We start from the raw sequence: 72,089 nt of genomic DNA, 5'->3' as shown, positions 1-72,089 counted from the left end.
TGAATGCTCGGCGAATACAGCGATCTATATCTCAAGACCGATGTCTTGTTATTGGCCGACGTTTTCGAAAATTTCCGCGAAAGTTGCGTCGCGAGTTATGGACTCGATCCCGCGCATTACTACACATTGCCAAGTTTCACGTGGGAACGCCATGTTGAAACATACGCGCGTAAAATTTGAGTTGCTCACCGATATCGATATGGTTATGTTTATCGAACGCGGTATACGCGGCGGTCTCAGTCAATGTTCCGGTAGATATGCGCAGGCCAATAACAAGTACATGCGTTCGTACGATCCGTCGAAACCGTCATCATACCTTATGTACTTTGACGTAAATAATCTGTACGGATGGGCGATGTGTCAACCGCTGCCCTATGCCGAATTTCGATGGATGGAAGACATTGAGAACTTTGATGCGAGTGCGATTCGCTCCGGATTCGTCTACGGGTTATATTCTCGAAGTCGATCTCGAGTATCCGCATCATTTGCACGATCGACACACTGATCTACCTTTCTGTCCGACGCGCGATAAACCACCCGGCACGCGGCAGGATAAACTTCTCGCGACGTTATATGATAAGAAGCGGTACGTCATCCATTATTGCAACCTGCAGCAATGTACACGCCATGGTCTTCGTATCGCAAAGTTATATCGCGTACTACAATTTGCTCAATCAGCCTGGCTCCGCGATTACATCGAACTCAATACACACTTTAGAACGTGTACGAAAAACGATTTCGAAAAAAATTTGTACAAATTAATGAACAACGCGGTATTCGGTAAAACAATGGAAAATGTGCGCAATCACGTCGACGTTAAACTTTTGACCAAATGGGACGGACGGTATGGCGCGGAGGCAATGATCGCGAAACCAAATTTCCACAGCCGCAGCGTCTTTGCGGAAAACTTAATCGCCGTCGAACTGCGTAAACTCGAGGTAAAATTCAACAAGCCGATTTACGTGGGTATGTGTATACTCGACATATCGAAAATCTGCTTGTACGAATTTCACCACGAATACATGTCACCGTTGTATCGCGAGAAATGTAAGATCATGTACACCGACACGGACAGTCTCGTATACCACATCGAGTGCGATGATGTGTACGAGGCGATGAAACGCGATATCGCTAGATTCGATACGAGCGATTATCCACCGGACAACGCGTACGGGATGCCTCTCGCGAATAAAAAAGTACCCGGTCTAATGAAGGATGAGAATAACAGTGCGATAATGACGGAATTCGTCGGACTCAGAACGAAGATGTACGCGGTGAGGGTGGACGGCAGAAAAGACATTAAAAAGGCGAAAGGTGTAAAGAATAACGTCGTAACGCGAACAATAATGTTCGACGATTACGCGGTGCTTGAATGAAGAGATCGAAATGACTCGTCGCCAGTCATGTATATGATCCAAGCTACACCAAGTATACACGGTGCCCGAGTCGAAAATCGCTCTGAGTCCGTACGACGACAAACGATACATCGTACCGGATTCGACGGAGACGTTACCGTGGAGACATTGGCGGATTCCATTGTAATATATATATATACATGTTTATACAATGTACATATATTTTTCTATTTTTTATATAGTTTATATGTATGCATATATGCACATATGTATGTATGTATGTACATACTTATGTATCATATCTATGTATGTATGTATGACCGTATGTATTCTTGTAGTTTTATACGATACTGTTTTATACGATACGATACTGTTATATATGTAGTATAGATGTATGTATTTTTTTATAGTTTTTATATGTAGTTTTACAATAAAATTTATTTTATATATAAAATTTATAATAGCAACCAAGATCCTGCTTGCTGAGGAATTAGCTTTAATTCTCTCTTCGATTTATTTAATGTATACTCGGCTTAATACATATATTGTTTATAATACATGTAGTTTTACATGTGTTCTCGTAAGTTACATACATGTATAGTTTAAAAAAATGTAATGGAAGAAAAAAATAATAAAAACTCTTTGTATACATGTATACAGTATTTTACAGTATTAGTGTATTTTTTTAATACATTATAGAAATAAGAAAAATGAATTAAATCACACTGCTTTTGTTTAGTGAGTTATGCGATCTATCGAATCCCAGCCACTTGACGTAAACCTTGTCTCCCTTCCTGCCTAGTACTTTCTCCACAAGATACACGTCCGGATGAGTCGCGTGATGCAATTCGTGCTCGTAGAACGCGTCCGCGACCGATTTTCCGCGAGAGTCCTCGAGCAGATAAGTTACGGGATTAGTACGCTGCACTTTAACGATCTTAAACACCTTGGTGGTCCAATTTGGCGTGTAACCTTTTCCGAAAATTGTCTTGTACTTGCTCACGCGTATTCGCCTACTTTGAATTTTGCTGATCCTGCGATCTTTATCGCGCTGTATACTGTCCAAGAGTCTTTTGGCGATCGCAGGAGTTACGTCAACGGGTCGCATGCCGATAGTGCGATGCTTGCGCGCGTTGTAATCTAACACGAGACGCGGTAGCGCGTCGACCCACTTGTAAGTGCCGTTGAGCATAAACATCTTCCACATGTCGTTCTTAAGCGTGCGATTGAATCGCTCGACGATCGATGCCTTCAATACCGTATACGTGGAATAATGATTAACGTTGTTTTTTGAAGAGTTTTTGCACATCGGCATTGTAAAATTCCTTTCCTATATCCGTTTGCAAGTTTCTCGGGCATCTTCCGCTCTCTCGAATTATCTTAGCGGTAGCGTTAGCCGTCTCGCTTCCGACCTTGCTCTTGAGCGGTATGGCCCAGGCGTACTTGCTCAACGCATCGATGAGTATGTAGTGATGACCTCTGTTGAAACTCGAGTACGGACGCATCTCGATGTCAGTCTGCCACAGATCGTGGTATCCTCGAATTATGACACGTCTTCGCGGAAAATTTCTCCTCGCCGGAGCGTGCAATTCCTAAACGAGTCATCGCCTCTCGGAGCTAACATTTTTTTCACGTCCATCGGATCGCATGTTTCGACGATGTTTAATAGTAAATAAGATATACAATTTAAAATTGTTTTTTTCCTCACTGACGTTAATCGACTCGTTTCGTCGATACGCGATTAATTTATAATAATGCCGGCTTCGCGAAGTTCCTCGATGATCGACAGCATCTCGTTGTCGTGAGCGTTGTTACCAGCTCGGTGCGAAGCGTCGAGCAATCGGAGTCGATCCACCAGTTCGTTGGGATCGTCCCAATGCACGTAATCGATCTTGTTGTCGTTTAATTCATGGCGGTTGGTATATTGCTCACGCCTGCACCCTTTTTACGCCGCTACTTCCATACGTAGATACGAGCGGAGCGATGATGTTAATATACTTGGATCCCCTATTGCCCTTGATGAGATTATGGCGCTGTGACCACGTTTATGAGCATTTGTTGTTAATAATATATTTTTATACGTTTGTTTGTCATCCTCAGTAAAAACCGCATCATCGGGAAGTCTCTTGAAGATCAATTCGTACAATCCTGGTGTACCATTGGTATCTCACATTGTCGATGATTATGGAGTCATTTTTGTCAACGTCAAATTTCTTGTCAGCAAGCATCGCACCACTGTTTTTATCGAAATAAACACCGTATACGCGATCAAATGTATCGTAATATTTTTTCCATTATCATCGAGGAGAGGACTTACGTACTTTTGCCCTAATGGTCCCAGCTGATTATACAGCGCCTCTCGACCTTGTTGCGTTTGCAGAGTCCGTTTGATGATTTCGAATGACGGTTCACTGACGTCTTTTGTTTCGAAAACATCTTCCTTTTGCAGGAACAGCGGTGGTTCTTTCGATGGGTCTTTCGATAGTTATATCGGTGTAGACTCGAACACGAGTGAATCTGACACGGCTTTCAATTCTTTCATTGTACGTTGTTTTTTAGACTGCGGCGTTAATTTCAACCATCCAACATCCGTCCAATATGAATCTTTGTCAGTAGTAGTAATATCGTTATCGTTGTCGTCATCCTTGTCTTCACGTTTTTGTTTTTTCTTAATACCGAGATCCTTTGCTTCTCTTTCAATCGATTGAGATTCTTCGGTTTTTTCAACAATCTGTTTTAGAGGTTCGATGGGCTTCAAGCGTTTCTCCAACGCTGTATCTTCAGCTATTTTACTAATTTTTAAAGCGCGATATTTTTTGCGAATCGAATCGCTCGTTTTCGCAATCTGTTTCGCTATTTTCTCGCGATCTTTGGTGTTATCCATGTTGCCTACTCCACGTATCGACATCGATTAACCACGTTACGGTACCGCGAAAGTATTAAATACCTTTCTGTATCGTATTATTGATAAGCGGATTGTCCTTATTTATCACTAGAAATCCATACTCGCGCTGTCAACAATCGCGGCATAACACACAGAATTCATCGTATGACATGTCGGTATTTACGTGATCGTTGTAAACATGTTTCAAGTTGATACCATCCTGTTTGAACAGAATCAACAGGTTCGCATTGTCGCGTAACAGATGTTTAGGTATCCTCGCGTGCGTCTGACAGAGATAGAAGCAATCGACGTTCGAGTGGAGGCCCATCGAAAAGTATTCTCTCACAGCATCTTGTTTATCGCACGCAACATCGTCGAAGACGAAGATCGAATTGGGACGTGCCTCGCTCGGTGGAATGACGTCACTGTTGTTGGAGAACGTAAAGTAGCCGATTTCTTCTATCGATGTTAGTGTTACGTCGTTACGATTGCACGATTCTTCTCTTTCGGGTATCTGTTATTAGAATTTAATTAAGCGGATAAACGAGTGACACATGTTCTGTTACTCTGTTAGATCGCGACGGTTACGCAACTGATCTCTTCCGGGGGTCGGTTTCTAGAATTCGGCTAAGTGGATAATCCCTATTATCCTAATCGCGGAAATACACCGATGTTACATCTTGACGACTGCACGATTCTTCTCTTTCGGATATCAGTTATTAGAATTTAGTTAAGCAGATAAACGGATGACACATGTTCTGTTACGATCGCGACGGTTACGCAACTGATGAACTCTTCCGGGAGTCGGTTACTAAGGATTTGGCTAAGCGGATAATCCCTATTATCCTAATCGCGGAAAAACAACACGTGTACAGATGTTTTCCTCAACGAAATCATATATATATATATATATATATATATATATATATATATATATAGTGCCCTTAAAGGCACGGAGCGCACTGCTACTTCTTTTTTCACGCGGTCAGAACATTTTCAGTTTATCAGTTGTCAATAATTCAATCAGTCGGTGTCAGTCGAAAATAATCAACAATTTCACTAAGTACAAGTACAAGTGACCAAGTTTCCTGGCGACACCGTTACTGTCTTCATCATCTCGCAGGTCCCAAGTCTCCGGCATTCCAGAGTAACAGTAAGTTTAATTACACATAGAAAAATTCCCTAATAATAGTTTTCGGGTCTCTTCTCCTTATACTTTCTCATTCCTCCCTTACATCCTTTCTATCCTCTGCCGTTCTCCTTACACTTCTACTCCCTTTTTCTTTTTCTTTTCTCTTTCTTTCTTTGCTTGGGCCGTCGAACCTCTCGGGCTCCCTATGCGTTGCGGAGCACTCAGCAGGTTCATGGCCGCCGAATAATTCGGCAAAATCTGCTTCTTCTCTGTTGGCTTCAGCCGTCGAACCTCTCGGGCTCCCTATGCATTGCGGAGCACTCAGCAGGTTCATGGCTGCCGAGTAATTCGGGAAATCTATTCTTTTGTTTTTTCTCTCCTCTCTTACAATTTTCTCTTTCCCTTTTTAATTTCTCTCCTCTGTCGGATCTCTTGGTTTCCTGAAATATTTCAGAGATAGCCTTAAGGTTCATGACTAATGACATTTCCTTCATATTCCAAATCCATTTCTTCTAGTGAAAGCTGCATCATCCACTCTTTCCGATGCTCAGAGACGGAGGCGAGCCCTGAAGAGGCTCCGTTACCGTCGCAACAAGCGAGCTCGTCAATCAAGGAACTATCCCTCGCCTGGGACATCCGAGGTTTTGACACATAAAGAAACCACGAGTTGTTCCAGCAGGAGACCCCATTATTTATACATATCTCCTCCGTCCTATTCCCCGATCAAACCATCTGAACTTGGATCATCTCCAGATTTCAGTGCACTCTTCCCAGAGCGCCATGACACTAACCTCCAGATATATCCAGATTTCTGCACCCAGAAATCCTTGGACGAGTTCTGCGAACTCCGGACTCCTTCCCCTCCTTCCCTAGATCTCACCATCGGAAATCCGACCTCCTCTCCGAAACAACCACACACAGATAACAAAATACAAATTTAAATAGATTAACAACAGATTAAAAATACTAAACTATGTAAGATAAGAATAATTAGAATATAAATAAACATACTAAAAAATAATAGAATTTGTACACAGAAACCAAACAATACATCCGTCAATTTTTAGAACATTTATATTACATGAATTTCTGTACGTACACCCTTCTTGTTTTATTATTTTTTCAAATGTAAATATATCATCAGTAAATGTATTTCAACGCAAGAAATAGTGACACGATCTTGTAGCTAGCTAACCTTGTAATCGTTTTAAAATTATTAATTACATGTAAAATTTAAATTATTTATCGTTTTAGTTATTTGCTCCCTCTTTCATTTCTCGTTATCCCAAGATTCGCGCATGATCCTGTCCCTGGCAAAAGAGATTAAATTCTCTTGCCTAAATTACGGATCGATGGACGCACGTCACGCAGTCGAAGTCATAGCGTCTTTTTCAAGACGTTGACTCGCACTCGTGGCTCAGCACAGTGTCCGATTCGTAGGGACGCTTCAGCGTGCCCACCTGCGAGAGGATATTTGGAGCGTCCTTCCAAGCCCCATCCATTTTCAAAAAAATATATTTACCTCGGGCTGGACGTAACATTAGTAAATTTTCCAAGTATCGATATTTCGGTTGTTGCAGCGATTTCGAGTATACGTACACGTTCTCGAAACGTACACCGTGCGGACTCTCGAGCAAGCTTATGAGAACGTTGGTTTTACCACAATTCGACGGCCCGCAAATGATGGCGCATATAGTACTCGGTAACATTTCACCATGCTTGCGCTCCGTCGCGATGTTTCCCATCATTCGCGCTCTCTCGTCACAGTTCGCGACGCGTATCGTCAGCGGCTGCCGTACAAATTTCATGTTCGCACTGCGTTATCTAGGCTTCAATCGAACGCCTATTTATAGGCGCGCGAAACCACGAATCGCTCAGTAGCAAAATGTATCTCGCGCTGTCCCTCCGATCCCTCCGATATTCGGGATTTGAGCGCTGAGCAGTTATAATATATACCGAAGGTCGTACTGTTACGCGTGTGCGGTAATTATATCGATCACAATGTGTGGAACAAGCTTCCGGAGTATATAAAGGCGGATTTGGAGGTTCAAACCTATCGTCGCTGCGTCGAGCATTATAATCAATCGTGGGATCGAAATCATATAGACGGTCCTGCACCGAAGATAAAGGATTGTGGCCTATGCCAGCAGCAGCGTCAAACGAAGGCTACATTGGAGGTCTGCTTAATCGAGCGATAAACGCGCTTCCTTTCGAACTACATATCCTCGGCTATCAGTTTTGCGGTCCGGGTACTCGGCTGAAAAAGCGATTAGCCAGAAGTGAAACGGGAATAAATTTATTGGACGCGGCGTGCCGTGAACACGACATTGCGTATTCTCAGAGCAACGATCTCACCGACAGACACGCAGCGGACAAGATACTCGCCGATAAAGCCCTAGGACGCGTCATCGCGAGAGATTCGGCTCTGAGCGAGAAAGCTGCAGCTGCAGCCGTTTGGGCAGCGATGAAAACCAAGACCAAGATCGGCATGGGTATGAAGGCGAAGAAAAAAGCCGGCAAAAAAAAGAAACAAATACTTCCAACGGCGAAACGAAGTGGTGTGTTACCGATTTTGCCAATTTTGGGCGCTCTCGGATCCTTAATCGGCGGAGCGGCCAGCGTGGCGAAAACGGTAAACGACAGGAAAGTCGCGCAACGTCAACTCGAGGAACTGCAACGTCGCGCGATGGAAATGCGCAGACAGGGACTGTATCTCGCTCCGTACAAATACGGACGGGGACTGTATCTCGCTCCGTACAAAGGTGGACGAGGAGTAACAACGAAAAAAGAAAAAAAAACGCCAAAGAGACGATAAAAATACCTACGGGTGTAACCACCAACGTACAATTGGACCAGCTGGCGAAGCGTATGCGCGTACCGTACTTTAGAGGCGTTTTTATGCGTGACGCATTAGCGGCGCGCGTCGAAAAGAGAGCGATATCGTAAATCTGGACGACACGACGGGTCCCGGTACTCCTTGTTTAGCGTACGCAAGAAACGCAGAGAAACAATCGCGTTGTACTTTGACAGTTTCGGTAATCTTCGACCGCCCAAGAAACTGATACGATATTTCGGAGACGATGCTACGATAGAGTACAATCGAACGTCCTATCAAACGTACGATCAGAGCGTCTGCGGACAGCTGTGCTTGTGGTTTCTTCTCCAAAACGGTCGACGCGCGTGAATTTATAAAGTCCGACAAAATGTCGCGGCGTCTCAGTATTCGTCGAACGCTTTTTCCATCATGTCGCTGACGCTTACGTTAAGCGGGAAGAGCAGCGTTCTCGCGACAAATTACTCTCCAGCCATAGATTTGAACGACGATGACTACGAGCTTGGTCTAACAATTTTGGAGACTTATCACACGATACCGAATGTAAACGCTTCGAACAATACATTTTATTTTGGCAAAGACGATGCAGAAATTACGATTCCCGAGGGGTCGTATGAACTGCATGCCATAAATGAATTTTTGAAACGTGAGATTTTACGGAAACGTGCGCGACGCGACGCGCCCGAGGGTAACGCTGGTGACATTGCGCGCGGCGATGACGAGATTGGAGAATACCCAATAGTGCTCCGCGCAAATTACAACACGATGAGATGTGAGATTAAATGCGCTTACAGAATACTTAACTAAACTTTAACAAGTCTCATAACATTGGATCGCTGCTGGGTTTCTCGAGGCGTATACTGCAACCGCGAAGATGGCACGAATCGGACGTGTCGATCAACATAATGAACGTAAACATTATCCGTGTAGAGTGCAATGTGACCGCGGACGCATACAGCAACGACAAAAGTGTGCACACGATACACGAATTTTCGCCGAGCGTGCCGCCAGGATATAAGATATCGGAAAGGTCGATGCAGATCATTTACCTGCCAGTCATCGTACGAAGCATTACGGAGCTAACGATACGCATTGTTGACCAAAACGGACGATTGCTCGATTTCAGAGGAGAAGAGATCACTGTCAGATTGCACGTACGACGGCGACAGCGATAACGCGAGCGTGACATTTGAGATGTTCGTGTTGAACGAAGCGAAGCATACGCAGAGAGATAACACATCTTTTACAAAGAAAACATCGATCGACAATATTCGCTCATCCGGCTGCGTCAAGAAGAGGAAAAAACTTAACGCGTCGAACGTTAAATTTTTACAAGCTTTAGGATTCGCAGTGCGCAACTTGTGAAATGACTGATATCCTAAACATCGAAGACGAGCCAATCTTTGACGATCGCATCGTTAAGATTGAGACTCATGCGTACAACCCGTTCGCCAATACGACGTTCGGGTACAGCGATGAGATAAGAATACCTATACAGTAACAAGATCTGTACACATTGCCGTACGAAAGCTTTCTATATATCGAGGGAAAACTAACGAAGAACAGAGTTGTCGAGGGATCTGATGTGGTGTTGGGAAATAATTTTGTCGCGTTCCTGTTCGATGAGATTCGATACGAGCTTGATGGTGTGGAGATTGATCGTAACAGAAACGTGGGCGTAACCAGCACGCTCAAACATTACGTAACGACATCATCCGACAGAAGTGTGATTCTGAGGAATGCCGGCTGGGATGCGCATACTAGCGCGGATGGATATTTTAACTTTTACATACCTCTCTACGCACTGTTGGGATTTTGCGAGGATTACAGACGCGTGATAATCAACGCTCGTCACGAGTTGATCTTGATACGATCTCGTAACGACAACAATTGCCTGATGGGAAATTCGGCGTTGGATCCCGTGATCGACTTATTCAAAATACAATGGCGAATGCCGCACGTTATTGAGCGAGATAAAAAACTATCGATGATGCGCACTTTGGAGAGCGGACGATACTTGAACATGGCTTTTCGCTCATGGGATCTGTACGAGTTTCCGCTGTTACAGTGTACAACCAAGCATTCGTGGGCTATCAAGACCGCTACTCAGCTCAAGAAACCGCGATACGTCATCTTTGCTCTGCAAACAGGTCGCAAAAATGTCATGGCTGAGGACACGAGCCGATTCGACGACTGCAACTTAACCAACGTGAAACTCTATCTGAACTCGGAATGTTATCCGTACGACGATATGAATCTTGATTTCGACAAAAACAGATGGTCCGTGTTGTATGAAACGTACGCGCGTTTCTGCAAGGGTTACTACGGATACGAGTATCTCCAGCCGAGTCTCACCGTCATGTCTTTTCTACATAATGGTCCATTCGTAATCATCGATTGTTCTCGACAAAACGAATCGGTCAAGAACGCAACCGTGGACGTGAGATTGGAATTTGAGACTAAGGAGAATGTACCGATGAATACCACCGTGTACTGTCTCATTATACACGATCGCGTGGTTCACTACAATCCATTGACCAATGTTGTACGCAAGATTACCTAAGAGCATCGCTGGCATATGAGAGAGAGAGAGACAATAAAATCTACGATACATCGAAATCGACCGTAGTCTCGAAAAATTGCTCGTCATGATCGTGCCAACGTTCGTAGAACAAGGTCTACGTAGTAACCCTTTCTCGTTGGAGGACAGTTTGTTGTAAAGGAGTTTGTCGCTCTCAGAAAACGGACCGTTCTCTCTCACTACATTTTTGCAAGCCCTATATCATGGCATTTCCTCGCAAGTGCCGACAAGTCTCGCGCACGCTGGGTGATACATCATCACCATAGACTGCGACAGAACGATTTCATACAACAAAGCTAAGAGTTTGATTACAAAGGCTGTGCATGGAACGGAAGACGACGACGACAATGACAGCGATGCTATCGTATATGTCAAGGGACACGAAAAACGACAATGGCTGTAGAATTTGCTTCTGGACGATGAGCGCGTGCACATCGAGATTCTGGATGCTGATTACGAAGACGTAGATTCTCTAAACAATCTGGACCCTGATGATACTATGCGATGCGGATATCACTATACTAATTGCGCATTACAAAATGTATTCAAATTATTTAATTGGTGGTCAGATAACCATGAATAAAATAAATATGATATACGAATTATGTTTTTTTATTCTTTTTCCCCGCCATCCAAAACACAAATTGCTAAAACATATTTTTATACACTTCTGTAAAAAAATCTTCTTTTTACAACACATATAAACACATGTAATTCAAAAAAGTCAAAAATCATTACGGATACGAAAAGAGTCTGGAGGAAGGGAGAGAACCGCAACGGAAGAGATAATAGGTATACGAGAGAGATATTTATTTTTTTACTCGGCGGCGATGGCGGTGGCGGCGGCGGCGGGCGTGGCGGCGGTGGCGGCGGCGGCCCCCTTCCCCGACGTCATGTCCAGGCGTCCAATTTTTTATATCATCTTCGCTGCCCATTTTGTTTATATCGTCTTGCTATCTTATCCTATTTGTTTATAACACCTCGTTTCGTCTTTCTTCACTACCCCCCCCCCCCCGTGACGTCATGTCCTTCGAGTCGCAATTTTCCATTTGTTTATCTATATATTTATCTTCTTGTTTATCTATTTGTTTATCTATTTATTTATATCATCTTCACCGAATCCTACTATCTTATCCCCCTCCCCCCACGGCTCAGTTCAAAGGATCGCCGCCTCTGATTTTCCCCTCCCCTCTTCCCCGCGCCATCCGTTCCCCCCCGCACACTCGCACCCCCCTCAACGCTTCTGAGTTAGAACCGGCCTAGTATACCTACTATTAATCGAATAAAAAATTATTTGACATCACATAAAAATTAAAATATTTTACAAACATGAACAAAATTTTGTCTAAAACCAAACTAACATACAATTCGAAGTTATATGAGCTGTAATTCGCCGATTTTATTGAAACTCAGTACATACATTTAGCAATTAAATTATTTAAAACTTATTATTAATACAATTAATAGAAAAGAAGTAGAAAATTACTATTTAATTTTGACTTAACTTTTTAATTTAAATATTTAGAAATTAGATTAATTTAGCTTACTTAAAATCAGATTAGTAAATTATTGTTAATAATTCAACTGAGATATATAAAATTTCTAGAAATATATAATATTAATTTATTAATAATATTATTAATACATTTATGTATTTGTTTATATTTTATTTAAAGATTATATAATTTTCTTAATATCTTCAATATTATGCTTTAAATCTGTATTCAAGTTCTGTATTCGATATAACTTTAAAGTAATTATAAAATCATAAACAACTAAAAACATAAATTTTAAAGTAAATTTCCATAGTTCTCTTCACGCAATTTTAATTAAACATTTTAACTATTTTTTACCAAATTATAAATATTTAACTCCATTTTATTGATTGGTTGATAGATTCATAAGTGAATTAAATTTAAATAACTTGTAGACATTAAAATAATTTTATAATTAATAAAAACTATTTATTCTTTTAAAATTTATTAAAATTGTTATTATTTTAATTTTATTTTAACTTTATTTTAACTAAAAGTTAAGAATATTTTATATTATAAGAATGTTATATTAATATTGAAAAAAAGTACTCAATTTAAAAGCATCTATTCTAATTGTTAAAATTATTAAAATTATTATGGAAAAGTTTATCATTTGACCTTTCTTAAATTTAAAAAATCTCTATTAAAAATATTTTATCTATATTTATAATATAATATAATTTTAAATATGTAAGGTATATAATATTTTAAATATGTAAGATATAATTAATCAAAGTGGATAAGAAACTATAAATAGTAAAGATAATAATATCACAATAAACTTACATTTTATAAAAAAATAAAAAAGTCGCCAAGTGTACGTGCAGTGTGTATGTGAAAGATTATTATATCAATGTATTACTTTTTAATGGGAAAAAAGATTTCCATTACTAATGCAAATTATACTTTTTTAAAAAAATAAAAATAAAACTCAAGATTCATATCTTTGCACCCAAGAACTTTTTATTTTTATAATTGTATGTACAAGATATATCATCATGTTATAATTATGTAGCAAAAAATGGAAATGGTATTTCTTTACATTAGGGGACACAGCTTCGATGATTTTAAGCTTGATATATGTTATAGAGATGAGAATACTGATCAATGTTTCCTTATAAATTAATCGGGGATCCCGTTTAGTTCGAGATATACTTACATAAAGCTTAATTTTGAAATGTTATTATTCTGTTTATATGATACCTTGTATATGATGGATAGTGTACATATATATGTTATTTCAAGGTAATATTTATATTTTAGTGGTTTTTCAGTTTATTTATTAGGTATTAATCGTTAGATGCGTCGTTTGTATCATCAATATGCGTCTTCACAAATTTCTCAGCGTTATTGATCATAAAGATAAATTGCTAAATTGATAAATTATTTAAATGATCTATGATATGAATTGAGTAAGGTTAGATCTTTTTCGAGCCAGTTATTTACTGACTGCCTCAAAGTCAGACGCTTTCTCTCCCAATGCAGAAGAACCAAGTTGATCCTTCTCCGGAAGGAATGGAAGCGTCCGGCAGACTCCCCGTCTGCGTACAAGTCGATTTGCCTGTTGGACGAGCTCTTCGAGTGTATTATCGGTGTCCGTCTCATTCTGCACCTGTCCGAATCTCTCGGAGGACCAGTTTGAGTTCCAAGAAAGACGCTCGATGGTAGACGCCGTCCTTAGGTTCCGTTCCCTCTCGGATTAAGTGATGGAAGGGGGAATTATCATGGCTGTTTCGCTGGACATAGTGAACGCCTTCATCTCCTTCCCCTAGGATCAGGTCGGGGAAGCGAAGGAACATCATCGCCTCCCTCATATCTGAAGGGTATTCTCCGGGATTATTTCCGGGACAGGTGCCGTGATAGGACGGAACTCGAACGCAGATGGAGAATCTCTTGCGGGGTTCCGCAGGGGTCGATGCTTGGGCCACTCCTGTGGAACCTCGCTTATGATAAGATGCTTCGCATCCTTCTCCCTGCGGACTGCCAGCTAATCTGCTATGCAAACGATACACTGGTGGTGAGAGAGGATTGGAAGGACGCTGCGGCCGTGGCAAACGTGATCGTGACGTGCATGGTCCGCGCCATACGAGCTGTAGAGCTGGAGGTGGCGTCCTGTATTTTTCTATGACAGATCTCGGGGAGCGCCGCCTCCGACCGACATTGCGGAGCCCGCATAAGGATGAAGTCCTGGATGAAATATCTAGATATTATCCTGGATAGTTTCTGGAGATTTGAAGCTCACTTTGAGCAGATAACTTCCAGAATGGGCAGGTGACGAACTCGCTGTGTCTTCTCCTGCCCAATCTCGGTGATCGAAGTGCCGCGGTACGACGATTATACGTGAACACCGTCCTGTCGGAGATTCGGGTCCTTTACGGGTCACCGGTATGGTGACCCTAATGGAGACCAACCGACGCATAAGGGCTGCGGCCTGTCAGGCCCAGCGTCGGATGGTTGCCAGAGTCGTCCGCGTGTACAGGACGGCGTTACACGCGGCGGTCAAGGTTGGAATACTCCCAGTAGACTTGTGCGCCCGGGAACGCGGCGAGATATTTCGGCGCGTCCGGGCGATTAAAATGGAGGAGGGTATGCCCGTGGCTGAGACCGTGAACAAAATCAGAACGAGGGAGCGTAGTCATACTGCGATGGCAGCGTAGGCTCGAGGACCCGGCCACGCCCGGACAATGAACCACTTAGACCATCCGGCTCTTCCTGCTCGAATGGATGGGTAGGGGCCATGGCGGGCTGACCATCAGGTTGACGCAGGTGCGTTAATCACGGCTGTTTTGGCGAGTATCTGCATCTTATAGGCAGGGAGGACGCAACGCGGTGTCATGGTTGCGGGGCGGCCGTGGACTCGGCACACGTTGGAGTTCTGCCCGACATGAGCCGAGGAGCGCCGAGTTCTGACTGCAATAGTGGGCGACGATCTCTCCCTCCCGAAGGGACCCTGGTCGGAAGGATGTTAGAGAGCGAATAGCAATCAAGAGTGGTCTTCTCCTTTTGCGAGGCGATGATCTCGCGGAAGGAGGCCGAAAGTGTGAGATGGGGCGAGGCCCTGAACCCCTCGCAATGGGAGGTTTCTGGTGTCCGCCTCCACCGAGGCTGGAGGCGCCTCTTGACCCATACAAGAGACTCAGCCAATGAAGGAGGGATTAGGGGGGCTTCTCCTCTCTTCTTTCTTTCGCCTATTGTTACTTCAGGGGCTTCAGCCAGGATGATAACGATGGGAACTGGTATCCCATCCCAACCGCATAAAAGTATGCATCAGGCATGCATCGCCTCACAAATCAGTGAAGCATCCGGAAGTATGCCGATGGTCATTCCCGGGTGCCCTGTTACTATGGTCATCGAGAAACATCATGTGGTTTTAATGAATATGGGGCCAGTCGAACGGTCCGAGTTCCATATTCTTCCGGACAAACAACAAGCCCGGAGGGTTAGTGCATAAAGAACATTTCCACACGTTAAAAAAAAAGGTTAGATCTTTTAACAGTGCAGCCACTCCCGTATTAATTTTTTAAAATAAATAATACAAGAAACTTAGAGTTTATTTTATTAGAACATTATCTAGTATGAACGCATGTTTTAATATTTATTAATAAATTTTTTATATTTTATATTTAAATTTTTAATATTTATTAATAAATATTTATTAATAAATATTTATTAATAAACTTGTTTTAATAAACATTATATGTTTACATATAATGTTAAAGAAAATTATAAAATTACATGAATTATAAAAATTACATGAAAAACTTTATTTATATTTTTAAATATTTTTAATATTTACATTATTAATGTAAAAAGATAATAAGTAAGAGTGCAATATAATACAGTAAGTGTGTATGTACTTATTTTAATGTGATCCGGGCATGTCAAGTTTTTGTACGTCATTTTTTTTTCTTATACATCAGATTTTCTTTTATATTTTATTTTTATATGAACACAAGTACAATAATTCAAAAAAATTTTTTTGATAGCTACAAATTGACATTAATTTCGGATTGATAACATTTTTTTTCACTTTTGCAAAATTTCTTTTCTACTTTTTAAGCTTAAAAGTTTGAGCCATTTTTTAATATCATGGTTTCTTGTAGAAATAATGAAACGACTTTTCAAATAAAAATGTATTTCACTGTAAAGTTCTTTTTATTTTACTAAATTAGAAGTTGGCGCTAATTCTTGATATCACATCTTTTGTACCAATATAAAATTTATTAAAAAGATATTAATATTATTTACTAAAAAGATTTTTGTAGATGGAAATTTTTGTATAAAATTCTTCTTTTTACATAAATAAGAAAAGGGGCGCGTGAATCGGCGTTATTTTTTAACATATGTATCGCATGAATTTTTTTTTTAAACAGTTATATATTGAATCTTCAATGATGTAACTATAACTTGGCATCATTTTTTGATATTAAATCTTTTATACAAATGATACTTATTATTAGAGTTCAGTATTAGATTACATTTGAACATTAGACAAAATTATGTAATTTTGTAATATAATACTTGAATTAAAATAGAAAAATTCTTGGATGCAAAGGTATATGTCGAATTGTATTCTTAATTTTTTAGACTTATAGCGTGATCACGAAGGATCCTATGAGGACTAACACTGGCAAGTTGCGAGATATTCTCAAAACCTGGAAGAACTCTAATTACATATCGGAGACTCTGTACAAGCACTTCTATTGTACCGACAGGATTCTCCCAAAGGCTTACGCACGTTTCTCAGGGATAGGAGTGGGGTTGGAGAGTATTGCCGCCGCGGTCCGACCTGTATCCATCGAGAGAATAGGACTATCATCTTTTTAGATCGTGGGAATTCGAGAATATACATGTATATATGTATAATGTAGTATATGTACATATGTGTATCATTGAATTGTTGACATGTTATTCTAAACACACACAAAGCATGTGATGGTATTTATTTGCGATAAATACCATCACATGCCTCTGTAATCGAAAGAATAAAATGCCTGCCCAGTAAGCAGAAGATCCAGGTTCGATTCCTGGCTGAGGTGATATTCGCAAAATAATTTCAGATTTTTACGACTGGTTCGTGGTCGGGTCTCGTCGTGGCACGCGCCTTCCTTTCTTATCCTTTTTTTATAAAACTAAGATCACCAAGTATAATTATAAAGATAATAAATTGGTACACAAACATAGAAGCCCCCTTCGAATAATTGTCTCGTCAATTGATAGTCCATTTTACAATCTGGCATCCTTCTTGAACAAACTCCTGTCAAAAAGTATTCCAAAGCGTTCAACTTATATAGAAAATAGTTTTAAACTTGCCAACAAGTTATCTAACATACAATTGACTGATAATCACATACTCGTTTCTTTCGATGTGGTCTCCTTGTTCACCAATGTTCCTATCGATCTATCAATTGACAGATCGATTGCTAAGCGCTGAGGAGACATCTCGAAGAATTGCGACATCGCTAAGGATGAATTTTTGGGTGCAGTCTTGTTTGTCCTAAATTCTTTATCTTGGACTTTCTTTATCTTGGACAATGTAGTTTATAAGCAAACCGAAACATCCATGAATTCCCCATTGTCTCCGATCATAACTGATTTAGTATTAAAAGATTAGGAGGAGAATGTGTTCGAGGGTGTTAAGGCTTGTTTACCATTTTTACGACGATGATATTGCAATGGCCATTCCTTCCCAATTGAGTAATGAGATTCTTGGAAGGTTCAACTCGTACCACTTAGATTACAATTTATTGTTGAAGTGAGGGAAAGCGAGTTGAATTTTCTCGATTTGACCTTAAAGGTTATTAGTAGGACCTTAAAGGTTATTAATAGGAATGTTGAAACTGATTGGTTTCATAAACCCACATTCTCGGGAAAGTACCTCAATTTTTACTCCCAGCATCCTCTCGCCCAAAAAAGAGGGAACTATTGTTGGACTCGTCGATAGAGCGTTCTTATTGTCTCACTTGAAATACCAAAATCAAAAAAACTTGAGTTTGGTGATGACGATTCTGTTAATGAATGATTTCGCTTTCAACTTTATCTTTGATAATATCTATTCGAGATTAAAAATTCTATTTAGACATGAAGATAGATCAAGTATGTCAAATACATTAGTGTGGTCACAGGAAACAAAATGGTTCACTTTACCTTTTGTTCTGGGAATTGCGACTAAACTCAAAAAAGTTGTTAACGATTTCAACGCAAAACCCGCGTTCTTTAATATTAATAAGTTGAGAAGCATGATCAGGGTTCATAAGAACGCTCTACTAGCACAGTTTATAAAGAATATAGTGTACAAGATCTGCTGCGGCAGTAGTGATGCGTGCTATGTCGGACAAACAATGAGACAAAAACGAGGCTGCATGAACACCAGAATTATATACGGAACACGAACACACATTTAGTCATTACCGAACACAGATTAGATTACGATCATGAATTTGACTGGACCGGTGAAAGTATTATACTGTGACGTATACTGAACGTAATTTGCAGAAACAGCTGATCTCAGAGATGCTTTTCACAAAATAATAGCCTGAATTCACAGTCTGAATTCTTGCATCACGTTTCCGTCTTAAGCAAATTGTCAGTTTGTTTTGATGGCACCTCGGTTTTGTTTTGATGGCAAGTTGTTGAATTGTAGAGTCACCGCGCTCAGCCTGGAGCTCAAGGCATGCGGATGCGCTGTGTAGTGTGCCGCTCGGTGTGAATTGCGCCGCACTCCTGCGCATGCTTTTTTCGATTTAGAGTGAACTGTGTTCATCTGATAATTGACAACCCCTTAAAGGGATTCTAAAGTGATGGGAATTACAATGCAGAGAACTTTTTATTGGCTTGACAGATTGCAAAATTCTTTCAGGCAATTAAAATACGCACAAAAAGAATATGCGGGACGACCGATTTAACTAAATAAGTAAATAAAAAAAAATTTTTAAATTCACTTAATTTTAGCTCGTACAGTTGTCATATCAGATTTTTGTTTCCTTAATACAAAAATTCTACAGCTCGTATAAAAATAAGTGTGTCCTGCATTTCAGACTAAATGAATAAACAATACTGTATTTTTGCATTTATGATTGAAAGCTTAGAAAAAAAGTTTAACGCTTGAACAGATCGTGTATGATTTTACGCATGTATATATATATATATATATATATATATATATATATATGCTTGACGCAGGTATAAAATAATAAATAGAGCAATAATTGTTGATAGATTTTGCAATAGATGGCGCTGTAGAGGAAAGACAAAGACAAGCGATCTACAGGATCGATAAAACATTCAATAAGTTTGCTTGCTAAAATAAGGTGAATTTAATTTTTTATCGATTTTCTCGTTAAATCGACCATCCCGCACTTCTTTTTTGTATTATATTTCAATTGAACAAAAGGATTTTATTTAGGATTAGATTTTGCAATCTATAAAGGATTCATGTCGGCTGTAATGAGTCGATAATTCAGTATTTACAATAAAACAGTCAACATATAACTTTGTATTTTCACTTTACATATATATATATAAGTTTTACAGTTTCGTATGGACAAAATGATATAGTTCGGCAGTTTGAATTACTTGAAAGAACAATACTGAGCTTGTAAAATTATAAGGGTAAGCAGATATCTTCGTGTACTCATCCTTGTCTTTCAGAATCAGATTGCAACGCCATCTATAAAATTACATAAAATTACAGCGTTGCAATCAAATTCTGATGAAAGAAAAAGATGAGTATACGAAAAGAAAGATGGCCGTCAAAATGAAAAATGATTATACGCATACTGTTGATCATAGATCTTTTTTGTTAGGCTTTGGATTGTAATTTTATCAGCTCAGTATTGTTTTTTAAAGTGATCCAAAGTATGGAATTATATCATTTTATACACACAAAGTTGCAAAACTTTTGTATTCTTCGAATTAAGACATCGTGTTTCTCCCTTGCATAACGTGTAAGGCATGAAAGAAATGGATTAGTCAAAGTCCTTCATTTTTGTTCTTTTCAAACGGTGCTGATAATAAAAATGATAATAAAAATGAGAAATGTCCATTTTGACAATATAAAGAATAAAAGCTTCTATTTGAACGGTTTCAATAATAAAAAAAAAATCAGAAGCATCCGTTCAGACGGCACTGGTAAAATTAATAACAGATGCGTCTATTCGAAAGATACTAATGGTATTAAAAATCAAAAACGTTTGTTCGGACGATATTGGTGATTACAAATGTAAAAATTCTAAATTAGATACGAAGAGACGGACAAAGATATATTAGATGCGTTCTCACGGGAATGAGCGATGGAAGGACTCATTCTGTAATTTTAATTTAAAAACAACATAAATGAGATACGTACACAAAAGATGAGACGTACATATGCGCTCGATGTCTTAACTACTATGGGAGAATAGAATAAAAATACTATCCTACTATCTCGCGCTCGCAACGCGTATGAGAAGGAAATAGAAATATTATTGTACTTTTTCGCGCAGTATGCGCCGTGCGTTGGTCCAGCGTCTTTTGATTATCGTTCATTATTGCTAACGTAGTATAGCGAATACATTGAAAAAAATAAACAAACATTAACAATGGATGAAGAAAAACGAAAATCGTTATATATAATCGTATATAATTTTATATATAAAAATTATAATTGTGTAATAAATAAGAATGTGTATGAAATTATTTTCTCAATATAAATATATATAATATATATTCCGTATAATATATATTCCGAAAATCTTTAAGAAATTCATAGTTTTGAGTAATTACTTATACCAGGTGTATGCATAAGTTTTTTCCGGTTTTTTAGTAAAAAAAGACACGTAATTTTCAAGGGAAATTAATTTTTTTTTTATTCAAAATATTGATCATCGGCTTCTACACATTTCGCCCATCTTTCAGGTAATTTATGAATACCATGCCAGAAAAACTGCTTGTCTTTTGCGGCAAACCATTCGTCGAGCCATTTTCCAACTTCCTCGAAATTGCTGAAGTGCTGCTCTGCGAGCGTGTGCCCCATTGATGCGAAGAGGTGATAGTCAGATGGCGCCAGGTCTGGGGAGTACGGCGGGTGCGGAAGGATGTCCCATCCAAGCGATTTCAAGATGTCTTTCACTGGTTTTGCTGTGTGAGACGGCGCATTGTCGTGTAACAAAATCACTTTGCCATGTCTTCTGACCATTCCGGTCTTTCGATTAATGCGTGGTTTAAATTAATCATTTGTTGGCGATAGCGTTGTGTAACGGTTTCGCCGGGCTTCAAGAGTTCATAATACACAATACCGCTCTGGTCCCACCAGACACAGAGCATAGTCTTCTTGCCGAAGCGATTTGGCCTTGGTGTTGATGGACCGGCTTCGCCAGGTGAAAGCCATGATTTTTTCCGCTTCGGGTTTTCAAAATAAATCCATTTTTCGTCACCCGTCACAATTTGATACAAAAATGATTTCCTTTCGTGGCGTTGAAGCAGCATTTCACAAGTGACTTTGCGATTTTCCATTTGACGTTCATTCAAATCGTGTGGGACTCATTTACCAAGTTTATTGATCTTTCCCATTGCTCGTAAACGTCTGCTGATTATTTCTTGTGATACATGTAATGCTTCTGCTAATTGCCGTTGAGTTTGAGTTGGGTCATCATCCAATAACTCCTGCAATTGCTCGTCTTCGCATTTTTGTGGTCTACCAGAGCGCTCACTGTCTTTCACATTGAAATCACTTTTAAATTGTCGAAACCATGTCTCACATGTTCTAATCGATGGAGCGTGTTCACCATATGTTTCTACCAGCAAACGATGACTTTCAACAGCCTTTTTCTTTTGATTAAATAAAAAAAGCAATGCGTGCCGCAAATGTTCTTTTTCAGGCACAAAACTCGACATGATCACTGAACGATAAAACAAAGACGCTAGTTTTTGGCGGACTCAACTTGTGTGTGTTTGTAGTTTTAAATGTCAGACGAACAAAATGATGTATGTGTCAAATTAATACGCTGCGTACTTTTCGCTGGCGACATCTCTTAGTTAAATCGGAAAAAACTTATGTATACACCTGGTAATTGAGTAATTACTTATAAATTTGACAAGACATTTATTGAACAATAAATGAAATAATCAAATTATTTATTAATATTTATTGTTTATTAATCATGTAACGGAGCGCATCCTTCCGCTCCGTTTCTCCTCCGATTTTCCCCCGATCGTCTATCCGTCGGGAACTGTCGAACAACAGGCGGAGTGCGGCAGTGGCCGCAAGAGGCATTTATGCCTCCCTTTTTTAATCGCTGTAAATTCGCGAATTCCGAAGCGTCGGAGTAAAGCAAGAATATCACGAAAATAGGTATATTTTCGTGGTATTTCCCCGCACCGCGCCACGCGTCGCGTCACCAAGCGCTAGCGCACCCCGCACCGCACCACGCGCCGTACCACCGAGTATGGATGCGTCCCGCGCCGCACCGACGTCGCGCCACGCAAGCGAGCGAGCATCCCGCATCGCGCCACGACCGCGTCTACGAGCGCGTGATCAACCCCGCACTGCGCCGTTACCTTCTCACCGAATTCCTTTCCTGCTCTTGAACATCCCCCGCTCCTATTCCTTATAATCCCAAAAAACCAATTATATCCGATCCTTTTTTCCTGGGGAGAGGGATGCTAACCCCGAGATCGACCGATTCGACCGAAAATACCTGAGGTCGATCTCAGGTATAAAAAGGCATCGCTCTCCACAGGAAATCTCTCTCCTGTTCCTCGCTCGTTTTCCGAGAGCACGTCTTAAGGAAGCGAGTATCCGAAGCCTGGGTTTTGTTGGGACTCTCCCCAACGCACCAAGTTCGCTTGGCCTGGCCAGAAGCCGAATCTCTCACGGCAAGCCGAGAGCTGCTGGGGTCTCCCCAGCGCGTTGAGTCCGCTCGTTCCGACTCCGCCGTTCCCGATTTCATCGCCGGGCATCGGGGTTCTCCCCGATACTACCGTTCCTTTCCGAGCACCGGGGTACGCCCCGGTCGGCCGAGTACACTCGGCACCGACGCCTCTTTCTCCGCACACAGCTGGGGCCCTCCCCGGCTAGCCGAGTTCACTTGGCACTCACTGAGACAGACGAGGGGTACACCCCCCATCAGCCGAGCCCTCTCGACAGAGAATGGGCCCACCCGTTCTCCGACCTAACAGCGACGTACGACACCGCCGCCGCCGCGCGCGTCCCGCGCCACCGAATTTCGCGCAGCGAACAGTATCGCGCCGACCGCCGAAGCGATATCTCATTTCTATTCTAAACCATACGCGCGCCGATCGCCGTCTCGCCCGTCCACGGTCACAACCATTCACGAAGATCGGTGCATTCCAACGCACTATCCACTATCGTTCTGTTAAGTGAATAAATCATTGTTTCTTTATTCCAATACACGTCTAACCCCAACAAGCGGATTTCTGTCTCCAACGTCCTCGCTTCCCCCTCCTGGTAATTGACTGACCGCTCTCCGTGTGGGAAAGCGAGACCGTTTTAATCATATTATTTCTTCTTTTTCTCCTCTTTTTATATGAATATACAAGCATATATAAGCAAAAATATGCGTAATTTGTAGAATTTGTAATTAATTATCTGAAATGTAGTAAAATTTCCATTTCTAAGAGTCGGAATATATACAATAAAATTGTAATAAGAAAACAATTTCGTACTTATTTTCTCTTACTTTCTCACTCATTTATTAGATTCTTCAATTATTATAATCTTATAAAATTATATAACAGGTCATTATGACAAGTAAAGCATATAGCTATAACAATTTTCGAATTTCTTCATATATTGTTTTCATATCTGCTTACCCTTTTAATTTATACTGTATATATCAACAATAACGAGCGGTGACAAGGTAACATTGGAGATGCTCGACGACCGCACGGTGTATAGAGCGCAAAAGAGTATGATAATATTTCTATATATTTCCTTCTCATACGCGTCGCGAGCGCGAGAGAGTACAACAATATTCTTATTCTCTACTCATTTTCGGTGCGAGAGAATAGGATGATATTTCTATTCTCTTCGGCAACATTGTCGAGCGCATGTGTACGTTTCTCGTGTTTTGTGTGCCTCACGCACGTGAACTCGCCGCGGTATGGTCAAAACAATCAGACTCGAGACAGAGCGTGACACGAATTACTCTGAAGAAAGCGCTCTTTTCATAACCATTTTATCCACAATTATATTTTTATTATTAGTGCAATGATAAAAAGTGTGTCGTCAACGTCGGAAGCGTCTATTTGGACAATACTGATAAAAATTATAATTAGAAGCGTCTGTTCTGAGTACTGGTTATTACAAATAAATTATTTGTGAACAATCAGAGAGAAGAAAAAAATTATCAATTGTATTCTCATAAGAATGAAGAAGTCCATTCTATATTTCATATTACAGTATGATTCCAATAATAAAAATCAGAAGCGTTCATTTGGACGGTATTGATAAAAATTATAATCAGAAGCGTCTGTTTGACGTTACTGGCAAAAATGTATGTCAGAAACATCTATTCGGATAATATTAAATTCGGATAATATTATTACAATATTATTACAATATTATTACAATATTCGGGCAATATTATTACAAATGCATTATCTGTAAACAATTGGAGAGATACACACGCACGCACGTACGCGCGCACGCACATATATTATATGTACGTATATTGGAATATACAATGTTATCGCAAAATCTACTAAAATTATATTATATATATATATATATATATATATATATGTTTGTACTAGATATCAACAGTCAATACCAATAGTACGAAGTAGTAATTTCATGTTCAGTAAAATGATAAAAATTAATATGACAGTAAACGGAATTAGTCATGTCGATAATATAAACTTTTTAAATTATCGATAATGTCGACCTGTTAAATTGTCGATCGTTACCGACATTTCTTTAATTTCATTTAGATGGCATTAGCGGAAGGCCGTCGGAGTTCGTCCTTCGCTTTAGGATTCCCTTAAAGACTGTCTCGTTTCTTTAAGGATGACATGTATGTGCGGTCATAATAATTCTACTTAGCGATTTTAACATCGGTGAGCGCATTGGATAAATGCAGTATCTTATTCTTGCTTTATATTCACTGAAAATGACTCAAACTAGAGTCGAAACGTATGCATTATATATTTAAATTATAATAAAGAATGTCAATTGCGCACTGTGAACAGCGCTGATTCTCATTCACCACATTATATAAATAATTAATATTAAACCAACTATCATATTCACCTTCCGCCTTCCTTTTTTCGCGATCCGAACCCGACCTAACTGACGAATATGTCCGCGTATCAAGAAATTAATAATTTACGTACCGGCGAAAAGGCGGTTCATTTTATATTTCACGAGATGATAGTAAAATACAAACTCGCGCATTTCGCATCATCGGCAACGCACGATATTATCTTCTTTTGCACACGCTTCGCAAATTTGTTGCGAGACTCAAAGAATCAGCATGTGAATCCTTACATTTTTGCTAGTCTTCGAATGTCTCGTCTTACCGCGTTTCAAAATCGTAAATATAAATACGACACGATCATTTACTCGTTCGCTCATCGTGATATCATCATTTTCATTTTCACGCAGCTTTTCTGCTCGCATTACCACAATATTTGTATACTCATTGGCTTTACGAGTAAGAGATCGCATGAAACATAAATGATTCACGGATTGTAACGAATAACATGTTTTATAAAGGTTGTGTTGCATTTATGTTTCATAATATAAATATAAATGTATATATATATATATATATATATATATATATATATATATTGTTACGAGCGATGATCCGCTCGTCATTGCCCTCGAAAATCGATTTAGAAAGAGAAGATGATTTCTTACCGACGCGGAATGTTTCTGTAATCTCGACGACGAGTTGTTGTTTTATTCTTCGGATGTGGCAGAGTTGCAGAATTACGATTATTTTGATTTACTTAATTCTAAAGATTAATAAAGTTCGCTCTTTGAATGATAAAATGATGTTGCTTATTTTGCGAGTGAGTCAATGCAAGAGTGAAACACAAGTACCCATCGCGAGTGCGATAATATGTTTGCATGATATAAATCGTCTGCAATCATTACAAATTTTAGTGAATTTACAAATGTTTATGAGAGATTTTCCGCATAGGGATGACGCATGATTTTTTCGCATGATGATGCTCGAAACAAGAAAAACGTTCGGAGACTTCGCTCTTAATTATGAAAGTGACGTATGACAACGCGGATATTTTTTTGCGCAACGATCTACTTCTTATCATTTCGAAACTATGTTACATGCTTCGCATGTCACTACGCAAATCAGCTGCGGATCTTAAATTTAATGTAGAGCTACAATGACACAAATGTGTAATACATTACATTTAATATATACGAAGTTTCGTATACGAAGAAGGCGAGTAACGCGCGGCCATCGTACATCAGTTTCCCGCCTCGCAAAACTACTACAATTATAAATCATTATCGCGATATTTTTTATGGCAAGAAACCATTGAAAACAATCGATTTTATTATAGCAACTGGATTTCCGTTTGCGGATGATAAGTGTATAGCTGGCGAATTAGTGTCAGTCCACAATAAGTGATTTAAGCTTTAAAAAGTAAGAAATTGACCAATTATAATCGAATATGAAAAGAATACTCAACTATGATTAGTCAATTTCTTATGGCTTAAAGATTAAATACTTATTGTGGATCGACACTTATATAAGTATAAGAGAGAAATGTAAGTAAAGAAATTGGAGGAAGTTGTGGAAGAGAGAGTGTGAGTACTGAGAAGGGAGGGAAAGGTAAAGGAATGGTGAGTAAGTGAAGGCAGTGTAAGATGGAAGAGAAAAAGGCTAGTAAAGAAAGAAGGCGGGTGAGTAAGTTATGAAAGAAAGATAACTGATAGCACTGCGTGTCGCAAGTGGCGAACGAGGCAGTTGGAGCCATAGATTAGGAAGTACATAGATAGCACAGGAATAGTAGGCAAAGAAAAGGACGAGAACAGGAATAAATAAGAAGATGGCAAAGTTAATTAAAAAGAGACGGAATACGATGAATAGTATAGAAGAACAGTTTAAAAGAGGGAAATGCTGGGGGAGGATACAGGAGAGAAAGAAGAGGAGACGGAAATCTTCAAAAGAAATAATAAGCTGATGAGATCATTAAGGAACGGATGGAAGAAGGATTTAGTAAAAGAAGTTATAGAATTAATTGGAGAGCTATTGGAGAAAGGATTTAAGAGAGGAGATAAAAGGAGATAAAAGGTAAGGAGAGTAAATGATTTAGGGAGCGAAATTAGAAAGGTGGCGGAGGAACAAAAGGAGATGATAATGAGAGAGAGAGAGAGAGAGAGAGAGAGAGAGAGAGAGAGAGAGAGAGAGAGAGAGAGAGAGAGAGAGAGAGAGAGAGAGAGAAAGAGAGACAGTTTAGGAAAAGGAACATTATAATTAAGAGAATAAAGGAGAAAGAATGATTAAAGAAAAAATAGAGAGGCTACTGAAAGCGTTAAAAGTGGAAGTGAAAATAAAGAGAGTAGAAACAGATAATAAGAAGAAGGGATGCATAATAGTAGTGAGGATGAATGATAGAAAATGAAGATATGAAAAGGAATATTTTGATGAGTAAATGAAAGTTGAAGGGAAATGAAATGTGGATAGAACATGATTTGGTTTGGGAAAAAAAGGAGAATAAAAGAATGTTGGAAAAGTGACATTGAAGGAAGAGATAAAGAGAAGAATGTGGCATTGGGGAATATGAATAGAAAGAGTGTGACTAGAGTGAGTGTGATAGAGATAGGATAAGGAAAAGGATGGACTAAGGGATAAAGTTGAAAAGAAGTGAAAGGAAGAGTTCAAAAAGGAAGGGAAAAATGGAAGAAGGAAAAGAACAAGTGGAGAAAAAAGGGGGCGTTAGAAGCGGGGGGAAAAGGAAGGAAAGAGGGAAAGAAGAAGAAACAGGAAGGAGAAGAGGAAGGGGAGATAACAGAAGAAGAGAAGAGAGAGGAGAAAAAAGAGGAGGAACGTGGGAGAAATATAAAAACAGCCTTCTGGAATGTGACGGGACTAATGAATAAGGATGGGAAGTTTTTGAGAGAGGAATGATGAGAGGAATGATGTTAATACAGACATGGATTGAGGAGAAAAGATGGAAGAAATTACCTGAAGGATATAAATGGAAGGCACAAATGACAAGAAAAAAGAATTGGAAGGGAAGAGCGATTGTGGAGTTTGATTAGGAATCAGGAAAAAGATTAGTTAATCGGAGGAAGGAAAAAACGTATGAAAAGGAAGAGGTTATAACGGGAAAAGTAAAATACAATAGGGATAGTTTGAGGGTAATGGAAGTGTATATTAATGGGAATATGGAAGAAAAGCTGGAGAAGTTGGAGGAATGGATGAAGAGGAAAGAAATTAGAATAAGAAATTGAGGGAGATGTCAATGCCAGAATAGCGAATAAAGGGAGGATAAATGTAGAAGAAGGAAGGGAAGAAGAGACGGAAAGGACATTGAAGGATAAAAAATTAAATAAGGAAAGGAAAGTTAATCGAATATTGGAGAGAGAAGATGGTTTCTTTTGAATAGATAGTTGAGAGAGGTATAAAGGGAAATTAGACGTACAATAGAGCTGGAGGAGAATCGGTTATCGAGTATGTGTTAGTAAGTGAGGAAATAAGAGAGGAAGTAAAATATTTGTATTAGGTGTACAAAAAAGTTCTGAGCTTTTTTTTGTAAAATTCAATCTTTATTCAAAAACAAACAAAAAAATATTAATCAGCGAAATATTCCCCGTTTGCAACGACCTTTTGCCATCTTTTGGGTAGCTTGCGAATTCCTTGACGATAGAAGCTCACCGGCTTCGAAGCGATAAAGTCATCAATGCATTTTCGTATCTCTTCAAATCTCACGAAATGTGTATCAGCCAAATGATGCTGCAGCGATTGGAATAGGTAGTAATCGGAAGGCGCCAATCGGATGTCTGGGCTATACGCCGCGTGCGAGAGAAGTTCCCAGCCTAACGCAAAGATATGGTCCTGAATCGCTTTCGCAACATGTGGTCGAGTATTGTCATGAAGCAAGATCACTTTACGACCTTGGCCAGTAAATGGCCTCTTTTCTTCTAATGCATCGCTCAAATGTTGTTGCGGTCTGCCGTGATTGTTTCACCCGGTTGTAACAACTTAATACAACACACCTTTCCAATCCCATCAGATACAGACCAAAACCTTCTTGGCGTAGATATTGGGCTTTGGCATCGATGTCGAAGGTTGACTAGGATCAATCCATGATTTTTTATGTTTAGGGTTATTATAAAGAATCCACTTTTCATTGCCTGTAATGATTTTGTGCAGAAAAACTTTTTTCCGGAACTTTGAAAGCAAAGTGAGTGCAGTGTCACGCCGACGATTTTTGTTATCTTCGGACAATTCATGCGGAACCCTGTCTTCCTTCTGAACCTTTCCCATCGTATGTAAACGTATGTAAACGGAAATGGTTTGCTGCGTAACGCCAAGTTGTTCTGCAAGCTCCTTTTCAGTTTGCGCAAGTTTATATCCAGCAATGCTTGCAATTCGTCCGTTTCAATCTTTTGAGGGCGTCCAGCACGCGGTTCATCTTCAAGACTGAAATCTCCTTGGTGAAATTTTTGATATCATCTTTTACATGTAGTATGACTTATAGCGTTCTTTCCATATGCAGCACAAATCATTGCAGTGGCTTCAGCAGCATTTTTTTTCAGATGAAACGCGAAGTGGATGGAAAATCGAATATGCTCTTTTGTTATTGCCATCGTGAACACTACTGATTTTTGAGGTTATGTGCATCAAACGCCAAACCGTATGGCATTTTAGAAGGCCAAATGTCAACGCTTTAAAACCGCAAAAGGGCGGGAAGATATGTAAAATTTAAATTGTTATTTCGGTTGTATAAAATTTAAAGCTCAGAACTTTTTTGTACACCTAATAAATAGAAGACTAAGGGGACTCAGATCATTATCGATGGTGAGGCTAAGAGTAGGAATAGGAAGAGAGAGAAATAAAGGAAAGAAGATTAGAAAAAGAGAGAGATGATGTGAGAAGGATATGGAGCTATTTAAGAGAGAACTAGGGAGGATGGAAACATCAAAGGGAGAGATACAAGAGATAATAGGTATAGTGGAAAAGAAAATAAGGAGGACACTAAAAAATAATGAAAAAAAGAGGTAAAGAGAGAAAGAATGATGGGATGGGATGGAAAATGTGTAACGAAGAAACGGTTAGTCAGGAGAGTTTTAAAAGGTTGAAGGACAGACACGGGTGAGAGTTAAAACACAGAAGGGAAAAGAAGGAATATAGAGAAATGTATGTGTTACGAGTCTTAGTTTCAGAAGGAAACATTCGCAGACGCCTCCTACCGGATGGGAAAAAAACAACGTCACTTATGCATCCGGCCAAGTAGACATTAGAACCCAGTATAGAATATTCCTCTGTAATACGAAATATAATAAACGTATTAATGTGTACGCGTGTCTACTTAATATCGGCCTAACTCCATACACTACAGCTTGACGACGAGGATGGGATAAGGGAAAAAGTGAATCTGCGCAAAAATAACACGCGTGGTAGGTACACGTGCATCGAGCATAACCTTAAAATGGAAAATTACGTACTCCCAAGTGTGTCCACCAACCTTTTTCCTTCAATCTAGAAACTCCAATTCCTGTGATGATAGCCCGCTTCACAACCTTCCTTTTTTCCCTGTCACAAATACGAAATACAATGGAGGCATAACTATCGCAAGTACTGGCGCAGATGATGGAGACAATGCGCGGCATGCAATGCAGGCAAATCTACCAAAAGCACTGCTAAATGAAGGTACGAAAAGTATCAGCGGCATCAACTTACAGCCGTATGACGAGGTAAATGAATCATTTACCAGCTATTTGCAAAGATTGCAAAATTACATAATCCTAAAGAGTGTTACAAATGAAATCACAAAATTATAAATTTTTTTGAACTGTATCGGGCTGAAACATTACCAACTGTTGAAAAACATAACGGCACCAAATACACCTGAGTCGAAATTGTATGATGAATTAGTGAAAATACTGGGGAACCACATAGCACCTGAGCCTGGGGAAGTAGCACAAGAGTATAAGTTTTGTCTTAGAGCGCAACAAGAATACGAAAGCATAGCAAACTATGTAGCCGGTTTAAAAGAAATAGGCGGAAAACGCAACTTTGTTTGCAATAATTGCAAACAAACAACATTTGAAACTCACCTCAGAGTCCAATTTATCCGAGGACTGCGTAATGCAGAGATAAAAGAGAGGCTGCTACAGAAATCACCAAATATCAAGTTTGATGACATTATGAAAATTGCCATGGCCATAGAAACGTCTAAGTCAGAAACTAAAGAGATGGGACAAGAAATACAAATCCAATATAAATAAAATATCAGTAAACAAATCCAGGAATAATATATACACAAATAAAGAAAATGATACAAAGCAAAAAGAAATACAGTGTTTCCGTTATGATAAAAATAATCATACAGCGAGTCAGTGCAGACTCAAAAGTAGGATAACAAAGGGGGGCCGAGGCCCCCCAGGGGCGTGGGGGAGGTTCGGGGTGAGAGGGGAAATCGTAGGATCCTAAGGGGGCCTCGGACCCCCTTTCAGTCGATAAGATGCTCCTTCAGTCGGTAAGACGATTCTCTTTCTTCAGAGGGTTCGTATCCGAGGAGGGAGAAGGTGGATCCCTCTGGCGGTCGTCGTGACAGGTTTGTCGGTAAGGCGGTCGCGGGGGTTTCCCCGGGTCGGTTTCCCGTTCTCGACGCCGCCCTAGCGTTTTTATTCTAGCGTTTGTTTCTAGCGTTTGTTTCGGGGCGCGTTCTCGACGCCGCCCTAGCGTTTGTTTTTTTTTTCGGGCGCGTCCTAATGTTTTTTTCCCGCTAGGTAACCCCGGGCGCGTCATCGACGCCGCCTTAGTGTTTTTTTTTCGAGCTCGCGTAGCTGTGGGTGCGTTACGTCGTCCTAGCATTTTTTTTTTCGCGCGGTCTAGCGCTTTTCGCGCAGCCTTGGGCGCGTTCTCGACGCCGCCCTAACGTTTTTCCGCGCGGTCTAGCGCTTTTCGCGCAGCCAGCGCTTTTCGCGCAGCCTTGGGCGCGAACGTCGCGATTAGTCGCGTCGTCGTGGCGACTCGCGTTGTTGACAGGATGTTGCGTTTTGTCTGCTTTCCATAACGTCCCGATTAGGCGCGCCGTCGAGGCGGCCTTCCCTAGCGTTTTCCGCGCGGTCTAGCGCTTTTCGCGCAGCCTTGGGCGCTAACGTCGCGATTAGTCGCGCCGTCGAGACGACTCGCGTTGTTGACAGGATGTTGCGGTTTGTCTGCTTTCCATAACGTCGCGCCGGTCGAGTTCCGCCTCAATGTGAGATTTCGCCTAAAAAGATAATAGAGGCGTGCGTATGTCATCATTATCGAGGGATGGCATATAATCTGTTATTGGAGGTACTCTACGAAAAGAAGAAGCCGATCGAGATTAGCAGGCGACAGGAGTACATGGTGAATTTTTACGAAAGCGGTTATTACGATGTGTTTAATGATAACGATGACGACGAGATGTTTTTTTGCGCTCATCGTAAGTATCGCGGTCTAGCGCTTTTCGCGCAGCCTTGGGCGCTAACGTCGCGATTAGTCGCGCCGTCGAGACGACTCGCGTTGTTGACAGGATGTTGCGTAGCGCCGTCGAGGCGACTCGCGTCGTTTTGTCTGTTTTCCATAATGTTCCGATTAGACGCGTCTCGTACGGCGCGATTAGGCGCGTCTCGCGTCGTTTTCGGCGGGGCCTAGCGCGTCCTGTTTGTGATTTGACATGTTTTTTTTTTTACGTTACTTTAGAGAGTATTTAACTAGGAATGTCGACGATATATTGTTAGTAGTTTGCGAGATGGAGAGTCAGTCTAATGTCTCGGAGAGTCAATTTAATGTTTTGGAGAGTCAATTAAAGGATCCGGAGATAATATCACTCTTAGAAGATTCGCTCGAGTTCTCGACAGAGATGGAACGCGAGATAGTGGAACGGGAGAAACACGCGATGACGAAGGGGCGTGAGAAACGGTCCACGATCGAGCGGGAAGAGGAGAACGAGACATTGGCGGAGGTCGAGAGCGATGCGGTCGAGAGCGATGCGGTCGAGAACGATGCGGTCGAGTCGCTCGAGTTGATGCGCGCGATGTGGACGTCTATGCATTCGACGTCGTGTAATTTGCGGCTAATGATGGCGTTTTTGTCTAAACATCTGGCGATTCATCGAGGAACGGAACCGATCGCGCGTATACGCGAGGCTGAGCGTATGAGGAACGCTATACGTATCATTACTGATATCTGGAGTCGAAAGGGTCCGTGGAACTCGTACTGCTCTGGGGACAGCATGGTTCGCTTGATCGAGAATTCCGCGACGCCGGACGAGCGTGCGTCGCTTATGGAGATCGAGATAACGAAAGAGGCTTCTTCGAATTGGATAAAAGACTACTGGGAATATTTGGCGCGTTTGAAAACGATGAAAGGGAATCTCGATGACGAGTACGAGAAATATCTTGCGCGTTTGAATACTACGAGAAGGAATGATGAGAGTTGTGGCAGTGGTTTAGACGCATTGTTCGCGTCTCTATCTGGAGATAAGGAGGAGGCTGATCGATTCGTTCAGTATGTGACGAAGTTGCAGGGTGGACGACAGCTCGAGGCGAGATCTCCGGGTGAGAAAGGGATCGATTGCGAATTGGTTCGAATGTATGTGTATAATGTCAAGGATATAGTTAAGAAGAAGAAACATAACTGGTGGAAGTATGCGAAATTGAGAGTTCAATTTCTGAACTCCGTGTCGGATCGGAAGAAGCAGTTGATGCGACAGTTGATAGATCGAGTCGCCGATGATCTGAGGAAAGTACCCGGAGTGCGCGAGGAGGCGAGAAGCGTCGAGTGCGATAGCGAGTAGAATGTATCGTTATGACGTTCGCGCGAATTATCGTCAGGGGGGGGGTATTGATTGTGGCGAAAAGCGCGAGTATATGTAAAAGAAAAAAAATGTACTAATATTTCTATGTAATAAGAATATATGGTATTATGTATACTAATTGAATATATGTATAAGAATATATACAAATATATGTATAAGAATATACACGAATATATGTGTAAGAATATGTACACGAATCTATATGTAAAAGTGTGCGTAAAATATGAAAATTATCATAGGAGTATTAATAAGAAGATAATATTTTTTATTGGGAATGCGAATGTTGCGCGATGCGTCATTTTTCGCGCTCGTTACGCGTGACTACGGGAAGTCTGACCGCAACGATGAAAGATTAATCAGTCTATTGTTTATTTCTTCGTTTTATTCTATTGCTATTTTATCGTTGTCATGCTTTTATTTTTGTTCTCTATTTTTGTATTATGACTGATATTGCTTGGGATCTTTAGCGAGATCGTCATTCATTGTGTAATCGCGCTACTTATATTTGGATTCGTTCGACGAGAATAATCTCACGCGATACGGAATAGAAATTAAGCGATTTTAATTTCTGATTCGTGACTTGGATCGATTCATCGCGTCGGTCCTCGCCCCTCTTACGACCGATGGCAACGTCGATCGAACGGTTCGCGCGTATTTCAGTCGGCGACGCGCAGTTGACTTCTGTCTCGCGCAATGATGCCCGCTCGTGGAATCGCCGTGATCGCGTGCGCGATAGCCGTTATCGCGGCGATTCATGACTCCGTCGCTGACAGAGACGAGGAGGCGATTTTTGCTTTGATCGGTTTTTGCAAACCTACGGATATCTGGATGGCGATAACGTGCAAACGATATCAGATAACGCGACGTTGGCTCTGAGACACGTGATTGCGCTTTTTCAGGAGTATTATCGTATACCTGGTGATGGTGTTCTTAACGAAGCTACATTGGAACAAATGCGTAAACCGCGATGCGGTGTCAAAGATATATTAAATGACTTGGATGATTCTCCGAGGAAATGGGCGAAGACGCATCTCACTTGGAACTTTCATCTGGCGAGCGAGAGCGTTCTACGAGTCACCGAAATCGCGTTCGAAATGTGGGCTGCGAATTCGTCGCTGACGTTCGAGCGCAATTCGACGAATCCCGATATCGTGATATCGTTTCGGAAAGGTTTTCACACGTTTGTAGATCCTCGGCATAAAGGTAGCCGAATATGTCCGTCGTTGCTGAACGGACCAGGAAACGTATTAGCTCACGCTTTTTTACCATCGTCAGAAGTGTCAGAGGTGCACGTGGATAGCGCGGAGAAGTGGCACATCGAGTTAACTGTTAATCCTGACGATACGATTCATCTGTTGCATACGTTGACGCACGAGATTGGTCACGCATTAGGATTACATCACAGTCCTTTAAAAGATGCGATAATGTACGCTTTTGTTCCCTCTAAGACCTTTCCCGTGCGATTGAGCGAGGCGGATTTTCTTGCCATTCAGAATTTATACGATTTAAGAAATAAGAGCGAAATTGCGGGACCAGTTACGACGACCGTAGCGACGACCACGATTGCGACGCGCGATACGGGGAATTTCGCGGATCTGTGCGCGTTGCGACGCGTTGATGCGGTATTGGTATTAGAAAATAGAATGTATGTGGCGTATCGACATTACTTATGGTCGGTCGATCTAAACGGAAAATCTTACGGTAAGTCGTTGTTACTGACGGACTATCTGCGTTTTCTTCCCGATAATTTTACGCATTTGGCGGGTACGTATCGACGACCTTCGGGCCAACTCGTATTGTTTGTTGACAATACGGTTTATATGATAGAATATCCGAGTTTTGAGCTAGTACCGGGTTGGCCGAGGAAATTGAAAGATATGAATCTTCCTCCTAATGCGAAAATTAATGCTGTGATTAATACTAACGCGGGACGAACGTTCGCGATCTACAACGACGAGATCGTGGCCGAGATCGACGATTGCTCGATGATAGCCGTCAGGCATAATTCGTTGCACGTGATATTTCCTGGGATTCCACCTGCTGTAACGTCCGCTGTTCGATATATCGATGGTAATCTGTACTTTTTTGTTAAACGACAGTTCTTTAAATATAATGAATTTACTAGAAGTGTAATTATGACCGGTAAATTTGATTTGGACAATTTTTTGGTATCGTGTGTCCAAAGGACGGATTGTTAGAGCAATTGCGTGCTCTTTTGAAAAGACTCGCTCAGATGAGGAACGTATTTTCGAGCGAGGACGATTTAGAAGAGGAGAGGGAGGAGGAAGAGGTACGGAAGTTTTCGCATAGTGTATAGAGCTAAGGATACGAAACGTTTACGAACAGTATTGCGCGATCTCTTCGATCGTAAAGATGTACGATATCGAGCGCTCGCAGGATTTCGAGACGTGCCGAGTCGACGAGAGCGATGACGCCAAAAAGAGAAAGAGGACGTTCGACGATGACAGATCGTTCGCGTCGAGTCATAGTAACGCCGGTTATACCAATAATTCAGTTAGAATTTTAGAACGAAAATATTCCTTGACTAAGACGGGATACAAATTTCTTAATATATGTGTTACTCTTGAGCGCTCCTCGCGCGTGAATATTATTCTGGGAGATAGTCATGGCAAGGAGGTCTTGATGTCGCCCGATACGTGGAGGCAGCTTGTCGAGCAACGAGACGTTCTCTTGAAGTATCTGCAGAGTATCAATGGAGAACCGTCCTTTCCAGCCCCGTTGGATATTGGAAATATGACCGTGCGTTTTGGAAAAATCAACAATTTGACGATATTACGCCTGGAAACATCCGTGGCTCGCTTGGCCATGTCGAAGGAAACAGTGAAAAATATGTTCGAGCTCGAGCATTGCATCAGTCGACTCGTTCTCTCATTGACCAAAATATTAGGAAAAATTAATACGAAATTGACACGTTTTAAGGATATTGCGTTAACTGCTAAGGATAAGGAAAATATCTCGAAAGTTATACGCGATAGCGATGCCTACGATCGTAACGACATTATCGATTGCGAACTCGTTGCTCTGTACTTTGGGATGTAAGATTGAGATGAAATAAAAAGTGAGATATTATAAACAATGTTTTGTGTATTTTTTTCAAGCATGTATATAAGTATAGCGAGTGATAAAACAATTCGATTATAATATATAAGCAGTGAATCTAATTATAATATAAGCACTGAATCTAATATAATGATTACAAACTAATTTCAATTCGATTATAGTATAAGCATATAAGCACTGAAATTAATTTCAATTCGATTATAGTATAAGCAATGAATATAATTATAATATAAAACAATGAATCTAATTATAATATTAAAAACTAATTGGATATATGATATAAGTCGTTAATGCGGCGATATTACAATTCGATGATACATTCCTGTCGTTTTGACCACCAGTCGTACAATTTGCACACGTTCTCCATTGCGCAATGCTTCGTGTGACGCTCGCAATGAAATGCTCGAACGTCGTCCAGAGTGCTTAGGCGCCCTATATCCTCGAAATCCGCGTCAATAGTCTCGACGATCACGTCGTGATCCGCGATGACGTCGCAGCCGAGAATTTCCTCTAACCATTTTTTTTTCTCCAAGCCTTTGACATACACTTGTTTGGGCGCGTCTCGTGATTGATCGCACACGCTGTTTCGAATCACGTTCTTCGAGAGTCTGTACGCGACGTCGCCGTCGCTCCACTGCAAGCCGTGATGATTGGAGGTTATCCAACACGCTTTAGATTTTTCTGTTTTTGTAAGAAGATTCCAAGACATCGCCTCTCGAAATATTCGATGGGTCAGCTCTTTTCCATTTTTTAATATTGCCACCTCTTTAACCGTAAATTTTTCTCGAACGGTAAAACCTTGCAGATCGACGAAGATCGGTATGTTTGGCATCGCTCTCGTAGGAAAACCGCAATTACGTGAGTTTACGTACGACGTTCGTCAGTGGGTTATACTCTACAACTCTATCGTGAATGATGAGACAATAAGCCGTTGTGTTAGCCGGAACGTTCTCTTTGCATTCGAATTCTACGCGAACGTCGACGGTGGCGCTCTTGATCGATTCGTTCTGGTGGGAGCAATCGATGACCACTAGCGGACCGTATTGCAGAAATCTAGTGACAGACATAAATGGTTCGCAAGTCTCACATCCGTAATACGTCTTTCGAAATTTTAGATACATATCGTACAGTACTGCGAACTTGTTTCGCTCGAAATCTAGATTCATATCGTCGTAGGGATAGAACTCGGAATTCAAATAGAGTTTTACATTAGTCAGCTTACAATTGTCGAATTTAGAAATGTCTTCTGACGGTACATTTTTTTTTCCGGTCTGTAGCGCAAATATCACGTATCGCGGTTTCTCCAATTGCGTTGCCGCTTTTACCGCCCAGGAATGTTTGGTCGTACTTTGCAACAACGGAAATTCGTATAGATCCCACGAACGAAAGCCCATGCTCAGATATCGTCCACTGTCCAATGTTCGCAGAAGCGATAGTTTGTTAACGTCATTAAGTATCACGTGTGGCATTCGCCACTGTATTCTTAACAAGGTGATCTTCGGTCTCTGATCTGAATACGCTACGACGCAATTGTTATCGTTGCGAGCGCGTATCAGAATGAGTTCGTGTCGCGCGTTTATCACTATGCGTTTATAATCCTCGCAGAAACCAAGGAGTATGTTGAGAGGCACACAAAAGTTAAAATCGTCTAACGCTATAGGCGGTATTTCCCATCCGGTATTCTGTAAAACTCTATCTCTCTCGTAGCTCAACGATGCATAGTTTTTCATCAAGGTTGTTATGCCGACGTTTCTGCTCTTATCGATCTCTACGCCATTAAGCTCGTATCGAATCTCGTCGAACATAAACGTGACGCAATTATTGACTAGCTTTGTTCTCATAACTTCTTTCGATGTGCCTTCCTTCGCCGTGCCTTCCTTCGCGGTCTCTCTCGTCGCAAATTTTCCCTCGATGTATAGAAAACTTTCACATGGCAACGTATACAGATCCTGTTGCTGAATAGGTATTCGTATCTCGTCGCTGTATCCGAATGTAGTGTTAGCATATGGATTGTAAGTGTGAGTTTCTATTTTCACGATACGATCGTCAAAGATTGGAGCACCTCCGATACTTAAAATGTCGCTCGCCATGTTGATTTTTCACGACGAAACCTAAAGATCTTAAAAATGCAACGTTCGCGGCGTTCAGCTCGTTTGTTCTTCCCTCGTGTGCCTTCCTCGTCGCGTCGTTTTGCGATGGAATCGCGGATGTAGAGTTTGCGTCTTCTTCTCTTCCTCTCGAGTACCACTCATTTAGAACGAGCATCTTTTGCTTTCGCGCATTTCTCTCTAATGTCTTCGTCGTCGCACGTGAAGTCGCGCCGTTATCTCTTCTCCACGAAAATCGATCGGTTGCCCGTCTTGATCCACGATTCGAAGTGTGATATCGGTAACGTTTCGCGCGATGATCGGAAAGTAAATGATCGATGTTGGAGCGTTCGACAGTTTATATCCCGGAGGAACATTCGGCGAAAACTCGTGTATCGTGTGAACCGGCTCGTTATTGCTGTACGCACCTGCGGTGATATTGCACTCCACTCCAATGATATTTACGCCCATGATATTCACGGGTCTGTCGGACGTATGCCATTTGTTCGGTCGTAGCACGCGCGACGATGAGAATCCCAGGAGCGAACCGATATTGTTCGGTTTCGCGAAATCGATTTGATGCTCGCATTTAATTTCACTTTTCATAGTATTTTCATTGGCTCGAATGATCAGAGACCGCGCGCCTCTTTCGCCCTCGTCGCTCTCGTCATAGACGATGTCGTCGCTCTCGTCATCGTCGCTCGTCCTTTTGCTTTCGTCGATCTTTCGCTTTTTAGAGATAGCGGCATTTAGATATCTGTCTATCGCACTTAATTCGTACGAACCTTCGGGAATCACGATCGTTTTGTCGTCGTAATAGAACTTATTATTCGTGGAATCGACATTCGGTATAGTGTTGTATGTCTCGAAATTCGTGAGACCTAACTCATAATCGTCGTCGCTCAGATTTAAAGCGGGAAAATAGCACGCCGTGAGAACGCTACTCCTACCGGTGAACGAAAGACTCAGCGACATCGCGACCAATTTTCGAGAGAAATCGCAGACACAACTGACCGCAAATGTTCTGATCGTACGTCTGATACGATCCGCGATTGTACGTTATATTTACGCCGCCGAGATATCTCTCGAGTTCCCTCGGCGGTCGAAGATTGCCGAAACTGTCGAAGTAAATCGCGTCGTTTCCCCTCTTCGCATAGGCGACCCAGTGAGTACCCGAACCCATCGAGTCGTCGAGATTCACGATGCCACTCTCGTTACGTCGCGCCTTTAATGGTAATGCGTCACGCATAAACACTCCTCTGAAGAAAGGTACTCGTAGACGACGCGCCGAACGGTTCAATTGTTCATTCGTTGTGATGCCGGAGACCGGTAACCTAAGCAATCCTAACGTTTCTTTCCATGATTTTTTTTTTTTCGTTCTTCTCGTTACACCGCTGCCACGTTTGTAAGGCGCTAGATGCAATCCGTGACCCTCCATCGCTCGATTGTGACGTTGCAACTCCTCCAGTTGACGCCGTGCAGTTTTACTGGCGTTTACTGCCTTCGCGACACCCGCCGCTCCACCGATTAAAGAACCGAGCGCGCCTAATATCGGAAAAATGGGTAACAAGCCTCCACGTTTCACTGTTGGAAGTATCCTCTTCCTCGTTGTCGTCTTCCTTCTCTTCTTTTTCAAACCCATGCCTAGCTTCGTCTTTGTTTTCATAGCAGCCCATACGGCGGTCGCGGCAGCTCTCTCGCCGAAGGTGGAATCTCCGGCTGTTATACGTTCGCGCGCTTTCTCGGCGAGAGCTCGATCGGCGTCGTGGCGATCGGCGAGTTTCTTATTTCGCGAATAGGCGATATCGTGCTCGCGGCACGCCGCATCCAACGGATTTACGCCTCGATCGCCGCGCGCCAATCGTTTCGCGAGATGGGTGCCGGGCCCACAAAATTGATACCCGGGAATATGTAGTTCGAAGGGAAGCGCGTTTATCGCCGCATTGAGTAATCCCACGCCGCTAAACATTCGTTACAATTTTTAATAAGAGGTGCAGGACCGTCTATATGCGATTGTTGCCACGGACGATTATAATGTTCCAGACACACGCGACAACGTTGTACCTCGGGATCCGCTCTGAGATAATCGGGTAACTTGTCCCACAGTAGCTCCACGTATCTATCGAAATCACGCACGAGAACGAACTTCGGAATAAGTTGCAACTGTTGAGCGGATAGATTGAGAATATCGCGTTTGTCCGTTAATAGAGGAAACATTCCGATCACTGTGCGCGATCGAATCGCCGTCGAGTATAAGTGGAGAAATTATCGGTCGCGTCTTCTCGAAGCGAGCGCGAGTAAATGCGATTCGTTCGACGGTCGCCAGCTATAGGAGTGCTCAATCTCGATCGTAAGGCTCGACGAATCTCGGGCGACGCGATCGGGAGGGCGCGCAGACACGGCCCTCTACTACCGAACACGATACGTTGCATCATTTGCGGCCCCTCCAATTGCGGTAAAACGAAAGTGTTGATAAGCATGTTCGAAAGTCCGCATGGCGCACGCTTTGAGAATGTGTACGTCTACTCGAAATCTCTGCAACAACCAAAATATCGATATCTGGCGGAACTACTCGAGTCGATGGACGAGATTGGTTATCACGCGTTCTCAAACAATAGCGACGTCGTGCCGCCGAGCGAGGCGCTTCCCGATTCGATATTCGTGTTCGACGACGTGGCCTGTGACAAGCAGAATGCGATCAGGGAATATTTTGCCATGGGTCGACACTCGAGCATCGATTGTTTCTATCTTTGTCAGACATATGCTAAAATTCCAAAACACTTGATACGCGACAACGCGAATTTTTTAATTCTGTTTAAACAGGCACTAACCTAAAGCACGTTTACAACGAGCATGTGAACACGGATATGTCGTATGAGAATTTTTACGCCTTATGTCGCGCGTGTTGGAAACGCAAATATGGTTTCGTAGTCATCGATAAAGACAGCGCGTTAAGAAATGGTAGATATAGACGAGGATTTAACGATTTCGCCGTGGTGTAAAGCGATCAGTTGTGCTACGAAAATGGACGTTGACGCTGCGGCTGGTACAAATGTCGCTCGGTTGGAAAAAACGGCGCGAGAGATCGCGAAGACTCAGAACTCTATACGTAAAAAGTACAGAGAGTTAAAGACCGGTGAGATAGAAGAGGAGATCGCGCTGGAGAGACGACTCAAGCCGATCGTTCAGCCGTTGAAACGAATTGCCGAGAATACTACGCGAGACGAGGGAATCGATCCGATCGCGTTCATCGGTGCTAAGAGAAAACGCGAAACCGACGACGACGATGAGCCATCGTCTAGATCGACGAGAAGACGCCTCTCGACGAGATCGCCCTTGATCGCGACGGTGAGTCTCGCGACTAGAAATGAATCGGAAGAATCAATATCGAACGCACAATGGGGACCATTAGGTCGCAAATATATGGGTGCGCTTCTAAGCGGGGACAAACAGAGCGAGATCGATCACGTTTACGGAGTGTACTTCGATTTAGACGGCTCGATGCTTGGCGATAGGCGATTCGACGTGACCGCCGATGACAGCGTGATCGTGGGCGACACGCGATATCCGGGTAGCCCGGGCTTGTACGAGTTGATCTTCAAGAGACTTCCCGACGACGCTGTGTACACGGAAAACGACAAGCAAATGTACAAGAGTATACTGTTAATTACAAACGCCCATCGACGTGGCCACAATGCGCTTATGCCTATTCTAGGAAACAAAGGTTTCAAGTACAAACATATCATCGCGCCATTATTGCTCGATAAGGATAAAAGTGGTGCTGGTATTAGTAAAGCGAGAAAAAAAGAGATCGACTCTATTCCATCCGCTATGCGGGTGAGAAACAAAGGAATCGAGTACGTCCATTGGGACGATCCCAACGAACTAGTCGATCGTCTTCGATTGCTCGATGCCTCTAGACGAGCTGGCAACGACGCTCATGACAATGAGATTCTATCGATACTCGAGGAACTTCGCGAGATCGACGCGATCGAATAAAACGTGGCGCGCACTGGTGGCGACCGGTATTCCCGTTATGTTGGTGAACAAGTTCGGAAGACCGTTGGAGTCGTTCGGCGGAGGTGACAGGGTACGCTCGCGACCGTCGATCGATTCCTTACGTCGCTATATACGTAATAACGCTCTCTGTCTAAGTGACAATTACTACGACGCTAGAGACAAAATTATACGGCGTTTAGCTACACCTAGAACCGATACCGACGCCGCGAGTAAAAGTTACGTGGACAGCGCATTTCGAGACGCGGAAACGAAAATCTCCGAGACGAGCGAATTCTCGACAAGCACTCGAACTTTATTGTCGAAGATGAAGGAGAGCACGGTTAAATCGATCGGTGACTTGGAGGAATCTATGACGCGCGTAGCCAGATTGTTTCTCAAATACGATATGCAGATCGCCGAGATTACGAGCAGATTATCACGCGCGGTAGATTCGTCACCCGCGAGAGCATGATGTCCGTGAATAAATTCGGGAAATCTCTGGAGAAGGAACGCGGCATTAACGATCATTCGACGATCGAATCCCTGCGGGCGTACGTGCGTCGCAGCGCGCTCTGCCTTAATCCGAACGACTATGACGTCAACAGACGTAAGATACGCCATTTGGATACACCGATCGATGATACCGACGTGACAACCAAAGGTTATGTCGACGAAGCGCTTCGCGTAAGGAGCGAGGAATCGAAAGTTCTAACGAACGAACTACGAAAACAGTTAGAAGATATGAACAAACGAATTCGAAATATTCTCTTGCAGTATTACGACGTAAAAACCGAGGTGGACATTCTGCGGTATCTCGAGAAGAAAAGCGAAGCCTCGCTCGTTGATCACGACAAACGAATAGAGAAGACGAGAGACACAGTGGAACAGGAACTCGAAAAACGGGACGAATCGCGAGAGAGAGATCTGAGCGAGATCCGAGGAATCATTGAGACGCTCCGTGACACTCAAGAGAAACGAACGCGAAATCTAGAGGAATCACTGCGACAGATCGAGGAAAGGAGGGAAGCTTTGTTCGTCGATCTCGATAAACGAATAAGAGAAACGAAACAACTACTCGATAAACGGAACAATCAACGACTTAAAGATCTGCTCATGTTTCAACGTGAATTAGGACGAATGGAGGAAAAACAGAACAAAGTGCAAACTAGAGACTCGAGCGAGATTCGAAAGACCGTCGAGACTATCATCGACGTTCAGGAGAAACGAACACAGATCCTAGAGGAATCACTGCATAAGTTAGAGAAATCCGTGCGAAACGAGTTCGACGCATCGTCGAAGAGCCGCGAGAAAATATCGACGAACGTGGAGAACCTCGCGCGTAGCGTGACAGATCTGACGAGAATCACGAGAGAGCTAACGAATAATACGATAACGAGAGAGACACTGGACAGGACGCTGGCCTCGTTGAACGTGGATAAAATAGTGACTAGAGAAACAATAAACGAATTACTAAGCACACTAAAAACGGATATTCCAAATATTATGAAACACACGATTAACATTTGGAACGAGGAACAGGAGCGAATACGCACGAATAAAACAAACGCGAATCGCGCCTCCTCGTAAAAAAAATCAACGATGAGCATCGAGAAGAGAAGACTCGTCGACGAGCTTCACAAGCCGGCGCGAAGAAATTTTCCGCGTCGTCGAATCATAGTGCGCGATTACGACGATCTGTGGCAAGCCGATGTCGTTGAGATGCGTCCGTACGCGCGACAAAACAAAGGCTACAATTACGTGATGACGGTTATCGATGTGTTGAGCAAATACGCGTGGGCTGTGCCGCTGAAAAGCAAGAGCGGAAGCGAGGTAGCCGCGGCGTTATCTAAGATATTTCGCGACGACGCTCGATATCCGCGAAATCTACAAACGGATAAGGGCAAGGAGTTCTACAACGCCTCCGTAAAAGCGATTACTGACAGATACGATATACGCCATTACTCAACGTACTCGGTAATGAAAGCGGCGGTTGTGGAGCGATTTAATCGCACGCTCAAGAACAACATGTGGAAACTCTTTACGCTAAACGGATCGTACAGATGGCTCGATGCTCTACCGCGTTTAATCTCGGAGTATAACAATCGCACGCATCGAACGATCGGAATGCGACCGGCGGATGTAACTCCAACCATTGCCATGAGACTTCTCTCCACGGTATACAGTCACTTGAAGATTTCAGCCCCCGCAAAATTCAAGGTGAACGATCCGGTACGCGTTAGCAAGTTCAAAACGATTTTCGAAAAAGGATATACGTCTAACTGGACGACTGAGATTTTTCGAATCGCTAAGGTGCAACACACGAATCCTGTGACGTATCTGCTAAAAGACTATCGTAAGGAACCAATAGCCGGAGGGTTTTACGAACACGAGTTACTACGAGTTTCCAATCCTGATATCTATCTCGTTGAGAAAGTATTACGTAGAAAGGACGATAAAGTTTTTGTCAAATGGTTAGGAATGGACAATACACATAACTCTTGGATTCACAAAACAGCTGTATTATAATAAAGAATGTACAGTATCACTTATTCTATATTAGTACAAAGTTTACTTATTATAATGGTATCTTATAATGACCCCACGGTAATGTATTAGTGGAGCCAGGTATTAAGTATCGCTTGTCGTCGTAAGGACTCAAAACTAGCTTTAATTCGGACACGGTGTAAACCTCGTGCAACATCGAGCGTATGCACACCTGACGTCTCGATTGCTGCAAAGATTCGTTCAAGCAACACGCGAAATCCTCGAACGTTATCGTTTTCGCGACGGTATTCCTCCTAACGCCCTTTATTCTCTTCGTATCGCTCTTTCCCAAAACTCTCAGAGCATACATCTTCGCCCTGAGTCCTATGAACTCCGTCATTATCGCTCCGTTGTTCTCATCTTTCATCAAACCAAGAACCTTTTTATTCGCGCGCGGTATATCGTACGCGTTGTTGTCGGAATAATCGCTAGTATCAAATCTCACGATATCTCGCTTCATATTCTCATAAACATTTTGACATTCCAGAAAATATATCAAACTATCGGTATCCGTGTACATAATTTTGCATTTAGAGCGATAAAGCGGTATCATATAATCGTAATGAAAATCGTATAATCGCATCTTAGATATTTCTAGAATACACATATCGACGTAGATTGGTTTGTTAAATTGAACCTCGAGTTTGCGTAACTCGATAGCCATAAGATTCTCGTCGAAAACGCTCCTACTATGAAAATTCGGTTTCGCGATCAGCGCTTCTGCGCCATATCTTCCATCCCAACGCGTCACGAGTCTCACGTCTACGTAATTACGTACGTTCTCCATTGTTTTACCGAAAACCGCGTTGTTCATCAGCTTATACAGATTTCTCTCGAACTCATTGCTCGCGCGAGTTCTCCGTTCCGTATTGAGCTCGATATACGCGCGCAACCAAGGAGACTGCGCGAATTGCAACGCGCGATAGATCTTTGTCACGCGTAAACCGTGTCGCACGCACTGCTGAAGATTACGATAATACGTCACGTAACGCGACTTGTCGTAGAGCGTGGCGAGTAGCTTTTCGTTTCGATTTCCCGGTGGTCTCTCGCGCATCGGGCAAAACGGAAGATCCGCGTGATCGTCGTGAAGATGTCGCGGATATTCGAGATCGACTTCTAGAATATAACCAATATCGGAGTCAGATGGCACGGACATAATATCGAAACCTTCGACATTCTCGACCCAACGAAATTCCGCATACGGTAAAGGTTCGCACATAGCCCAACCGTAGAGATTGTTCACATCGTAATACATAAGATACGACGACGGTTGAGACGAATCATATGATGATTCATATTGATTATTAACTCGCGCGTATCTATTCGAGCATTGGCTTAACCCGCCGCGTATACCGCGCTCTACGAACATCACCATATCAATATCAGTGAGCAGATCGAATCGAACGTTCGTATATTTCAACATAGCGTCCCACGTATATCCTGGTAATGTGAAATAATGCGCTGGATCCAAATTGTAACTTTCCATACAAGTATCTCGAAAATTTTCAAAGACATCCGCCAAGAGAAGCACATCCGTTTTCAAATATAGATCGCTGTATTCGCCGAGAGTTTTCACGTGAAAACGTTCCCATATTCTTCGCGCATGTTCATAATCACTAACACTCACAGTTTCACCAATTAAAGAACTGTAAAAAGCTTCAATCGGCGGTAATTCGGTTACTAACAGTTTATCAACGCTATCAATATACTCATAAGGAAATACGCCCTTGCGCGTGAGCAACTCGAAATCCTCCGCAATTAAATCAGAAAATTCGAATCGCGAGATCCTCAATTTTTCTCGATCTAGATACGAAACTACTTTTTCTAAACTAGTATTAAGAAACTTAAACGAATCCACGAAACGTAGCTTAACACAAGTCTTCCATTTTCCGTACGTCGAATCGTTGACAATTTTCGAAAACGCGATGTAATTTTCCTTAGTCAACGGTAACAAATCGACTTTACCCTCAAAAGCGTTCGCTATATCCTTAATAATGAAGTGTGCATCATAACCGAATAGATTATGAAAAAAAACAGGAATAACAAACGCATTCTGATAATTCAAATTACAACTCGCGTGCGCGGGTCCTCTATATCGTCCGGTAAGATGACAGTGATCACGCACACGAATATCGTACGACTCAAAGCTCTTTCCGCACACGTGACAATTTGTCGCCTTTTGAAAAGCGTTCCATTCGTTCGACGTGAGCTCCGACATCGGTACGCTAGCGCACAGAATCTTCTTCACGCGACACGCGAGAGCGCGCAGCTCCTCGACGAACCACGAGACGCAATCGTCGCCTCGGCGAAATCTATACGCGGAAACGATTCCGTCGTACGTGCTATGCAAATAATATCCTACGCTAAACGCCTTGTGATGTTGATAGGCGAATCTATTGTCGAGACTTCCACTGAATCGTTGATTTCCCTTTTCTAGGACACACTCCAGATCTGCATACACGACGAATCGTAGTCTCTCCTTTCTGTCGTGATTGTGAAACGAGAGCAACTTATCGTCCTCGCTCGGAAGAATAACAGCACAGTCGTTCGCTTTTCCGCACTCGATGCTATGCGCGACCAATTTCTCATTTGAATAAAAATAATGTAGACATCTGAAAAATACAATATATAATTAATACAAAATTTATCTCACAACGAGAATAATCTCTCTTACGCTTACCGATCGCATATGTATTTTTTTTCCTTATGCTTATTTATTTGCGACGTTAACAGTCGAGACAAGTGCTTTATCCATACGAAATGACCGACATTATCGCCGCACCGTTCGTTCGACAAATAGAGCAAATTCACGTGCGTAGATTTTTTGTTTTCCGTAAGCGACAAAGGAACGATCGTGATATCGTTTCTCCCCGTTTTCTCTCGAATAGCAAATACGTTAATAGACAAATCATTGAGACGTTCGAATCTAGCGATATTTCGTAGTGTCATAGGAAAATCAATACCATCGAAATTTAGCACTAACGAATAGTGAGGATACGACGACGATCTATCCGGGTGCATATCAACGGGATATAGAGCGGCCATCACCGCCCACGCGAAACATGCATTATCGTGTGAACGTACATTAATCACGGCTCTTTTATATTTTATCTTCGGAGGAAGTAACGTCCAACATCCAGCGTGCATAAGATTACACTTATTTATATTAATCATCAAATTTAATATTCGAAATAACGCCCAACCGCTATCACGTTCCTGAAATTCTTCTAGCGACGTCAGAACAACATTCATAACGTTCTCGTCATACCATTCTCGTAGATCGGACATACCGAATAGCTGACAATTCTTCGTACGAATGCTCTTAACGGCACTTTTATCATTCGCGACAAACTCCCCGTGAAACACGGTGTTGATCTTTAAACACACGTGCATATCAAGATCGACTTGCACTCGCTCGAGCACCGTAGCCCTCGCGTCCTCAAGAAACCGTCGAGGTTCGATGTACTCGATATTTACCACAGCACCCGTTCGTACACGATTCGCGAAAGCCGTCTCGATATCCACCCATTCGAATCCCTTCGAACCGTCGTATCCTGCACCCAAGTGACTAAAACGTCTACTCAAAGCGAATCTCGCACCCTCCAATTGCGCTATTCGAGAGATTAAAGAATTTATCGTTCCGGTAACCGTAGGATCGACTCTATTCTCACATCTTTCTCTCAAGATCTGGAGACACTCGATACACTCCTGTTCCCAAATACGATAGGCGTACACCCCTTCAACTCCCGCCGCGCGTTCGAGAAGATCGCAACTTTTTTTCATGTCGCAACTTCCCACACTGTGTTACCCCAATTGTCCGTAGGAACGACGAATTTAATGTCTCGAATTTTTTTCTCTCTCGCTGTTCTCTCGTAGATTACCGCTCTATCGCTCAGAGCGAGCAACGTTCCGATCCACAGTTTCTCTCGCGAACTCTCCGTACCGATCTCCCGTCGCAAGTGATACGTAGCCACATTCCAGCGAACATTTTCTCTCGTCACGATCCACTCCTTGTCATTACCGGGCGCAATAGTCTCGTGACACTCTAAACTGTCGTCACTCTCAATAAGCAACTCGCAACGATCGTCATCGGAATCGCGATACGTCAAATTACGATCGAACGCGCGTAAAAACGATTCGTCGCTCTCGCTCTCGCTCGAAGACGAACCACCGTTAGATGCGACTGTTTCCATATACGTTTCTAACAATGAGAGAAAAAAGTGCCTCTCACGATTAAATATATACCCCCGAGACAGCGTCGAAGTGATATCTTACATAATCAAAATGCATGTCTTTCCGCTACAAATAGCTCTTTCCTGTTTTTTATATGCCTGATACAATAATACAACAATAGAGTAATAAAATAATAACAATAGAATAATAAAATAATAACAATAGAGTAATAAAATATTCTCTCATCATTAATACTCTTACGACAATTCCCCCTCCTCGAACAACCTCCATCTCTCTCATACATTCCCAATACCGTTGTCCTTGATATTACACATTTAAGTCTCTCAATATTAGTACTCGTGCGACAATTTCCCCCTCGCGCGGTCTCCACCTCTCGTTACTCATACGTTCTCAATAATATAACGTCATCCTCGGTACCACCACTAATTGAAAATTCCCAACGCATCGTCGATCCGCCTCTCAGCTCCGCGATAGGCCGCAAACAAACGAGGAAAAAACTCCGTTTCTCTCTCGCGGTTAATCTTATTCTCTCATACATATATATACAATCCATATTTATATTACGATTATAATACATACTTACATGCGCGCACACTTAGTTGCGCCAATTGTTGCCAACGCGCTCTCTTCTTTTTCTCTCCTCCTCGTACGCGGCTGACGAAACGACACCGCTTTTCCTCCCATACTTACGATGAGCGTAAAAAAAAACATCTCGTCGTCATCGTTATCATTAAACACATCGTAATAACCGCTTTCGTTAAAATTCACCATGTACTCCTGTCGCCTGCTAATCTCGATCGGCTTCTTCTTTTCGTAGAGTACCTCCAATAACAGATTATATGCCATCCCTCGATAATGATGACATACGCACCCCTCTATTATCTTTTTAGGCGAAATCTCACATTGAGGCGGAACTCGACAACCGCGCCTCTTTAATTGATTGGAAATCGGTGCGTATTGTCCTCTCACAACGTAGTCCGTCACATTGACCGATAGATATGCCGTGACATTTCGCAATGGAGAGGATGTTAAATCTTCCAGCGAATGACACCAACACATCTCATCGTCGTCGATCATTCGTGTCTTACATATCTGGCACCGATTCACCACTTTAACGGTTCTCGCCATCGTAAACACAAGGCAACAAATATCGCTCAGAAAATCGCCTCGACGACAACGAGTCAAACCACAACATTCTACAAAACAGGATAAGCGGGCATACACGATATATCCTCATAATAACCTAGACGTAAAAACACGTCTAAGACGATATAACAAACCGCGACATCCCGCGAACCAGGACGCGCTAGGCCCCGCGGAAAACGACGCGAGACGCGCCTAATCGCGACGTTATGAAAAGCCGACAAATCGCAACATCCTGTCAACAACGCGAGTCGCCTCGACGACGCGACGCAACATCCTGTCAACAACGCGAGTCGCCTCGACGGCGCGACTAATCGCGACGTTCGCGCCCAAGGCTGCGCGAAAGCGCTAGACCGCGCGGAAAACGTTAGGGCGGCACGACGCGACTAATCGCGACGTTCGCGCCCAAGGCTGCGCGAAAAGCGCTAGACCACGGCCTCGACGACGCGCCTAATCGCGACGTTATGAAAAGCCGACAAATCGCAACATCCTGTCAACAACGCGAGTCGCCTCGACGACGCGACGCAACATCCTGTCAACAACGCGAGTCGCCTCGACGGCGCGACGAATCGCGACGTTCGCGCCCAAGGCTGCGCGAAAGCGCTAGACCGCGCGGAAAACGTTAGGGCGGCACGACGCGACTAATCGCGACGTTCGCGCCCAAGGCTGCGCGAAAGCGCTAGACCGCGCGGAAAACGTTAGGGCGGCGTCGAGAACGCGCCCAAGGCTGCGCGAAAAGCGCTAGACCGCGCGGAAAAACGTTAGGGCGGCGTCGAGAACGCGCCCAAGGCTGCGCGAAAAGACCCGGGGAATCCCCGCGACCGCATTACCGACAAACCTGTCACAACGACCGCCAGAGGGATCCACCTTCTCCCTCCTCGGATACGAACCCTCTGAAGAAAGAGAATCGTCTTACCGACTGAAGGAGCATCTTACCGACTGAAAGGGGGTCCGAGGCCCCCTTAGGATCCTACGATTTCCCCTCTCACCCCGAACCCCCCCCACGCCCCTCGGCCCCCCTTTGTTATCCTACTCTCTTTTGTTATTGCCATCGTGAACACTACTGATTTTTGAGGTTATGTGCATCAAATGCCAAATCGTATGGCATTTTAAAAAGCCAAATGTCAACGCTTTAAAACCGCAAAAGGGCGGGAAGATATATAAAATTTAAATTGTTATTTCGGTTGTATGAAATCTAAAGCTCAGAACTTTTTTGTACACCTAATATATATATATATATATATATATATAATAGTGTATATATATATATATATTGTCGCGTTCGCGGCGTTACTTCCCGTGATCGCGATACTCGGCGGAGCGCTCTCGGAAAGGAAGAACACTGTTTTAGGAAAGACTCGCTCTTTATTAAACCAACGGTACAGAAACGCGTCCGGCCACCGCAGAATCTGGCCGTCAAATCCGAAAAACAGTCGGAGAACGACGCGTTGCCAAGGGCCGATCCTCTATTCAAACTCTTATCGATTGATATTGATTATCTTTTAGCAGCGCCGAACGGAATACCGTACGGCCGCAACACTGCCCCCCTCTTCATAAAATTGTCGTCCCGACAATTCTTCCTCTTTCAAGAACTTCCTCTTAGGAAAAGACTTCTGGGCTTCTGGCGACTTCCTGCCCTACCCTGGACTGCTGCCTCAGGTTACCGGGCGCCGCTACTTCCAATCCCAGTCTTCTCTACTCTTCAGAAGAATCTTGTTCTTGAAATTCTCGCGCGTTTCACTCTTGACTCTTCGTCTTGAGCTTTGCGCATTTCTCTCTTCTATTTTTCGGGCAAAGTGGGGGTAATCGTCGTGGACCCTTTCGTCTTTCTAAAAGACACACTAAGCCCCTGCCTCGGCATTCGCCCATCGTCCCCCGGAAAAACCACGACTCGGAAAACCGGGGGCGAGGCAGACTTCTTTTCAGTTTGAAGCACGAACTTGAAGATCTTGCTTGGTGCTCAGGCTCGAGGATCTCCCCATGACGCTTCTCACGACGGAAGGAAGCTTAAAGAAAGATAAAACAGAACACAGTAACTCAAAACAATTAACAAGAAATAAAAGTAATGTCGATATTGGAAAACCGGGCCCCGAAAACCTCTTCTTAAAATTCTTCAGGATTGCTCTTATAATTCGAGCAATCTTTAACCTCTTTAAAATCAAAATTTCTCCGCTCTTTTAAACAATTCTCCCTAATAATTTTAATAGCCAAAGCCCTTTCTACCGCGGCCCTCAAAGACGTTAACCCTTCTAGCTGCAATGTCTGTTTAACATTCACATCAGACAATGCAACTACAAATTGAGAACAAGCAATTTTGTCACGAACTCCAGGAGAACATTCAGGATAAGCTAATCGAGATAAACACTCGATATCCGAGCCTAATGCAGCTAAATCTTCTCCGAATTTCTGTTTTCGATTCGTAAATTGATAATAATAATTTTGCGAGGATAAATTTTCTCCAAAACGTAGCTCTAAACGCGCGACCAAATTTTTAAATTGAGAGTTCTCAAAATCCGTGCCCCCTTCCAAAATCGCACGCGCTTTTCCTCGGAGACATGACGCTAATACGACAGCCTTCTCTGCGTTTCCTAAATTATTCGCCCGCGCAATTAAATTAAACTGCGTAAGATATTCGCGCAACAGAACACTACCGTCGTAAATATCGGGCTTAAGTTTCAAGTCGGAATTAAAATTTGAAAAAGTAAATGACTGGCCTGATATCGGACGTTGCGAAATCTCTTCCTGCGGGCATTGAAAATGTTTCCGTCTCTCGACGAGCGCGCTCCTCCCTCAGAGAGCGAAGCTCCTCCAGCGTTAAGCGAAGAATCTCCTCCAAGTTCGGAGACGCCTCCGGCCCTTCCGCTCGAGTACAGGCCCTTTTTCTCGCAGAGATCACTCTCCGACCTTTCGCCTCTTCCTGTCCAGTCCCCATCTCTTCTGTTTGTCGCTCCGCCATTATCTCTCACACACACACACACACACACGAATCGAAAAATTTGATCCCGGACGAGCCCCCAAAATTGTCGCGTTCGCGGCGTTACTTCCCGTGATCGCGATACTCGGCGGAGCGCTCTCGGAAAGGAAGAACACTGTTTTAGGAAAGACTCGCTCTTTATTAAACCAACGGTACAGAAACGCGTTCGGCCACCGCAGAATCTGGCCGTCAAATCTGAAAAACGACGGAGAACGACGCGTTGCCAAGGGCCGATCCTCTATTCAAACTCTTATCGATTGATATTGATTATCTTTTAGCAGCGCCGAACGGAATACCGTACGGCCGCAACAATATATATATATATATATATATATATATATATATATATAACAGAATTTTACCCTGACACTTTAAGACCTAACCATCTGATCCTATCAAATAATAGCTGTGAAGATCTCAGCCCTGTCTCTAGCATTGTCAGTGGTGTTATCAGATGCTAAAATTAAAGTGTCATCAGCACAACAAATCAGCCTCGCAGCCATTGGGATGAGGTGTGCGGAGTATGAAATCATATCCGACGTTTCATAATAAAGATCCAAGAATAGAACCTTGCGAAACGCCGCAAAACATCTTAACTCCATTAAGTTGTCCATTTTCAGCAAAGATAACAGATCTCCCACTAAAGTAGTTATGTAAAGTAGCTCGTATACATAACGGAAGGCCGAAATTCGGTCTTCTTGGCAATATCTAAGATCCATGAAATCGAGTTGAAGGCGCCTGTTATATCAAGGCAAACCGCAATTACACAACATTCAGCAATGACTTTTTCAAAAAGTTTATCAATGATATCCAATAGACAGATGGGAAGAAAGGAAGAAGGTATATTCGCTGCTTTATTTGGTTTTTTAAGTAAAACAAGGCATGTTTTCCAACCATCAGGAAAATAACCTTTAAAAAGACAGTTTGTAAAAAGGGAACAAAGATCAGTACGAATATAATCATAAACTAAGGCCAAGATCCGATGCGTAATTCCGTCTGGACCAGGTGCTCTTCCATTGTTAACTCTTTCGAAGAGAGGATCCAATTCGTCAGCGAGAATGGCAAGTGCCTCGTACCTCATCTCGTATGATACATCCCGAGTCCAAGGAAAAAACCCCCAACAATGAAGAGAATTAATTCCGGATTCAGGATTTCGCATACAAGAAGAGAGATGTTTCTCAATTTTCCCATTATTATTTTGTAAGGGTTACTCAAGGGTAAACCTCACTATCTATGAATCTCATAAGTTCTGACTATGCTTTATCCTTGGCTCTGAGGAAGGCCTTCCTAAGATTTCTCATGCTCAAAACAAGTTTTGTGTGCAAAAGCTCCCAAATACATCTATCCTTTCGGACGTGGACGCGGTCTCCATGTCTTACGTTCAATATTTAAGTTCTCGATTTCTTCATTCCACCAATAAACCTTCGTCCCCCGGAACGTGATACTCGGCATGCTGGCATCGCAAGCACTTCTGATGATTCTGCTTAAAGAGTCTATTCGGTCATCCAGACCAAATAGGTTTCTTAGACCAGGAGTTAACAATAACAGTTGCTTTAAAAAGATCAAGATTAATTTTCTTTACACTCCATAATGAAAAAAGGTGCGAGAGACAGGTTTATACAGTCTGATTTCATCGAAACGAAATGGCTAAATGACCAGATTCGCTGTCCAAGTTATTTAGAATGTGTCATCCTCCAATTTGGTGTATGATATGTTGCGAGCATCAGGATAAATCAACAACTGAGAAAGGCTGACAGGCTGACCCTATCAGAGACATAAATGGCTGCCTTTCGTCGCCGGTTTAAAGAACCATTTATCATTTAAGTCAGCGGTCGGCAAGTGAGCACTGCTCGCGGGCGCTCAGTGCCCGCGGGCAACAGTCGAGCGCGCTGGGGCTAGCGTTAGGCGGCTAGACGCAATAAAGTGAGGAGAGGGGATAGCAGGAACGTCTGTTCGTTGAACGTGCTATTCAAGAAGTAAAAAAATATTGTGTTGTACAAATTCAGATCCAGAATTAGCATAAATTAGTAACTATCTATATTTTAAATAAGCCATTCTTACAATAATATTAAATAAGCAACTTTTATAACATTTAATTATAATAATATTTGATTCATATTCCGTTCAGTTTTCCGATATTATACAATATATCAGGTATTATTGTTTTGGCACAACTTAAACGAATTATTGCAAAATTCAAATGTGAATCTGTTAACTGTTCGCGTAATCGCGATTTATTTAATTTCATAATAGAAAATAATTGTTCACATGAATATGTAGAACCGAACATACTCATTATTTGAACATACTTATTATTTTTGCAGCACGAGCATGTAGTCGAGGAAAACGTTCTTGAGATATATATGAATAAAATTGTACGATGTCAGTAATTGTATCAAGACGATTTTTAAGAGCAGTGTCACATTTTAAATCTATTAATTCTAATTGTATATCTGCGGGAACAATATTAATATCAACAGGTAAAAGGTGTGATAAAAATAAGTAAGTCTTCTTCTAAAACATGCATTTCCCTAAATCGACAATCAAATTCATTATATAATAATTGAAGTGAATTTATATATTCTTCATATTGCTTATCTTGAATGTGCATGGCAACAGATAATAAATTTGAAAAATGCAACAACTGTCGAGATTGAAATTGACTGATCCATAAATTAAATTTCATTTTAAAAGATCTAATTTGATCAAACATATGAATAATTAATTTATCTTTGCCTTGTAAAGAGTAATTTAATGTATTTAAATGATGTATTTAAGTGATATCCGCAAGAATGGCGAGATTGGCAATCCAGGAAGGCTGTGATAATTCAGACACAGACTTATCTTTCATTTCTAAAAATATAATTATTTCTTCGCGTAAATGAAAGAAACGCTGAAGAGTTTTACCTCGACTAAACCATCGTTTCGCAAAAATAGGAGATATCGGTATAATCTGACTCTAAAGAAGATAAAAATTCGCGAAATTGACGATGATTCAATCCAGTAGTTCTAATAAAATTTACAACTTTAATTACAATTTTCATTACTTCGTTATACTTTAAAGATTTTGCACATAATGCCTCTTGATGGATGATACAATGAATATCGAATGTATTTCTTGTTTTGATTGTACTAGTTTAGACTTTAAATGTCCTACGAAGCCCATATTGTGTCCAATCATTGCTGCAGTACCATTCAGTAGCAACTGAAGTTAATTTATCCCAAGATAGATTTATGTTTTCTATTGCTTCTTCAACGCTAAACAATATATCTTCTCCAGTCGTAGTACTTTTCAGAGATATTATATTTAAAAATTTCTCAATAATAGAGAGATTGCTATCCACGCTACGAATAAAAATTGCCAATTGTGCAGTATCAACGATATCAGTACTCTCATCAAGAGCTAATGAAAAAGCAATAAAATTGTTTGCTTTTAGTATCAATTGTCGCTCGAGATCTTCAGATAATTTTTCAATGCGACGTACTACAGTTCGAGAAGAGAGACTAATTGATTTAATTTATTGATATTGAGATTTATTGAGACATATTGATTAAATTTATTAATATCATTAGGATATATTGTTTCTGCGGCAATTTCTAAACATTGTTTGACCAAATGGACCAATGCTAAATGGACGTGATTCACGTACAATAAGATGAGCAATTTTGTAACTGGTACATACAATGCAGGCTTACTTAATTCCGATTCTTCTTTCTGTATTAGAATAATATCTTTATTAAATGTAATGTGAAACCTGATAAAAAATTTTTTATGTAAAAACACATATATATATATATATATATATTTATATATATTTATATATATTTATACATGTTTATATGCATATATGTTCTTATACGAAAAATTTTTTACCGGGTATAATTAAATATAATGAATTAAATTAAAACTGACTAAAAAACGCATATTTTATATTATAATAGTATGTATATTATAAAAATTATTTTATTGTTGGAAACAGCTGATTTTAAATCGTGCAAAAGTTGAATTCGCTCCGATCCTTCTATCTTGTCATAAATGGCTCCATGTTTTGTGTTATAATGTCTTCCGATATTATATTTCTTTGAATTCATAATGGTTCCACAGATCAAACATTGCGTTTGATTATTATGCTTGATTATGAATCACTTCTCTTCCCATGAAGAACTGTCCGAACTTGAACTTAAGGTTCTTCTCCTTTATCCATTACAAACGTTAAATTATAAGATTACAAATGTATCTGACTGTTCTAGACAAGATACAATTTAATTATACTCTTGCTTAGTTATTGTTTTTCTTTTATTTTGAGCGTTTAGCAGATTAATATTAGCAGATGTTTATTTTGAAATTGTTGGAAATTTTCTTCGCAGAAAAAGAACTATTCTTCTGGATTTAAAAATATAATTTTAAAGCGCTAAGTGTGATATATGTATTCATAATTTTATGGTTGTATTGTAAGTTATATTTTAATACATTGTTATTGTTTATATTATTGTTTTATTTTCTTTGTTATATTTAAATTTTCGTTAAACATATTTAAATGTATTAATTATATAATTTTTAATTTAGCACAAATTTTGACAACTTACAATATTTAAAAATAGAGATAAGCATTTTAATTAAAATTTTCCTATAATGAATGCTTATTATTATTATTAGGACAATCAAAACATGCTAGAGCATATTTCTTTATTTGATTGATAAAAAAATTAACTAGATATAAGTTGAATTCATAAGAATTTATGCATTTTAAGTCTTATATATATTACAATATATTTTTGCATATTTCATCTTTAAACGGTTTAGTTAAACTGTTATAAAAAAATTTTATGATGTTACAAGATTCAAGTACTAGTAGTTTAAGACTTCACTATCGTTCATATATACACGCAACGCTATTTTTGTAAGTGTGAATTTTATCCCAAGAAAAATATTAGATACGCTCCTGAGATGTGCACACAAGCGAGCGCTCGCGGGCGCTCGCGGGCACCCGTGCTCAATTTCAGCGTTTTGCCGACCCCTGATTTAAGTACTCAGCGACCGCACGCCAACCGATCGCTCACCGTACACACCGTGGCGATGCGGCCATCCGTCAATCACCTGGAGGCCTCATCAAATGAGACGGGAAACCCGGCCGCCGACCCGAACATCACTCCAGTGCACATCGTATGGGCCAGTCCGGTCCCCGAGTAATCTCGGATCTGCCACTGCCTCTGTCGCATCGACTTATAATCGAGACTCGACCGTCGAAAAGAGAACAGACCGTCTCCAAAGTCGCCGTCACCAGGCTTGTCTATGATCTTGCCGCCACCTGTCATCGTCGATGTCGGACAAGGAAGGACCATAGAGATGCCTTACTTCGCGGTACACGTGTCGCGGGTATACAATGCCCGATTCGGGAGCAAACGCTTCATCCTACGATTTGACCGTGATGATGTATGTATGTGTAAATATATTCGTGAATTTATGTAAATATATCCGTTATTAATTTCACATTATCCGATTATTTCTTCTGTTGTTCTTCCTTAAAGCGAGGGAGAGGTGTAATGATACGCCTCCCGCGTACCGTTCTAAGTATAAGTATAAGTGCGCCCGCTACTGAACACACCAATCGACGCACGCGCCCGAGATACCAAACGCACCGACTGTTGCGCGCGCAACCGAACATGCACTCGCTACGTGCGTGTCATACAAATATTTTTAACTAACAAAATAGCGGGTCGCCGACGACCCGCTATTTTGTTAGTTAAAAATAACAAACGCGGCCGCGTATATAAATCCGGTCGATCCATGATAAAAAAATCAGACCGATCCGATCCTTCGACCTGTTCACATTTATGATCGATACCGAAAACCTAGACCAGGATCCTGATCTCCGCCGAGCATACTCGACCAGATATCATCCATCTGAAAAAGTAAAAAAATCGGGACAGAACATTCTCAGTCCCCGTCAAGCATACTTGGCTCTCGCTTCCTCGAGACAGAACATTCTCAGTCTCAACATATCTTGACTAACGATACGAGCAAATCGGGACGCAACATTCTCAATCCCCGACAAGCATACTTGTCACTCGTTTCCTCCTATCTTCCAACTCCGAGACGGAATATCCTCGATTTCATCATTCTTATCAAGCTCACGAGACGGAGTATTCTCGGTCTTTGACAAATATACTTGTCTCTCGTGTCGAATCCACGAACAGGAGCGAGCATTCTCTCTCCTGGCATTCAAACGCGCATCGACCACGCGGCAAAACCAAATAACGCAGCATACACTGCAAACGCTACAAAACGAACCGCCGTTCAGCCAATCACGCGCCTACGCGTAAGCCCCGACACGAACCAATCTTTCGCTCCGACGCACGCGCCGCGCATACTTCGCGCGCATCGAAATCCACACAGCGAACAGCACGTAACATCTGCCGATAAGCGAACTAATTTCTTCAATTTCTTCAATTTCTTTTTTTTTTTATCACTCTCACCTCACATTCTCTTTCATCTGACTCTTATTTACATAGTGAATCAAACGAAAGCTATCCCGAACAACCCAACGAAACGGGCATTGCGACACCGTCGGGAGAAGTTTAATAAGCGGATTCTTCGCGAAACCGGACACGCCGAAAAACTCGCGGAGCAGTTGATAGACGTAGAACTGAGACTAGCTAACATCTCTCTACACCAATACGCCATCGCCCTCCGCTCCGCGGCCGACTTTGAGAAACAGTGCACTCCAGAGCACTTCGACGTGGAAAAATTCTACGATCTCGTCCGTCAATTTCTCTTCGCTCTCTCACCCATCCACCTCCTGGCACCTTCTTCATTAAAAGAAGATTCAAACCCGACAGTCAATTTTGGGATCAAATCTCAAAATACCAAATTACCGATACCATCCCCATGTACATTTCTCGTGATCCTCTTTCCTATCTCGTCCCAGTCAAGGCTTTCCGCAGCATTCACCCTGATCCCCCGCCACACTTGCAACCCGATCCCATCGACATGCTCGCGATCACCAAATTTTTACCCCAATTGGAACAATTGGGTATATAAAATCCAGATTTTCTTTTGTTTGTTATTTTATTATTATTCAAAATTTACGTATAAAAATTTTTTCTTTTTTGTAACCAGTATTTCAACACTTTAATGTACACAGTAAAATTTGCGAATAACATTGTAATTCTTTTTTTTTATTATTATTATTAAATCAGTTAACTCGAATTCCGTCTCAATTTATTTACCATAAAACTTGACCCCGAACCATTCACGGCTCCCTGAGGATCGCACGATGTCCATCCTTGGTAGAAAAAGAGATAAGATATAAAGAGATTCAGTTCTCTGACCAAAAAACGGACCACCGATAGTGCGGGCGCAGGTAAGGGTTATAACGTCACCGACACTGACCCGATTCCTGCCCCCTTAACGCGCGTTCGACTCGCGGATCGACCTCACGACGTCGTTCCGTGAGAACAGAAAAGGTTCCGTGCGTCCACCCGAGTTTTCCTCCTCCTGACGAAAGGTATTATCTTTCCTCTAGAACCACGGACATAACAACATCAAATAAATATATTCTTTTACCAACATCCGAGTCAATTAACCTTATTAATTTCCGAACCCGGCAACCATCGAGCACCTCCGCGCATCCGAACTTGCACGCCACGCCCGGTGAGGATGGACCATTATAAAACTAATTTGCAATAGTCTCAGCGATATTATTATTAATCCTACCATTATTATTTTCCCTAGAAGGATTTAAAAGGTCCAACGCGTTTGGAGAATATTTTGATGATGGGTGAAGAGTTTATCGGAGAGAGCGATTTAGAGGAGCGGTTTCTCAGACGAAAGGACCAAGGGGCTGATGAGAACAAATCTCATTGCTCACTCTATGTTTATCCGATATTTACCTATTGCCTTACAGATGGGGCAGCAAATAATAGCTTTATAGTACTGTTGTACCCCGGATGGGCTACAACGATAATATTAGAGCTAGTTCGTTAAGCCTAAGGAGTTGGGACTCCGAGCAGGATCAAAAGAATGGAAGGAAATCTTCTTGAATTCACTAACACACTTTCTTTTTAATTGGTTTATTTAATAAATGCACAAATTCTTGAGTTTAGTATTTCTTATTTTATTACTTTACACACGGTTAAACGTCGGCGGGTGACTCGGCGCGTATCGCGTTACTCTGGCGGCCGACGATCGAGTATGTCACCTGAGATGCTGATAGTACGGCTCGCGTGAGCTTCGCCGCGCTTTTGTAATATCTTGCGCGATAATTATAATAATGATTCCGAACGACACGTTATTCTTGATTCTCTCGACTCCGCCTTGTAACCTGTTATATAGTCTGATCGATGTCCGATCAGCATTCTGATCGATTGCGTCGATCGGTTGCGTGATATTGATTAATCAATATTATGCTCGGTTTGATCATCAAATTTAGGAATTTGTTTTTTAATAGAATAGACTTTTTCGCAATGTTTTCGCGTGATGCATTTCTGCGGTCTTTCGAAAGGCTGGTCGCAATTTCGGCGGTCACACATTTGTGTCGTCTTTCGAAAGACTTTTCGAGATTCATGCGACCTAATTTTGTTGCCATGCGGACTACTTTTATTATTGGTTGTTATTTTATTATTGGTTGTAGATCTGGCTACAACAGTATTTTAAGCTTGTGTTCAGTGCTCTCACAATTAAAGCATGAGCCTGACCTGTCCTCAGAATTGGGAGAGCGGTGATGTATATAACCAAAAGCAAAACACTTAAAACATGTGAAAGATCTGTAACGGAGCATCCGAAAGGTACTCCGTTGCCAGCGCACGCTATACGGCCCGCACCATCCGAAGCCGCCCGAACATCCCCGATCGCGACCGAACAATACACGCGCACCTCTGAGCTGTCACGTGTTGACGACGTGACCGATCAACTGTTTTACTTGACAACGGTTAATAAACTAAACGTTGACACGTGGCGTGGAAATGGGTATAAATACCCGACGAATTTCACGTAAGAGAGAGACCTGTCCGCTCATCTGACCTGTCCGTTCCAAAACACCGATCTGATCAGAACAGCGAGATAAGATTCTCCCAAAGAATACCGAGCGTTCTCCGTATTCTTGTTCTCTCCTTCTCGAAAAATCGGAGTGTTCTCGGGTTTTTCGCTACACAAGAATACCGAGTGTTCTTCGTATTCTCGTTTTTTCCTTCTCGAAAAATCGGAGTGTTCTCGGATTTTTCTCCCCACGATAATACCGAATGTTCTCAGTATTTTCGTTTCATTTCATCCAGAAAGTCGGAGTGTTCTCGGACTTCTTACGAAATATCAGACGCACGCGACTTCAATACTCCGGCGTATTCGAAAGTTGGAGCATTCTCAGACTTTTCCGCGACATCCGCCATCACGCGTATCACGGCAAGCGTCGACTGTTGCCTAGCAACCCACGCGTCCGAACACTCAGCCACGCGCAGGCCCGGTTGCCTAGCAACGCGTCACCAATACGACCACGATCAGACCGCCGTCATCCGTCGCATCATCAATTCAATCGCGTTACGAACATCGCAAAGCGACAAGCGAGAGACGACAACGAGCGACCGCGCCGCAAGAGGCGTCATTTATATAATGAAATCATTATAAAATAGTTAAAACCCGGCGATTGCAAGCCTTTCCCGAACCCGGCATCCGACGAGCATACTCCGAGCGCACGTCCCCGTAGAATAAATCTAGCGCGCAAGGACGTACCGTTATAGGTCTAATGAGTAACAACCGATCTTGATCATATTCATCCAGCCAATCTTCATCGATTTCATATTTGCAATTTTGATTACGGCCTTCAAAGAGCATTGAATCCATACTTAGATCATTTTTGGCTAATCTAATTGCATCAGGCTTGATATGTTCCAAAGAACAATCACCCAAAACCACAATATAATCCGACAATTCACTAAAGATGATCAAGTCATCTAAACCCATTAGGCAAAGCTCCGCCATCTTAATAGATCTATTAATACGTATTGTGGAATCTTGGACTACCTCACGAATTCTGTCCGCCTTAGTGGCCAAATTCTCATTCCTAACTTCTAGTATTATGCCTCCAGAGAGGGTTCTTTTAACACGCGTGTCTTTAATGTTGAATTCCTTTAAGGAAATCTCTTTTCTGGCCCTGGACATGATGGAAGCATAGGAGGGATCATCCTCCTCCGACACAATAGAGATAACTACTACATTAGCAGCAGCAGAGCTAAGCCTGGGAAGAATAATGTCGACAATTGAAGAAGAGTCCTTTTTTCGGGAATTCGTGAAGAGTTCAATGCATTATCTGAATGACTCTCTAGAAGAAGTTTTGTTTTTTTTTACGATTTTTAACTATAGTCCAGGATTTCGGACTCGTAGTTTCACGCGGCAAGATTGGAAACCTCGATAGATCCATCAAAGAGATTAACAAGGTTGAGAGAATTTCTAACCTTTTGAATAGAGGTGAAAGCTACCATAGCATAACTCGGACGCTGAACAGGTCCTTGTTCAGTATTAATATTATTATTATTCGCTAAAGGCATGCTCATGGTTCTCTCAAGATCGAACCGATAATTGATAACAACTACTTATAATATATTCTTTATCATTAGAAGGAAGATAATTGGTATAATCAACGCAGTTACTATGAGAATCCTGAGTTATAGTACGGGTCCTGTAATGTGAGTGGCGATTCACCTGAGTCGAAATAATTGTCTGTTTAACAAAATATCTGTTAGAATTAGTCCTATTCATTTTGTACATCGAGGAGACAATAGTCTTATTGTCCCCTCTGTACATGTCGAGGTCAGAGGCATCTAAGTATGTCTCCTTTTTTGTAGACTCCAGTTCAGTCTTAATTTCAATAATTTATTATTACTGTTTGACTAGCTATAGGAATTGCCAATCTCTGCTTTTACAATGGCCAAATTCAGCTTTATATGTCCGCTAACACCCTCTGAAGCGAGCGCGATTTTCTTCTACAGTCCTCAACCTTTGCGATCCATTCCATTAATTTGGCCCTAGTGAGGGATCCATGTGATGTAGATCACCTGAAGTCTCCTTAATCTTAGCCCTCTGAGTTGGGGAAAAATTGGCTCGATCTGCCAAGAGTGGAGATAATCTACCCTTCCTCTTTTTGGAACGCCTGTTGACAGATTCAGGAGAATCTGAGCCTAGAGTTGCTAAAATTCTTGCAAGGAATTATCCGAGGTGGGACATGTAGCTCTCACCCCGGCCATTACTTTCTTCTCCATCAAATTCGAATAGGCTGATGACTTCACTAATATTCTTTAATTATGCTGCCATCTGATAAGATATATATGTAAGTATCAGCTTAATTTAAGTAAGCATCAGCTTAATTGAGCGATCATTCTATTATCGCCGCTTAACACGTTGGCTCCGGCGTCGGTCCTAGGGTCTGACATTGTATTTTGCGTCGGTCTGCGGTAATGGATTGACACTGTTAAACTTATCAAATAAGATTAGTGATTCATAAAATATAAAAACGACATGTTTACACTTTTTCAATGTAGTTTATTAAAGCAGTCTAAATATAAATTTGGTTTTTTTGCGTATCGCAAAATGTTATGATGTAAATTGACGTTACGTTTATTTATTTTTGTGTTTTTACTTCCTATGTTAATGTATTGGCCGAATTTTAGAAAAAAGATTGGAACAGAATAGTCGCGTCGAGCGTATCATCTTTTATGCTCCATATGACCCAGCTCGCGCTCAACTCTCTGCACTGGCCGATCGGAAAAGACACCGAAATTGGCTCCAGAGCCAACGTGTTAACGTATGTTTCATAAAAAATTTAATGTTGCTTTCACAAAATCCATACCAACACGATAAAGAGAGCCCGACCACGAACCTGAAACACGATAAAGAGATAAGATAGAAAGATTTTTGGAAAACAATTAACAAACATTTGAATAATCGAAGACTGCAAGAACATCGAAAAACGTTGAACGCATCATTTTGCTGTGCCTCTCTGCTGTATTATTTTAAGGGAATCCTGATGAGTCCTGATGAGAATTATAGATATATTACAGTTAGTTTCCTATTTTCTTTTTTGATTGGTTTTACAAATCGCAAAAGGTTTTTTATAGAATTAAAAATGTATAAAAATAGCGCCCGTGATCGACTTTTCAAGAAAATCGATAAAAGTTAAAAAATTCATTCTAATTTTGGTTTGTACAGTTGTCAATAGAGATTTTCGTTTCCTTGATATAAAAATTCTATAGCTTGTATGTACAAATTTTTCAGATTTTAAATTGCATGTAGACAATATTGTACTTTTGGGATTATGAATAAAAGAAAAAAATTGAAACACTTAGTTTAGAAAAAAACGCTTAGAAAAAAATTGAACACTTGAACAGATTGTGTATATTTTATGCGTATGTACATGTGACGTAGGTATAGAATACCTAATAAACTTACCTTTTAAAAAAGATAAAAAATAAAGCCAAGTTCACGCGCCCGTTTTCTTATTTATGTAAAAGAAAGAATTTTATATAAAAATTTTCACAAAAGTCTTTTTAATAATAAATTTCATATTGGTACAAAAGATGTGACCTGGCGCCAACTTCTAATTTAATAAAATAAAAAGAGCTTTACATTGAAATACATTTTATTTTGTAATTCATTAATAGTAAGTGGGTAGCCATGGCGCGTCAAAAGAAATCCCCACCACCTTCCCACTGGCGCCAAGGGCGTGGCCTCCGATCGTCAAAAACTGGCAGCCACGTGGAAATAGAGCGTTTTGATTGGTCGGTGGGCGTGGGAGGTGATAATTAGATAATTAGTGGGAGCGTTCTGATTGACTGACTCCGTAGCTGCCCGGCGCGTGATTGGCTCTACCCAGTGTACGATTGGTTGTCAAAATGCTAGACCAAAAAGTAGGGGAAGGGGGAGAAAGTGTCTGGGACCGATCGGGGTCCAAAAACAAAATGGCGTCTGCGAAAAGAAATATGGCGGGACTGTAAAAAGAATATATTTGTCGAGAATGGAATGCGATCTTTTGTGACATGTGGGATGGAGCGAAGAGAAGAAAACTAATTTTTTGCGAGTTTTTATCGCGTGTATATGGAATATGAATCGGGTTTTCTTAGGACGAAAGATTTCTCGGCGCCTAGCGAATTTAAATAAATTTCTCGAGTCATTTGACATTTTTTGTATGGAGGAAATGTATAAACGTTTTGAAAACGCGAGGTTTGGTAGAATGTAATATTTGTTAGAGTTATTTACCGAATCGTATGATATTTGGGGGAGGAAAACAGGAACGGTCAGGTTCGCACTAAAGATTTCTGACAACGATGACGACGACGAACTTGAAGTTATACGAGGGTTTATCCTATCCACAAACACGTGGGCTGAAAAAATTTTCTTTCAACATGACGATAACTATGCAAGAATACTGAAGGGGGAGAGAGAGAGAGAGAGAGAGAGAGAGAGGGAGAGAGAGAGGAGGGAGGGAGGGAGAGAGAGAGAGAGAGAGAGAGAGAGAGAGAGAGAGAGAGAGAGAGAGAGAGAGAGAGAGAGAGAGAGAGAGAGAGAGAGAGAGAGAGAGAGAGAGAGAGAGAGAGAGAGAGAGAGAGAGAGAGAGAGAGAGAAATGTATGAGTCAGGAAAGCATAGAGCTACTAGAAGACAATAGGAAAACACGCTCGCGCAGGTCCGCGTATATGACTGAAAAAAAAGAGGAGTTGTGAAAAATTTAGGATAAAGGGAGAGATAAAGAAACGACGTAAATTTGAATTTATGTTATCAAGTATAAATTGAATTTATTTTTCGCATATATATGAATATGTTTTGTTACAGAGTTATTCTTCTTGTTACAAAATTAAATACACGATTCGGTTATTAATTTATAAAAATTATAACTCACGATTCAAAATTATAGTAGTAATTTCTTTAAATTTTAATGTAATTAATTCTAAAAATACAATATCAAAATATGTATCCAAAAATGGTAAATTATTTATTTGCGTTCTCACAGTAAGTTCGATATCCTTTTGGTTGCCTCGGACAGTGAGTTTGATGATATCGGCATCGATGTAATTGTTAGATAGACATAGTTCTATCTCCTTGATCAAATAACGTGCGCATTCGTTAATAGTATCGACGATGGATGCTGGTTTATACGAGCATCGACACATTTGACGATATTCTCCATTCCTTGAAAAGTAGCTTGTTGCATTACAATTGCGACGGAATAAGTTTTCCTTTTTTTCGACGGGGGTTGTTCCTCCGTTTTCGAGTCTGCTTGCGTATTTCCAGTTTCACTGTTTTCTTTAGGAAAATTTTCATTTTCCTTATACATCACCAATACAGCTTTCGCTCCGTAGGCAGAGGTGAAGTTGATAAATATGTTTGCAAATGTGATGGGATTTACTTTGCTTTTGCTGCTTCCGTTAAAGTATTTGCTCATGTATCGAATACTGTCTTGAAATTGTTGCCACGTGTATGGATCAAAGCTGATTCCTTCTGAAGAATTACCACTCAATTTAACGACAAGCTCGAAGATCCTTTCCTTAGATAATTGTAATCCCACGTGTAATTTCTTCGTATGAGAGGTATTGAGAGGGTACGTCGTAGAAAGCAGCAAATTTTGTTTCACATTTTGCACAGAGTTCTTGAATATCTTGCGAATATTTTCTAGTTTAGCGGGATTCGCAGCTTCTTATTGTAGCCATATTATTCGATGACAGAATTTTGAACAAATGTCCACTTTTAACAAACGAAAACTCGGAGGGATATTTTTGAAGTAGATGCTTCGAATGTTGATACTCGAGTGAAGCAATGTAGCGGTACAACATTACCTACTTATATCGCATCTCCCCCTCCCTTTGAAATAAACAAAAACAAGTACGTTTTATAAATAATATACAGTTAAATCGAAGATTCTAGAAAAAACACGTCTTTTTGCTTTGTCTCTGCTTTTTTCAAGGAAAAATTTTTCTCGAATAACAGAATTATTACAGATTCGATCATGTTCGAACAGGCGTGAGTCTTGGATGTTAGATGAGAAAAATTTAAATAAATAAATTATTGAACATTCGAGTAAACTATAATTTTACGCTGCTCTTTTTTAACAACGAAAGAATTTTCTCGAATAAAGTGAATATTACAGGTTCGATTACGTTCGAACGTGTCAGGGTGTTAGATGAGAAAATTAAAAAAAAAATCATCGTAAAATCATGCAGAAATTATTTCAAGAAGAAGAAGAAAGTATCGAAATATACAATAGAAATACGAGTAAGAAATATTTTATAAATGTTTAAAATCTGTTAATGTTTAATTTGTTAAATGTTTAAAAATTTGAAGAAGCGAGAACTTTCCTTAAATTTAAATAACTATTTATTTGGATGTGCTATATATCTGGCGCCGTTTATACGCTGTTAGTAAACAAAAAAAAAGTGAAATCGAAAAAGGGTCAAGCTATAAGTAATATAAATTTTTCAAGAAAAATGATTTATTACTTGGACTGAGATAGCATTCTTACCCTCTCGTTCTCCTCGAAACTACTATTAATAATATAATTATAATTTATAATAATTCTATAATTTTTTATAAATCTCTTTTGGAAAAGATTTTCCCTATAAATAATGCGTCTTGCGCTGGAAATCTATTTCCGAGTTGAACTTTTCTGTGTTTCATTTCGGTTTTGTCATGCAAGATTTAAAAGTTTGTGTTCGCGATATTTTGTGTGAAAAATGGCTAGTATAGTTATTAGAAAAATCGTAAAGTTAGCATCGAGGTTGAATATCCGCATAAACGCGGACAAATTTTTGTCTAAAATATCCAACGTTTCGCTCGATGCTAATTATCTATTTTTTACGCGTTTTTCGTGCGAATGTTCGAATATAATATTAGGGGTGCTGTGTCAATTGGGATACTTCGCTGCCGACGAGCGTTGCTCCGGATTGCCGGGGAAATAATTGAAACGCGACGTGTGGTTGGACACGTGGAGGAGGATGTGAGTGGACATCCAAAATCTCCTCTCTCATCTCCATAATGGTAAGCGGCTCTCTATTATTTCTATAAAAGTAATTCGTATATTGAACTCGTGGTTTAGCTAATTTTTAATAATAAATGTAATAAGAAATGCACGTCAAAAAGTGCGGTGGTGAATCCGCTCACGCAGATTCGAAGGCGACGCGCGGAGGACGAGGCAGAAGCAGGACCAGCGCGAAGAAGACGAAGAGGAATTAGAGAAACACCGCCTGGTACATAATCTTTTTTCTTAATTTCTCGATTTATGTTCGTATTTAATTTTAAATTATCGAATTTTTTAATAGGAATTCCTCCCAGCCCTATTCTCTATGCGAGAAGGAGACGCTAGCAATAAAAGACGAGTTACCTCAGAAAAATATACTTGTTTACTAAATTAAATACGAACATAATATTCTAAGCAATCTCGAATATTTTCTATAAAATATGATTCTAATTTTTTGTAACTTTTGCACAGAAGCGAACAATGAAGAGCCGCAGCGTGGAGGAGGGCTTCCACCTCAGGAAAATTTGGAGGAGGGAGAGGTTGAAGAGGAGCAGCAGGAAATAGCAGATAAAAAAGGGAGGAGGAGAAGGAGAAGGAGGAAGAGGAGGAGGAGGAGGAGGGGGAGGAGGGGGAGGAGGAGGAGGAGGAGGAGGAGGAGGAGATGATGGGAGAAGAACAAGTGGAAGAGGAGGGGGAGGAGGAGAAAAGGGAACAAGCACGTGTTGGCGAGGTCAGAAATTTTAATTATTTGCTATTAATCGAGGAAAATTCGCGCCGCTTTAGAAATTTCGCGATATTAGAAAGAGAGGCGATATTCCGTTTGCGTCTGCTACCCGAAGGAGTCGAAGTTTATAACTGACTTGAAAACGCATTCGCTGAAATTCATGCCTACGCGTTGCATACCTCCGAACCGCATGATTACGTGAGATTTACATTTGATTCGGCGGATTTAATGCACGGCCCGGCAGGATTATCGTTTCGGCCGGCACGCGACTTAACTCGCGAGGATATTTGGCGCCTTGTGAGTTCAGTAGCGCAAAGCGCCGGAGGTCTCGATATCGCACGGGATTTTAACGTACGCGTTTTCAATGTCGCGGTACCCAGAAATCGCGGGCGTGTTTCGAATAAACTTACACGTTGACGTTCAATTTTAACAATCTTCAATTCGGATAATTTATGTTTTCCCTGCTCTCCCGTGACCGCGCAAATTTATCACGAACGCGGTACGTTGCGTGCGGGGGAACTTCACGAGCGGTGGAATGTGGTAAGACATCAGAATTCCTCATTACAACGCGAATTCGCATTGGATTTGACGAGGAGGGCTGGCGTCACCATTCCGCCGGAGGGTTGCGGGATTCGGAAAATAGAATGTTTCCAACGCTTTCTCGCCGCATCCGATATCGCCATTATTGTTTATAATTTTTCTACTTTCAGGCACTTTATCAACGGAACCGCGATACTCGCCTCTCTAGAACGTGAACTTTTATATTGAATAAATATTATATATTATGAGCAACAACAACATTATAGTCCTATTTTAAATTTAAAAGCAGCCTCGAGAAATAGAGGGGGTTATTGTATACCGTGTAATATCGATTATCGTGAGGAAAGAAGTTACCGCTGTTCAAACAAATGTTTTTGTTGTAACAAAGCACCGCCGTGCGAGCAACGTGAAATCGTAGAACTTGTTAGGTGTGAGACTTGCAAACGTTCTTAGGAAACGCATGCTTCGAACATCATCGGGCGACAAAGTCGTACGA

At 41.4% G+C, this 72,089-nt stretch overlaps 5 protein-coding genes across 5 annotated transcripts; 2 read left to right on the top strand and 3 right to left on the bottom strand.

Moving 5' to 3' along the window:
* Nucleotides 1-38,229: 38,229 nt before the first annotated feature.
* On the bottom strand, nt 38,230-39,490 carry LOC148935587 (uncharacterized). The gene has a single exon (XM_089080799.1). It carries the CDS (start codon nt 39,482-39,484, stop codon nt 38,249-38,251), a length of 1,236 nt encoding a protein of 411 aa, XP_088936925.1. The 5' UTR covers nt 39,485-39,490; the 3' UTR covers nt 38,230-38,248.
* A 937-nt stretch (nt 39,491-40,427) lies between these two features.
* Nucleotides 40,428-41,750, bottom strand: LOC148935586 (uncharacterized). The gene has a single exon (XM_089080802.1). The coding sequence runs from the start codon at nt 41,448-41,450 to the stop codon at nt 40,428-40,430; it is 1,023 nt and encodes a 340-aa protein (XP_088936928.1). The 5' UTR covers nt 41,451-41,750.
* Nucleotides 41,751-42,437: 687 nt separating this feature from the next.
* Nucleotides 42,438-43,927, top strand: LOC148935585 (uncharacterized). The gene has a single exon (XM_089080801.1). The coding sequence runs from the start codon at nt 42,440-42,442 to the stop codon at nt 43,478-43,480; it is 1,041 nt and encodes a 346-aa protein (XP_088936927.1). The 5' UTR covers nt 42,438-42,439; the 3' UTR covers nt 43,481-43,927.
* Nucleotides 43,928-43,943: 16 nt separating this feature from the next.
* Nucleotides 43,944-45,069, top strand: LOC148935584 (uncharacterized). Its single transcript, XM_089080800.1, has one exon. It carries the CDS (start codon nt 43,949-43,951, stop codon nt 45,065-45,067), a length of 1,119 nt encoding a protein of 372 aa, XP_088936926.1. The 5' UTR covers nt 43,944-43,948; the 3' UTR covers nt 45,068-45,069.
* Nucleotides 45,070-46,055: 986 nt separating this feature from the next.
* On the bottom strand, nt 46,056-49,807 carry LOC148935583 (uncharacterized). The gene is made up of 3 exons (XM_089081140.1): nt 48,705-49,807; nt 46,630-48,591; nt 46,056-46,524 (listed from the first exon to the last, which is right to left on the bottom strand). The coding sequence occupies exons 1-3, from the start codon at nt 49,805-49,807 to the stop codon at nt 46,056-46,058; spliced, it is 3,534 nt and encodes a 1,177-aa protein (XP_088937266.1).
* Between the last annotated feature and the right edge of the window lie 22,282 nt (nt 49,808-72,089).

The sequence above is a fragment of the Pogonomyrmex barbatus genome, unplaced genomic scaffold (assembly GCF_055798465.1).
Source record: "Pogonomyrmex barbatus isolate J1 unplaced genomic scaffold, ASM5579846v1 scaffold4, whole genome shotgun sequence".
NCBI lineage: Eukaryota > Metazoa > Arthropoda > Insecta > Hymenoptera > Formicidae > Pogonomyrmex > Pogonomyrmex barbatus.
The sequence above is the reverse complement of the archived record's forward strand: the minus strand, read 5'-3'. Positions and strand labels throughout refer to the sequence as shown.

What these genes read in the sequence shown, in the direction of transcription:
- LOC148935583 (XM_089081140.1), bottom strand. Translation starts at nt 49,807, where the DNA reads ATGAAAAAAAGTTGCGATCTTCTCGAACGCGCGGCGGGAGTTGAAGGG. An exon ending in AAAAAATACATATGCGATCG is followed by an intron (nt 48,592 to 48,704) that starts GTAAGCGTAAGA and finishes GGTCGCGCATAG; the next exon opens with CATCGAGTGCGGAAAAGCGA. An exon ending in AAACCAATCTACGTCGATAT is followed by an intron (nt 46,525 to 46,629) that starts GTGTATTCTAGA and finishes GGATACCGATAG; the next exon opens with TTTGATATATTTTCTGGAAT.
- LOC148935585 (XM_089080801.1), top strand. Translation starts at nt 42,440, where the DNA reads ATGGTAGATATAGACGAGGATTTAACGATTTCGCCGTGGTGTAAAGCG.
- LOC148935587 (XM_089080799.1), bottom strand. Translation starts at nt 39,484, where the DNA reads ATGGCGAGCGACATTTTAAGTATCGGAGGTGCTCCAATCTTTGACGAT.
- LOC148935584 (XM_089080800.1), top strand. Translation starts at nt 43,949, where the DNA reads ATGATGTCCGTGAATAAATTCGGGAAATCTCTGGAGAAGGAACGCGGC.
- LOC148935586 (XM_089080802.1), bottom strand. Translation starts at nt 41,450, where the DNA reads ATGTTTAGCGGCGTGGGATTACTCAATGCGGCGATAAACGCGCTTCCC.